Source organism: Pinus tabuliformis, chromosome 7 (assembly GCF_031772625.1).
Source record: "Pinus tabuliformis cultivar Carrire ecotype Pingquan chromosome 7, CPIR1, whole genome shotgun sequence".
Lineage (NCBI taxonomy): Eukaryota > Viridiplantae > Streptophyta > Pinopsida > Pinales > Pinaceae > Pinus > Pinus tabuliformis.
Genome location: NC_142293.1, coordinates 1,835,165,718 through 1,835,237,806, shown reverse-complemented (window position 1 = coordinate 1,835,237,806; position 72,089 = coordinate 1,835,165,718). Strand labels below are relative to the sequence as shown.

The following is a 72,089-nucleotide window of genomic DNA, read 5'->3' as shown; positions in this document are numbered from 1 at the left end:
TCATGTGTCTATTTCCCATCTACATTGTCCCCTCCCATCAACACCCTATTTGTTTTCTTCCAACCTTCTTCACACCTTCTTCATATTATTTATAGTTGAAGGTTTATCCACAAAATATTATTATCATATAGAACATACATTTGTAGGCACGCACAATGATTCTGGGAACAAACTTATTTTTTAAATAAGTAAGCTTACCAACTCATTTAAAAGCATCCTAGCACAAGTAGCTAGTTTTGGTACATTCAATTTAGTAATACATCTACTTAATCAATAGTGGCATCAAGGGATTCATTAGTGCATTCATTAGAATAAACAATTGTAGTTTGTGTTGGTGCAATAGGTCTATCTTGATGGCTTGTTGCAGTTCATGTTGGAATTTCCTACAACTACCTACGACTGTCAAGATAAAAAGGATGGTGTGGTGTTGATGGGATCCTGTCATTACCTACTTGAGATAAATAGGCCCACGTTTTATCTCTTTGTTTTGCACCACTAATGAGATCACCTCTTCTCTATAAAGCTAATAGATCCAATACGTCAATTCAGCTGCATAAGCTCAATGATTTAGTGGTTTTAGATTAATTGATCTCCAATAGTTAGTTCAGGCATTAGGTCATAGGGTATGCATTATTTCAACTTAAAATTTCTACTTTTGAGTGTTATTACTTGTATTTTTTCATTGCAATACCTCATTTGACCCTTGCATGTTTATATATTTGAAATTATTTTCCCATTTCTAGGTTGTTTCCACTAGTGGCCAACTGCCTAGATTGTTATGTGTATAGTTTTCAAATCATTTTTTCAGGCATATAATTCATAATATAGCCCTCGCCTCTACTTCTACCTCTCTATGTCAGGTCTCTTTTCTACTACTTTCTTTACTGATGGTATTTTTCCCTGTCTAGCACAATTTAGGCTTCCTATGGTGAAGATTTTCATAAAGAGGTGGGGATTCATATCAACATTGGACATTTGGGTTTCATATATCACATTAGATTCTAATAATTCCAACCAATAAGGTGAAAATACAATCTAGATTTTCATGTATTCCATTTTTCTTAGAGGAGGAATGGCATTACAAAGAGGAATTAGAGGCTAGCAACACAATTGATTTTGGCATGTATGAGGAAATTCTTTTGCACTTTTATTCAAATTCAAATCAATAGAATGATTGGTACCTTCATAAAACATTTTGAGAACCTTCTCAAAAAATTTCCCATCACATGCTTTGAATCTTGTCAAAGATCCATAAAAGGGTAGAATAAGAATCATAATAAACTCTATGAATATAAACTTAATGAAATTGTAGAAATTAGTTGTTATTAGCAACATCTACATGAGGAAAATGTTTGAGAAAAATAAATTAAGGAATTTAATGAAGAAGCCTTGAGGGTTATCTCAATTAGTCAAGTTCTCGTTGTTAAGTACCTCGCCATTGGGAGGTCACAATGAAGTCAACCGTCAGAATTCAATAGTCAATGGTCAGAACAACCTTTTAAGAGCTTAGTCAATAACAATAAAAATCGACCTCAAATGTTGGTCAAAGTTAGCCCAAAATAATCCCAAAACAACCATTCAAACTCGGCCAAAGTCTGCACTTTCGTTTTTGGTCAAAGTTGTGGTTAGCCTTGTAGTCAACGCTAGTCAACTTGCACATTTCCTCGATCTTTGTGCCCTACAATGTGGCCCAGAGAAACAAAGATATTCCACCCAAAAACGTAGTCAAAGATGGTCAAACAATCCTTGGTCACAGTTGGTCAACACCCATAAACAATCATGCAATTCAACCCAACAAAAAATGACTTTTGTCCTTCGCACATGTGAGAGATACCTTGCAATTCTGGGTTGTACGAACCAATAGAATAAGGAGAGAGATGATATGTTATGAGTTAATGAGGTTACAAATGAGGAGGACTCAACTTGTATTTATATGCAAGTTGAGGGGTGCCATCTTATCCTTGAGATGTGTCATTTGACCCAAGGCTGACCTTGACAATTTTGTATTTGTGGGCTTGACCTCAAAAATTATCTTTTCCTTATCCAAATTGAGTGCTTCAAAAGTCAATGTTGGTCCTCTCGAAAAGAGGAATTCAATGTAATGGTTGGAATTTGTCACCGAGCTACCAAATTAACACTCCCTCTCAGCTTGGGAGAAATTCCAATTGAATCATGTGATCATTATTTGTATCTCATCATCATGTCACGTAGATCCCTCCTCGTCTCTCCTTGTCTCTGCTCATCTCATGTTGAACATTCTCTAATCTAAAGAAGAATATTTTCTACAGGGGAGCTCCAGTTACTACCCTGTCTCTATCACCATCAAGGAGACTCCACTACCACCCAAAATCATTATCATTTATTCCCCACTTAACTCCCTGGAAAATTAAATGGCATGTTGACGTAGACATTGAAGTGTGTATAGGTAGTCTGCAACAAGGACAAGCCCATGTTTTCCTTGTTCTTGTGAGACATGTTGAGAAATTCAACATGCAAGAGAGGGAAAAGAAAAAGGGATGTGAATAAGCTAGGAGAAAAAAAAGTGGAAAGGGTAGCGAATTGTTGGCATAACAAATTGCAGGAGGAGGGGGACTGCATTTTTTTGGCAAGAAATGATTAGGTGGGAAGGGTGCCCATGATTGTCTATTTTCCCCATGATGTTTATGAGTGGAAGTTGGGTTGTAGCATGAGAAAAACAAAGAGTAAAAAGAAGTGCACGCGCAAGAGAGGAGAGAGCTAAACGCAAGAAAATGCGCATAATACCCTGATGGTGATATTGGGACATCATTTCCTGTGTTTTTGGTGAGACCCAATCAGTGTATTGGCATTAATTTGACCAAGAAATCTTAACAAATTATATATTTACTTGGTTCTTGATCTGGGGCTAACAAAACACCCTTTAGAGTCATGTCAGGTTCCTGGAATAAGAGAACCTTTCCCGAATCTTGGTTAATTCCTTGTGATTGTTTCTATGAGTTTGAGGGAGTCACTATGGTATTCTTTGTATGGCAGAGGTTAATAAACCACTTGAACAGTTGACTCCTCCCCTTGAATACATGTCTGACTAATTTATGGTGTGAATAGCTTTGAGCACAAAACTATTCAGCCTCTGAATCCAGCTCGGGGGTGGTTAGCTACAAGAAATATTGTAGTGCAATTAGCCTACTATTGGGTGGAGAGTTGAAGTTCCTCCTATAGTTTCCAACCATTTAAATTAATTAGATAAGTGTACATTCTTTTATATATTTGTGCCATGGATGACTAATGACTAACCCTTGTAATGTTTATGTACGAATGTTTGAATGATTGTATAGTTGGTTGATAAGCTAACATGTGTATCTATGGTGAATATGAGTTGTTTGAGCTATGTGGTTGTAGCCTTATTAATTCATTGTGGGAGGTTTGATTTGTCTAGGCCTAGTGGTCTGAAGGAAATCAAGAATTCTCCTATTATTTCATACACTTTAAGTCATCTTTTGTTGTTATGAGTTGCACAACTACCTGTTATAACCATGTTTGTGGGTTGCCTCTTAAGTAGTCTAGTTTATATGTTGTGTGAGTGGACTTTCTCCAACTCTGGAAAAATTGTTGATATCTATGTATGTCCATGATGAATGCATATTGCTATGTTCTCATAGTTATGTGGGGCTCATGGATCTCTATGTTTGTTGATAGTTGCATGACATACAAAGTTTATTTACATGAATATGCATGGTTGTTCAATATGCTTTATCTAAATTGTTATGCATTGTTAATGAAAGAATATGTATTCATGTATATTTACTTTTGGGATGGTTTGTATGAATATACTCATGGCATGAGAGACTTGTAAATCCCTATAGTTTTTTATATGTTTCCTAATTTGAAAAATTATTACATGATTATGTATGATTGTCTAATGAACCCAATGAAATTTATATGATGTGTGAAATTCCATGGTTGGGTGCTATCGTTGACAAGGAGACTCTATTGTCTAAGAATTAATGAAGTTTTGTTGTTAAAGTGTTGTATGTTGCATGCTAGAAATTAGCATGGATTTATGTTGTACATGAATGATTTTTATTTATTTATTTTTTTCCCATTGACTTATTAGCAAATCCTAACCTCGAGGGTGTTAAGGAGAAATGACCCTGTGACCTCCCATTAGCGACGTGCTCTAATAACGGGAACTCGAACAATTGAGCTAACCCTCGAGGATTTGTTTATTTTATTTATATATACACTAACAATGAAATAATGTATGATATACTGGTGGATCTAATAATGTTGTTTGGGACCCATTCTATGGGTTAATACAATGTTGTTTTGTTTGAAATTACAGAGCAGTGTTAGTCATGGCTAGGCTTGCTCTCTTGTGTCTATTAGAAGGAATTTTGATAGCCTTATTACTCATGCTATGACTATGTAAAATATTTGGAATGTTAGTGGTGGAATGAAGATTTCATTTCTAGGGAAGTCAGTGTTCTAAGAAACACCTCGCTTGAAGGAGCACTTGGGAAAAATACATGCAAATCCCTTAAAATTTCTAAGTTGAATGTGGACGACCAATCTTGTATCTGATTTTGGATAAGTCCTTAACATGGTTTGTATCTAGTTCGGATGCACTTTATGTCCAATGGATGTATCTGGGAATCCAAACATCTAGTAATTTAGTGTTTTATGTGTTTCATGGAAGCACCAGATGGGAAATGGTTAGGATATTTCACAAAAATAAGGTGATATCTGGGGTGTGGCCCATCGAGGTCATCAAGGCTTGTAGTTGGATCTCATATGATATTCAGAATGGGCTCCACAAGGATTTGTTGGTGCAAGGTTGGATTGCTTTGTGAATTGAAGGATGTGTCTAGAGATACAAACATCTGGGAGAAACAACGTGGTGACATTCACATGGGAACTAGATACGTATTTCACCATATACATTCATAGGTAGCTAAGTTGAGGTGCATCTAGGGTGGGGCCCAATTTCGGGTATTCCATGTGGGGCTCGAATGAAAGGCAAAAGCCAGATATATGAGACTAATGAAAATAGTTTAAGTGTCATATGCACCAAATACAACAAATTAGCATATGCTTATAGGTGGTCTGGGTGCATCTAGGAATCTGAATGATTTGTTGTGTGGTAAATCATGGGTGGACTGTATTTATTTAAGAGCTAGATATAACATAGAACATTTGATTTACACAAGAAGGCTAGGCCCGATGGGGTCCACGTGTTAGGTGGTGTGGCAAGGAATTAAATGGACTTATCCACATCCACATTGGTGTTAAGGATTATGTGGAACCGCCTGGTGAGGAGGCAGGTGCCATGTGGGTTCCATGTGGAAAAACCTTGTTTACATGGTAAGGATTAAATGGCCAACCTTAAATGGGTATAAATTTGACCCGAACATCAAATCATGATAAAATTTATATCACCAAAAATATCTTGATGAGTTTCACATGATGTTATTGTCTAGAGTTAATTCCGTTAATTTTGGTGAAGAATGAAATTTTGTAATCCATTTCCATAGTGAGACCATGGAGGTTGGTCTAATTAAAAGTAACACCTCCCATCTAGCTAGGAAGTCAAAGAGGGTGGGAGGGAGCATTACACTAAACCTGAATAAAAACCAAAATAATTGTTTTCCTATGCTAGTTTTACCGCTATTTTTCAAGGTTTAATTTATAATAATATAACCTTCACCATTTTACATAATTGGTTCTTGAAATCTAATCCTATTATTTATTACTTATTAATTTTCAGAAATGGTTTACCTTGGTGATATCCACCTTTGTCATAATTTCTTCTAAATAAATTTAGTTTCATTTGTTCTTGAAACCCTCTTCACTTTTCAACTTCAAATTTTCTTCTTCAAATGCATATATTTGAAAACATATATTTTTTCTCTATGAACCATGTTACAACCTCATTTTCATAAATATTTTCAACTCTTAATTTCTTATATTTGTTCCCCAACTCCATCAAGAGTTATTGATCATGCATGGTACCAATTACAATGCTTTCCAATCTCTTGTCAATCATTCCCTTGTGTTGAAGGTGTTGGATATCACCAACATATAGGGGGTATCCCCGATGTGAAGTTCCAATTAGACCTCACACCAACTGGAGTAGGAGCCCCATCTAGACTATCAACTCGACCACCATAACTTAAGATTTTCCTTGGTTTCAATGGATAACATAAGAGATTAGACACATAACCTTTGAACAAACAAGTAAGTTTACATTGTGAAACACCTATTGCAATGTGTAAAAGATGCCTTCATGAGAGGGGAGGCAAGAGTGAGTCTCTAGAAGGAAAGTAGTAGTACTATTCTAAGAGGGGCACACGAGAGCAAGGAAAGATTCATTAGTTATTGAGTGAAGTAGTTCACATAGACACAACGATCATTAAAACAACTATAACACACATTTAGCGATATGAGTACCAAATCCAATTAAATAGTTCAATTTATTTAGTACATATGAACATAACATATACCGCAAACATCCAAATAATAGTCTTACCATATTCACGATACATGCATGAAAATGTGTTAGCTCAATGAGTTTCAATTATTAGGTGAAAGATCCAAGTACATTGTTATAATGGTGAGCCACTAGTTCCAGTAGTGGAACATTAAGTCACTTCTTGCTTCTCCAAAAGAATGAACTTTTCTCTTATGCCAAGCTAAAGAAGCCAAGGCTAGCTCTCCAAATTCTAAGCCCCCAAAAATCCCTTTACTTGAGTTATGAGGTTTCTTTTATAACAAGAGGAATAACCTTTCATATCCCCTATGACTCTTGAGCTACCCTCATGACTCTTGGACTCCTAAATGACCTTTGAACTTATATTAGACTCTTTTGTCCACATGTGACTTTACATATTCCACATATGACTATTGGACTTTCACTCTTTTACATTTTGTCATTTTCTTGAAAATACATATTTACATTCCACATAATGATGTGGCAGGACACATTGACACATATGACATTGTGATGACTCTTGTACAAGCCATGACTTGGCATTGATGACATGGAACTTCATGATGATGTGGCAATACCAAGTTCTCTCTGTGCTGCTATGTATTTGACTTCTTCATGATAGATATGATCAACACTTCATCTTCATGAAATATCTTCTTTGTTATTCATTTTCACCCTCCAAAAGGTCTTAGATCAACATCGAGACCTTCTGAGTTATCATGTAATGTAATGTCTTCATTCTATCATGATCCAGGATCTCTTCATGTCTTCATGATGGTTCTTCTCTGTGTTCCTTCTCTGCAAGTGCTCCTTTATGTCTTCTCCTTGTCATCTTCCTTGAGCATCACCTTGCCTTGTTGGGTAGGTACACCTGTCAATGAAGTTCACTCATGGAAAGGAAAAATTAGTATTGAAATCATCTATTCTATCCCTACCTTTCTCATGGAAGAATTTTCTTGTGATAAGCCCGTGAAAGGACTAAAAAGGAAGGGCTTGATGAGGAGGGCACAATTGAGCTCAATAGTTGCTTAGGAAAGCACCATTGTTCACTAAAACTATGCCATGTGCTATGAGGAGGGGCTATTTAGGGTCCAGCTCAATGGGAAAGTACAAGGGATATAGGTGATGGGCTTGATGACTAATACTGCACCATGCGCTAGGCTCAAAGGAATAGGATATAGTGAGAGCATAGTTTAACTTGACAGTGAGCAAGGGATGACCCCATTTCTCACTAAAACTACACCATGTGCTGAGGAGGCAAGGAAAGACAAGTCTGGGAACAATGAGGAAGCTTAGTGTACAAGGGTTGAGGGCTTGTTGACTAAAACTACACCATGCACTATAAATAAGAGGCATGCTTAAGGGAGGACACAATTTTCTTCAACAATGATCCACAGGAAGCTCCATTGTCCACTAAAATTGTGCCATGCATTGGGAAGACAGGTAGGATTAAGGGAAGGCACAGTTTTCTTCAACAGTAGTTGATTGTTAACTAAAAGTGTGCCCTACGCCCTAGGCTACCACAATTTTCTTCAATAATGGCTGATTGTTCATTAAAAGTGAGCCTTGTGCTCAAGAAGGCTCACTAGAAGAGGAAATTTCACATTTGACTAAGGCAAGCAGGAGAAGGCTAGGTCAATTTATCTTGAAGGTGTTGAATATTCAACCATAGGAGATGAACTTAAGAAACACTCAATGGACAAGTCTAGGAGGTAGAAATCTCATCAATAGGGTTTATGAATAGGCAGTGCTCAACACATAGAGAAGGATTGAAATTTTCATAACTTGCACTAGGCAGGAGGACCAAGAAGAGCTCCAAAATTGTTAAGTGTGGGACCAATAGAGTGAGAGAGGGAAATTCATATGAATGAGACTCAAACATGGATCACACACATGAATTCCATTGATACAAGCCATGAAAATGCATAGGACTCATGAACAACGATCACACCTTGAAATGACATCAAAGCGACACTTATATCTAAGTGCGACGGTTAAAATGCCACATTGTGACACTTAGAATACAAGTTGCAACACAAGTGTCGATTGTGACCAGAAAGTGTGTTAAGCTTTAATAATGTGTCTAGCGCATATTCTTATGATATATAGGATCATCTAATGCAGAAGAGTGTGCTAGAGCTACCTCTAATTATGTGCAAAGGTGCAACACATAAAGGAGTGGTAATAGTTAGAATCGACAATTGTGAACGTAAGAAAACATGAAATTGACATTCAAAGCATGAAAGCATGCAAAAATGACAGTTGCGAACATACAAGCGACACTTGTGAAAAAAAAGGTGTGCAAAAGTGAAAATTGAGAAAACTCACTGAAATAGAAGTACAATCACAACCAAAGTGAGAAGGAGACTGTCAAATGAAAGTGTGCACCGACTATCTATTATTTGGGCTTGTATAAGAAAGGCGTGATCATGCATTTATCAAAGACTAAACATGTGTGATGAGCCTCGGTATTGCAACAAGAATGTTGCAACTCCCAAGGTTACCAACTCTAATTATCAACTTGGGGTTCGTACAAAATTAAGAGGTATCGACACTATATGTGCAACATACAATGTGTCCTTCCTTCACTACCATGATGTAATGGAGTGCATGTAATGAAATCAAATCCTAAACTAATTGTAGAAAATGAAATGCTCGAAATGGAAACTTTAAACTATTGCAAGAAAGAAAATACAAGGAAAGAAACCTAATCTAATTGCATAAAGTAAAGATCATGAACTAAATATCAACCATTACATTTCAAATAGTTTATATCCATTAACAAAGTTCATTGGATGTGGCAATCATCATTGTATTATCTATTTCATAAATCTATCCATTAGCCCAAATCACTGAAATGTTTTGCATGGGTAAAGAGGTGAGTAATAAGTGGTCTTTAGTCTTCCCTTATCATTTATTTAGAGACTAGGCAACATTATTTAACCCTAAGGAACCAAAGCCAATCTTTTTGAGAAAATATGGGCAAGTATAGACACGCTGGAAGAGTACTACAGGAAACAACAAATTTACTACAAGAAACTATAATTCACCGAATGACCAAGAAAATCAAATCCAAATTAGGTGGGACAAATTTTTTAATTGACTAGGATGTCTTAGGTCTCCATTCCAAGTGGAACCACTCAAAAATACCTCTGTTAACCCATGCTAAAAAATAGCAGAAAAATGCTAGTCTAAAATCTAGAAATTCGAGAACTAGTGAGCTAGTAAATCTATCAAATGCCTAACCTAATAAAGTGCAAATGAAATGGGGTGATTTTTTTTATTAACTATAATTTTTTATGATATAATGGAAGTGAAATCAAATCCATTAAAGCTCGTTATCATGCTCTAAAAATAGCAGAAAATTAATGTTATTTGCCACAAGGGACTTCTAGAAATCTAGATTTGGGAATAAGCAAGCTAGTTCAAGTAGTTCAGTGATTACTATGACCTTCCAAAATTTTTCCAAGGATGAAATGATACTTGTGATCCTAAAAAATAACTTACTTCAAGCATTTAACCCAATACTACAATAGGAAATCATCAATACTAAATGCATAAATAAATAAAAAAACAAGAAAAAGAGATGCATGTGAATAAGAAGTGAAAAGAAGAAAAGTAAATGATACAAAAGGGCTCTGAGGTTCCTAGGACATCCAAGCCCAAGGAAACTTAGAGTCCTATGAAGGAAACCAAGATTCAGAAGCTGAACATGGCACCAACCTTCATTATTTTCATCAATACAATTGCATCCCTGCAAGAAATGAAAGTGGAGCTGCAAAAATACAAGTTCTCTCCACAAGAAGACTAAGAAAAATCCACTCCTAGAGGAAAATTCACCTTGGTACTTATAAAAAATGATTAGGAATCATTCCCCATGAAATTAGGAAGCTTGCCCACCAAAATCCATTGATTAGTGGATCTGGTTCCCAATACTAGGAATCTGCATTAAATGGAAAGGAACATGTTCCTAGATTTTCTCAATCATTGGAGCTCCACAATCTGTGCCATAATTCCAAAATATCTTGTTGATTTATTATTTAATATTGATCCTCCTATAGTAGGGAGTAGGTCCCTAGATTATCTCCTCCTCCAAATCTCCATAATTTTCCCAATATTCTCATAATATTCCACAAAATAAATAATATGAGGCACAAATATGAAATTATTCATAAACCTTCGTAATGAACACTTAAAGTTAAAAATACATTATTTAATGCAAAAGAAAGGTTTAATGTGTTGATGTATGGTTAGATGGGCCTTAATTTATGTCTAATTTAGAGGCATGGGCCTTAATTTATGTCTAATTTAAAGGCCCAGCATATCCCTCTGTTGAAAGTGTTCCTCATCCTATGAGAAACTTAGTGACCTCAATGTGCCTAATTCATGGCCCTATTGGCCTCTCTGTTGTGCATTCCTCGGTCACTTCTCTTTAGAATCTTGGTTGTAATTTCTGCAAGGACAAGCACAAAAATGTAGTTGTTCTTTTCATGATTGTTTAATAGTCTTTCAAGCAAAACAAAAAAACATAACTTTCCTCTTTGCAAGTGAACTTTGTTGGCTTGTAGATCCATTTCATTCATATCCTCTCCCTTGAAACCTTCATTCCATTTTCACTCATTTTTCCAAAATTGTTTGTGCATAGAAAAAATTACAGTGTTTCTTGAGACCATTAGCCTGCCTTCTTCCCCTTATTCAAGATGGGTTCTTGAATATTTTTCAGTTTGGCAAGGTCTTCCACATCCTTTTCCACCCTTCTGATACCTTTTTCCACCATTTGGATAGCTCTGAAACCTTCAAAACGCCTTTAGGTGAGAACTAGGGCATCCTATAGTAATTCCTGTAGTAACTACATGAAACCTTGTAGCAGCCTGTAGTAACTACAAGAAATCTTGTAGTAGCCTGTTTAAACATGTTTTGAGCAGAAATGATGGTTTGAGCTTAAGGTAGACCCTCAACTTTACTTCCATGTCTTTCTCTTTTTTCTATAACATCTTTTATGCCTTTGACAAAATCTCTAAAGAGATTGGAGACCTCTTGGAAAAGCTCTTTTCATCACTGCAATTTGAGTTCTATTTTGATGGTGAATGCCTTCTTGCCTTTTGTTGCCTTCTTCTTCTCTTTTGTGGCCTAGATGATTTCCTAATCACCTTGGAGTTCTCTGTTTTGATTAGGTCTCTCTTAGCCAATGCCATTTTGGGTTTTAGCACAATTTGTTCATTTCTTCCTTCTTGTAGCAACATTTTATCTTCCTGTTCCAGTCATTCCTTCTCTTTGAGGGTCTTCTAACTATATGGGAGTGATGCGAAATTATGTATAGGGGTTGGAGGATGATTCTAGGGCTCAAAGGGAGTAGTGTAGCTTTGTGAAAATGGAGAGGATGTGCTCCGTGTGTTTTTTCAAGAAATGTTTAGGGTGAGATAGAGTGTAGGGTTTGTTCTTGAAAAATATTAATTTTTTCTTATGAAATGGGATGGATGAATGATGGATAGATAGTGGATATGAAGTGGATGGAGGGCTTGGAGTGTTGTGGTGACTTGGCCTTTGCAAAAATTTCTTCTTTTAACTGTTATCCCCATTCCTCGAAATCATCACCCTTCCTAATTTGGATTTTCCACATTGCAAAAGTGAAGGAGTGCACTGAAATTAACTAGTTGAAGGTGGTCGAGACCATTGACCCATCCTTAGCTTATAAAACCTCATCTCTCATGCATTGACAATAAATTTCTAACTATAATATACTCAAGAGAAGAGATCACGAATATTGCATACATGTACCTACCTGATAGTTGTTGAAGAGGCATGCATGTTGTTGTTGAGTTGATGATTGATCCATGGTCCTTTGGAGGTGATAATTTCCTTTGTTTTCTTCGGCACAGTCTTCATAGCTTGGTGATTCTAAACCTTTGTCTTCCAATTACCATGAGCAAGCTATCTTAGTCAAACCCGACCTTCTGGGAGTGTTGGGTTTGTCCATGGGTGATGTTCACCTTCCCTATACCTTATTCCATCATTAAACACCTTTCCCACACTTTATTTCACCTTTCATACCTTCCTATAGATTTCAACTTGTTTCCTCTAGTAAACTAGGACATCCTATAGTACTACAGGGAACCCTGTAGCAGCTTGTTTAAACCCATATCTCCCAAATGGTATACTGGATTGACCTAGAATTTTCTTAGCATGTTGCCATCATCCTCATGCACTTCCTCATAAAAAAATATTGGCCAATGGATGTACAAATCATGAGAAAAATTAAAAATGGTTGAAGTTGATGGAGGCCGATTTCTTGGAAATCGTGCACTGGAATTTGCTGAAATTGCTTGGGCATGTTACCATCATCCATTTGCATCTCCCCATGAAACAAATTTGTAAATGGATCCACGAATATCGAGAAAATTCAAACATGGATGTAGGTGATGGAGGCAAATTTCTCGAAAACTTTGCACTAGAATTTTCGAAAATCGCTTGAGCATGTTACCATCATCCATATGCATCTCCACCTAAAAAAGCTTGGCAAATGGATGCATGGTCTTCAAGATATGACAAAAATAATTTATGCTCTATGTATTTATGTTTCCTGTAGCAAAACAAAGCATTCCTATAGTATTTTAGGACAACAAGGAAAATGAGTGGTAAAATCTTGGGAATGATGAGTGGATGGTGGAAATAGATGAGGGTGATGGATTGACATGACCTTGGTCCTGTTGGAGAATTTGAGAAAAGGAGGAGAAAGTCAAAATTTGACTTCTTTTGACTAGGCTTGTGATCAACTTTTCTTTTGGTGGCTAACTTGTTTTTGTTGCTTGCAGAGGTTGGAGAACACTTGCATTCATGAGAGAGAGATACATGGAGCAAATATTTTTATTTTTTACTCTTTTTTCTTCTAGGTCTACTAGCTGCCTCAATGAGGTTTTCAACTAGTAGGTCTGCCTAGGTGCCTCAAAGGAGGTTTTCACCTAGGATCTTTTCTTTTTTCTCATTTTTCTTTTTTTCCAACCCATTGACCACCTCATGGAGGTTTTCAATCAATGAGCCAATCCTAGGGCCTCAAATGAGGGTTTCACCTGAGATTTTTATTTTTTCTCTTATTTTTCATTTTTTATTTCTTTTCCTATCCTACTCTACTTGAAAAAACAAAATCATTTTCAAGTGTAGGAATACTTCCAATGGAGCCATGTGCACATCAAGATGACAGATAAACTGATGTGTAGGCTTGCAATATATGATTTGACATGTACCTGAATTTCAGAGACCAAATGCTTTGACTTTGAAAATATCAAGCATAGTTGAAGAAGAGAGTGATGCTCCATCTTGTTGATTTTCTAGAACCAAACCTCAATATAACTTTGATGCCCTTGGTTTGCTTGCTTATCTAGATCATTCTTCATGTCTTCTTCTACCATGACCTTAAAATATTCCACTTTTTACTGATTTTTCTCTTGAATACATGGAGGATTTTATCGTAACCATGAGGGAGCTTTCTCCAACTTTGATTTTGATGTCTTCTCTTCATAAAGTGAAACCTATGATTCTTTGGTCTTCTCATTTGAATCTTATTTTTTTGCATGTTTTCCTTCAATGGCATCAAGAGAATCTATTTTTTTGTAATATTATTCCTGAGTTGATATGAATATCATTGAGTATCAAGAGGAGATATTTGGAAGTCTTGTACCTCAGCATTGTAAGTGGGCTGAGCTACTTCGTTGTGTGGTTTTGGAAATGGTGGTGTTATAGCTCCAAATCTCACTCTTATGGTTTGTGATGCTGCACTCATGGCCTAGGGCAACCCCTCCTTCCAGACCTGGTCTAAGGGAAAAATCTCAGCATAATAATCTTGCTCTTCTTTTTCTCTCCCCTTTGGCCTTCCCTTTGATGTCTTTTTATACCATCTCCAAAGTAGTTTTTTAGTTAGGAGTTGGTTGGGAACAGTTAGGCCACGGGCACTAACAGGTGATCAAGCAGGTAAAACCCGCGATCTCCGCCCGAAAATGAGGAATTTATTATTTTTTTAAGTGTTTTAATAGATACACGCGGGTTGGGTAAGACAAACCCGCGTGTACACGCATTTAACTCAGGGAAATGTCGCGTATAGGGAATAAAACACTGTTTTTTAAATTTTAGGACCAGGTCTGGGAGGAGGGTTTGCCCTAGGCCATGAGTGCAGCATCACAAACCATAAGAGTGAGATTTGGAGCTATAACAAACGATCAGGGGCAATTACAAAGGAATCGGGGCATCCTTCAGGAAAAACCCAAAAACGGAACAAAATTCCAACACACGGAGTTTTACCAGAAATACATTATCAGGTGCGAAATCTAGACTTCAAACATTATAGAATCACCACTATAAACCCTATTGGGTCCACCTTTAGTAGGCATATCGCATCGCATAGGCGGGAGGTCTAAAAACCTTAATACACGGGAATACATTGAAATCTCGAAAAACTGTATTTCAAATTTCATGTAATCGGGTCTATAATCCTGTCAGGTCCGGCCCTTTATCGCTTATTGCAGTCACATTGGCCCCGGCATCGGGGATCACTGATCAAATCCTGACCGTTGATCCCTTTTCCTGATCCGACGGCTAAGATCGCACATCGCTATCGGCATATCGCATTCGTTATGGCCTAGGGGTTCTTCCTTTATACCGTGACATATGCTGATGTCGATCCACCAATGTTGATATCGCAATCGCTCCATCGCATATCGCATATCGCCCAGTCACATGTCGCTATGCCTGGGGTCCCAATATCAGGCGAAGGCCTACCATTGATGCGATAAGTCAGAGGTCACAGTCGGGGGTTCCTTCCACCCTTGCCTTAAGTTCTCCGCTTAACCCTTCCGATGCGATTTTCCTTTATAAGGCCTTTTCTGCCATTTTTGGAAGAATTTGCCTCCTTTTCAAAGGAACAAAGGCAAGCTTCTTTTTGCGATAACTTCATCATCCGAAGCCCATTTTAGCCCATTCAAGTTGCAGTAGATTCAGAATGAAAGGATTCCTGCAATGGGACTATTTCTAGGAGCATCCTTGGACTTTCATTTTCCTCTGTGAGGAACACTTTAGACTTAGAAGTCTATCCAAGATCCATTTTGGATCACGCCTACCCACTAAAATAACTTTTGGTCTCCAAAAGACTGATATACTGATCTAAACAGTAAAAGAGAGTACCTCACCCTCTTCTTTCAGCCTCCATACACTTGCCTTTGCATAGTGCCTCTGAACCAAAGCCTTTGACCACTTTCCTTCCTGGATGTGCTAGTCCTCCTAGGAAGAGTTGTCTTCCTCCTGACTTCATGCAAAACTCCTATTGAGAAGGTTGCAGAAGGTAGTTTGAACTTCTTTGCCTTGATCATTGATCTAAGGTGGCTCAAACAAATGTGAAGTACATCTGCTTCACAAAATTATCATTTGTACCTGTTTGACAAGTTGTCAACAACAACAAAAATACAGACAACAACTGGATGGCCTAAACTCCTGCTTCAACAAAAGAAATAGATTTCACAGCTTGTGAACACCTCCATGTCTTACATCTACATACAAATGATGGACTAGATAACAAGCCCACAAAACATGCCTTTGAAACAAATGACCCTTCAAGTCAAGCATGTAGAAAAAGACCATTAGGACTCTTTTTCAAAAGATGAAGCACTTCATCATTATCTCCATCTTGGAGACCAAGTTAACTTTTCCCAAGTCAACATTACATGCATGTTACAACAAAGCAATCATCCCTTCAAGTTAATCACACACACGTGTTTGAAAACAAGGAATCATCAGCATCCCTGTGTTCATGCACCTCAAGCTCATGCATGCATTTCATCTTTCAACTTTCGCTTAAGCACATTGTACTTTTGAAGCTGAAATGAAATATAATGTTGCAACAATAAATTGAGTCTCATACTCAACTTTTTCCATTCACCTTCTTGGTAAAAACCTTCAACTTGCATTCCATTAACAAAGAAATGCAAATATATGCATCAATAGACACGTAATCTTAATTGGATAAGAACTCTAACCATTTCTTACCAATCCATTTCAAAGGTGCTACCTTTGTCTGCACTTCAACATCAACATGTGAATCATCCTGAAACACATCAATCATGGAAAATTCCTTTCTATTCCTGCCATCTTCTCTTTCCACCTTCTTCAACTTTTGTGGAAGTATTGTTGGATTCAGAGTCCAACACTTTTCAACAAGATGTCCTTTCTTATGGCAGTAAGTGCAACACATGCACATCCTCTTAACAGCATGATTTGCCTTGTCCAATTGACCTTTGGCTTCTTGCTTCCTTTCCTTCAAAAGTTTCCTGCATGTGGTTATCCTCTTCCAACATCTAGAAACATGATGGTTATCCAAACCACAAAAGGAACATGCAATTCTTTTCCCATACTTATGTGGAAATTTATCATGCTTTGCAAAATCAAAAGGAATATGATTAGAACCAGATTTATACCTTTCTCTTTCACCTTTATTGCCTTCATGAGGAGGGAATCAAACGAAGAAGTGGTTCCCTTTGGAAAACCATCAATCTCTTCAAGGCTTTCAGAGTTTCCACAACTCCCTGGTTCAAGTGTATGCTTCTAAACACCTCTATCCTGCAAATGATGTTTCAAGCTATTGCATTCCTCTTGAATACAATATTTACACTTTTGAGGTAGAAGACCTGAAATGAAACTCCTTCTTGGGACTGTTTCAATGGCCTTCATGGCAGCTTTGGAACTTCCTCCATAAGACTGTCCATATCCAAGACCCAAATACTTAGGCATTTCCTCAACCATTATTGGCTCAACAATACCTTGTGCATGTTTACCCAAGCCTTTTCCCCCATAGCCCATCTTGGACATTAGCTTGGAATCTATGCCTCTAGTATGCTTTTCAAAAGAACCAATATAAGCATTCTTAGAAGAATTTGAAGACAAACTGGAATGGTTTACCTCTTCTTCAAGATGATACTTGAATAAGGCTTCTTTGGCAACAAAGAGCTGTGTCTCCAGCTCATGCATCCTTTTCAGGTTCATATTTGCAATATGAAGTTGCCTCTCCATTTCCTGCAATTTGTCAGAAAGCATCTGCTTCTCTTCCTCCACGAAATTCAACTGCTCTCTAAGAATTTTGCTCTTCCTTCCATCCTCATACATTTCTCTCACCTTGTCCGTCATGACAAACAAGTCTTGCTTCATGTCTCCATCAAAGAATCTTGTGATGAAGGAGGAATTTGAGGACCCACTTGTAGAAGTTGTCATTATGCAAATGAACAAAAGAACTTATAACAAGATTAACAAAGAGCTTATTCAAGCAACCTTTTGCAACAAACCTCTTACGCTTCAAGGATTGCCTTGAGGTCCTTTGGGATAAGAAGAATGCCTTCAGCCCTTCTTCCTTCTTGTCCTTCCTAGACGGAGCTATCAATAGCTTTCCCTTCACCTCTGTAAACTCAAACATTAGTCAGTCTACAAACAAGCATACAATCAATCCTTGACTACCCAAACACCTTTCAGAAAAGCAATCCTTGGCTATGTCAATCAAGCATTCTGCTTCATGATACCACTTGCTCTGGTATAACCAGCTTTGATATCACCTTCCTGAAGGTGGGGTTAATCAATCTCAGGCTCTGATACCACCTTATCTGAAAATGGGGACCTAAAGGCTTCTTGTCAAGCTTACAAGAACCTCTCCCACTTCCAAAGCTTAAATATTCCCAAGACCTTATGATTAACCAATTGCGGAATTACTAATGTGCTTGAAAATAGGTGTATGATTATGTTTATTTTTAAACTGTTCAAATGCCTTAAGTTTTGTTGTTTATTCTGATATGTGAATACATGTAATAGTAAAACAATGCAGCAAATAACAAACACATAAGGCAACAATTTAATTAGGAGTTCACCCAAAACTCTTGGGCTACGTCTCTGTGAGTTCTAGTCAACTCAACTAGGCTCTCTGGGATTATGGCATAAGTTATTTTACAAGCTCCATGCTCAACTCCACTGGTTTACACAGAACACAAAGGGCTTAGAACACCATCTTATCCTTGGCTCTGAAGCTCTTAGGCTTTTTTGCTTTGGCTTTCACTCTAGCTCTTGGCTCTAGCTCTAGCTTTGGCTATGGCTCTAGATTTGGCTCTAGCTCTAGCTCTGTCTCTCTCTTTGGCTCTCAGCGCTGGCTCATTGCTTTGGCTCTCGCTCTCACTCTGGCTCTTAGCTATGGCTCTTGGCTCTGGCTCTTTCTCTTGCTCTGGCTCTTGGCTCTAGCTCTGGCTCTTGGCTCTGGCTCTTAGCTCTGGCTCTTAGCTCTGGCTCTTGGCTCTTGGCTCTGGCTCCATGAGCTATCAGCAGTTCGCTTGACCTCCAAGCGACTGTCTCAGCAACTTTCAGCTCTCTGGTTTTTCACTCGACCTCCAAGCAACTCCAAAAACTCCCTCAGCTACCTGCACTTCCCATTACCTCATCAATCGATCTCTCTGGCTTTATTGAGGCATTGTTCTAGCTCTGTGGCTTCCCCATCCGTTTCTCTGCATGTAATCATTCCTCTGTGGCTTTGCGACTTCTTCTGCTCCTTGTCTCTTTGACTAGCCATCTGGCTTTGTGGCTCTGTGGCTCTCTCTACATTACAAATGCATCATTGTCTATAAAATGCCCACTTGTAGCATGGTACAATGATCAGGGGAAGTTACAAAGGAATCAAGGCCTTCCTTAAGGAAAAACCCGAAAATGGAACAAAATTCCAATACACAGAGTTTTACCGAAAATACACTATCGGGCACAAAATCCGGACTTCAAACATTATAGAATTTCCCTTATAAACCCTATCGGGTCCGCCTTTAGTCGACATATCACATCGCATAGGCGGGAGGTCTAAGAACCTCAATACACGAGAATACATTGAAATCCCGAAAAATCAGATTTCAAATTTTATGAAATCGCGTTTATAATCCCGTCGAGTCTGGCCCTTTATCGCTTATCGCAATTGCATTGGCCCCAGCATCAGGGATCACCGATCGCCAATCGTTGATCAAATCCTGACCATTGATCCCTTTTCCCAATCCGACGGCTCAGATCGTAAGTTTCTATCATCATATCGCATTCGCTATTGCCTAGGGATTCTTCCCTTATACCATGGCATACGCCGACGTCGATATTGCAATCGCTCCATTGCATATTGCATATCGCCCAGTCGCATGTCGCTATGCCTGGGGTCCCGATATCGGGCGAAGGCCTACCTCCGATGCGATAAGTTGGAGGTCATAGAACAGGGTTCCTTTTGCCCTTGCCTTAAGTCCTCTGCTTAACCCCTCCGATGTGATTTTCCTTTATAAGGCCTTTTATACCATTTTTGAAAGAATTTGCCTCCTTTTCAAAGGAACAAAGGCAAGCTCTTTTTGCGATAACTTCATCGTCCAAAGTCCATTTTAGCCCATTCAAGTTGCAGTAGATTCAAAATGAAAAGATCTCTGTAATGGGACTATTTCCAAGAGTATCCTTGGACTTTCATTTTCCTCTATGAGGAACACTTTATACTTAGAAGTCTATCCAAGATCCATTTTGGATCAATGATTGTCAGCGGCAGTGCTCCAACCTCCTCCAGATCATTGCAACCATAGACTTTGAGATGTTTAAGGTTGGGACAAACACCCTAAACCAAAGATATCTTCGATATTTCTGTTCTCTGCAACTGTAAGTATTCCAATCGAGACAGTGCTCCTTCCACCCCCATTTTCAATGGTAGCTCACGTATTAGACAGGATTTTACTGTTAACTTTACCCGATTTCTCAATTTCTCCATTTCTGTCGGTAAGCACTCTATTCCACATTTTTCTATTTTCAACTTTGACAGCTAAGTCAACAGTCCCAACGAATCGGGCAAAGATTTTAGTTCTTTGCATCCATAGAACTCCAAGTGCTTCAATCTGCTCAGGTGACCCAACAAACATGGCAATTCTTTCAAGCAATCGCTTCCCACATAAAATACTTCCAAATTCCTAAGGTTATGATATCCTCAGGCAATTCTTGTAAACTTGTACCCCACAGATGTAATCCTTCCAGGGACTGTTGATGTGTAACATGCCAATGCAACATTTCCATACGATGACATCTCAAATTTGAACGAACATTTGTAAATGTTTCATACGATATGGTAATCTCTCTGCACCCCTAGAGTTTCTGGAGATTCAGATGGTTAAGGTGAATTAATTTCCCGAAAGAATTTGGTAACATTTTCAAATGAGAGGAAGAATGGAGATCAAGGTGCATGAGATTTGTTAAGCAACGAAAGGAATCTGGAAGAATTTGCAATCTAGTGTGAGAGAGATTAAGGTGTTGGAGATTTGTTAAGCACCCAAAGGAATCTTGAAGCATTTGCAATCTAGTGTGAGAGAGATTAAGGTGTTGGAGATTTGTTAAGCAACCAAAGGAATCTAGAAGCATTTGCAATCTAGTGTGAGAGAGATTAAGGTGTTGCAGATTTGTTAAGCACCCAAAGGAATCTGGAAGCTTTTGCAAGATTTGGGAACTAGAGAGATCGAGGTATTTCAGGGAGTACAAATCACAAAATTATTTTGGTAGCAATTTGAGGCCAATGGTAGAGTGCACCACAATCTTTTCTATGTGCTTCAGCTAACCAATGGACTTTGGAAACTCGAAAAGAGGATAATGAGGAAAATTAATAGTCAATTCCCACAACTATAGAGGTGCCTGCAATGCAATAGTCAAATATAAGATATTATCATCCCCATATCCCAACCCTGTACTACTATATCGATAGCAACAACAATCTCCCATAAAATAGAGCAGCAAATAATAAGAATAATAGACATGCAAACGAAGGAACCAGTGTTAACTTTCACCTGAGATTTTGTTCGCCTTAGCGTACCAAATTTCTTTCCACTCACTTCTAAGACCCTTACATTTTTCATTAGAATCAGAATCCAGGGAGGTAGGCAATTGTATGGACATTCACTCCAGCATAACCATATCAAATTTTGCAACTCAACCCTACTCAATATGCTTTTTAAATCATCACCTTTAGTTGCAACAAGATTGAAACGATACGGTGACACCTCTTAACACCATGATGAAAAGTTGTTTGTGCCTTCTAAGGCGAATAACAATTCTTCTTACTTTTTGAGGCGATGAATCATCCTAATTCCACACACCTCAGTTATTACCTGTTCATTCATTAAAAACAAGCAACGAACAAATTAAACAGAGCGACAAGATTCCTCTTTTCTGCTTTTGCTGAATAAAGAAACCATAAAGTTGTATGAATAATTCAAGCACTTACAGAATATTTCTGCCACAACTCAAGAATTTCCTTCATCACACGCCATTCATGATGCGGTATTACTCCACATGACTTTGGCTCATTTTCAATTTGTCTTCCCAGGTCTCTTAGGTGATCGTGCATTTTTATGGTATTATTTTCTGTGTCAACCTCAACGAGGCACCTTTCCTGGAGATTTGCAAGGCCCACCAAACCGTTGCAGCCTAATCCATCCCATATTCTTATCATCATATCCCTGTCTTCCCCAATGAAATAACAGGAAATGTCTAAGAATATTTGCTTTTCCTCTTCCTCTAGTGCATTGTAACTGAGTTTGAGTCTTTGGTGAATCTCTTTTGGAAGTTTTATTTGGCGAAGTTTATTCAATAGCCCTTCCCAATAAGATTTGTCCCTCCTTCCACATAGAAAACTGCCAAATACTTTCAAAGACAAGGGCATTCCATCACATGCCCTATAAAATTCATCTACCATATATTTAAATCCTGAAGATGAATGAGGATTTCAAAAGGCATAAGAGCAAAATAGTTGTTGAGAGTGTTGTTCATTGAGACTAGTCAATCTATAGATTGACGATTCTACTAATCCTGAGCTTATGAGGATCATTGTAACGAGATGTAACCAAAATTAGGCTATCATAATGAAGGACATCCTTTAATGGCAAAAAGGCATTCAACTAATCTGCATGATCTACATCATCTATAACCACTAAAGCGTATGGAGAAGTTTTGAGGTTTTGAGCACCTCTGTGCCTTCATCAATGTGATCTATCCGCACCTCTATATGAACTAAATCTTTTATTAGTTTGGTTTGCAAGGAATTTAGAGACCTTCTACTTGCATTCTCCCTAACATCAAATAAGAAGTAGGACTCACCAAAATTGGAACTCTTTATATTGAAGAGTTCTTTGGCTAGTGTTGTCTTGCCTATTCCACCCATGCCCACAATTCCCATCACCTTCACTTTTCCACTCTACCCCTCTTGCAATGACAGGATCTTTTCAAAGTCTACTACTTTCCCTTCAAGACCGGTTGGATATCTTTCCACAACCAAACTTGTTTTTCTGACCTTTTTAAGGATGCATTTCACGAGATCATCCAATAGCTTCCCCTTGTCACTGTAAATTCAAAATACAGCCAACAAAATATTAGATGTATATCAATACTAGTTAGACTAATGATATGAGCAGATAAGGCTAAGAGTTCCAAGTTCCAACCCATTGTAGGTTTCGAGTTCAAAACCGCTTATCTCTGAGACGTCTTTGAGAACTTTTCTCCAATCTTCAAGGGTTTCGGGGTCATATTTGCCCTTCTGCTCATGCACAATTAGGGCTTGAACATACCGCCCTATCCATCTAAGCTCAGAAGGTTTCACATTATAAAATACTGGGATTATAGTAGCCCTAGACTTGCATATAAGAGAAAGCTCATGGAGACACCACTTCGACTCGGCATATCAAGGAGAGAAGATGACGATATGAGCAAGGGCGGTTCTGATGACGCCTTCAATTTAAGGATGTAACCACTCTCCCTCCCGCAATTCTTCCCTATTGAAAAATGGTCACAATCCATGAGAAACAAGCCGATGGTAGGCATGGCTGGCAAAGGTGTTTCTAAGGTTTGGGCCGTGGTGGCTGATAAACACATCATAGTAGTAGCCACTGGATGTGGAAGGGGTGTTGACGGAGGGATGAATGGTGGATGTTTGTAGGTTTTCCATTGAAGCAGAGATACAGGCAGAAGTGAAGCAGATATGGATAAATTGAGTGAAGGAAAGTATTTTGGCCCTCCTAAGCAAAAATCTAAACCTATTTCACAGTCCACAAAACAAGATGCCAACGACAGGCAGGTGGTGGGCACAAAATGGGTATTTGTAAAGTAATAATTAGTCTGCCACCTGTCCCTCTTTTTGCTTTCATAGAATTACTTCGTAGGTTGCTCCTTCCTCCCTCGCAGATCTCCCCCGCAATTTGCATGTGAACGGGTACCTTGAAAATAAAAGAAGGCGATAAAGTTAGGTGGTGCATGGAAAATACCCCATCTCAATTACTGGTGTTTAAATCACATGGGTAATGGCATAGTGAACAGAATCTAATTATGAAAGAAGTAGATATTATTATTTTATTTGTTTATTTTTCATTGTTCAATGTATTCCCTTGAAAAGAAAGGTGGGTGATAAAGTCAAGGTGTCGCTAGGAAAATTCAAATATTTAAAGTTTGGGCCGTGGGACGGGATCACTAAGAGCATAGTGAACATAATCTATTTATGAAAGAAGTAGATTATTATTAATTTTTTTAATTGGAAGGAGTAGATTTATTTAATTTTCATTGTTCAATGTATTCCCTGGAAAAGAAAAGCAAGTGATAAAGTCAAGGTGATGGCCGGAAAATTCCCCATATCAACCACTGGTGTTGAAAAATTCAATTATTTAAAGTTTGGGGTGTGGGACGAGACCAATAAGAGCATAGTTAAGAGAATCTAGTTGAATTTTTTTTCATGGTTTTGATGAATTTTTCTTTGAGGTTGAGAAATTTCGAGGAAAACATGAATCATGGTTATCATAATTTTTTAATTATTATTGGGAAAACTAAAATAGCTTTAGAAAAATAATGACTTTGTTTGCCCTATAACATGAAGATTATATTTTGTGAACTCAATGTTTTTTAATATGATAATATATATATATATATATATATATATAATAGGCAATTAAACTTTGTGAACATTAGTATTATTATTTGTTTAGATAAATAATATAGAAACAACTAGATCAAAAACAAAATGTACAAAATTTAGAACCATGTAGGTGACTCAAGATAAAGTGGAAACCTCTATTAGATCAATAAGGAATACTAGTAAGGCTGGTTCTTTGCCCTTGTATAAGAGGGCCTCATTTCTCGCTAGGCCCAAGGCCATGCCTCTACTTCCAAGTCCATATCATGGTGCTCTAGCTAGAGTTCATTAAGCTACAACACAATCTCGCTCTTGGCCTAATTGTGTTCCAAAAGGACCTTGTTGAACAATGATTTAATGTTCCAATATAGCTCAATGGTGCACAAACATTGGTTCTGGCTTCCCCGGGTATGATTAGGCACCCATTCAGGCACCAAAGTGAAGATTTCAACATTAGTATACTCGTCTTGGTTTGCATCAACTTTAACATGTGTTTTCTCAATTCCCTGTCGACAAGTTCAAGGGTCTAGTTTTGATAACACCTAGTATTGTTATGGGCATAGAGGCGAGTATGAGCACTCCCTTCCACCAAGCCAGCTAAGCTTCTACAACTCTAGGCTCTCTGTCATGTCATTAGGAGATGGACGATAAAGAGGGAAATGGAGGGAGTGAGAGGGATGAGATCATCAAGTGAATGATAAAGACAATGAAAGCTACATTACCAACTAAACTTGAGAGGATGGACAGTGTTGTGGTGAGAGACAGTGAAAGCAACATAGGGCTTCAAATCATTGTAGGGGACAGACTAGCAGAGACTAAAAATATGCTCCAAAACAAAAATTGAGATGCTAAAATACCAACTATATTAATACCAAAATAGTCCACCCATCCAATTCTTTGTGCAAAATACCACTGAGTAAATAAAATATGAAAATCAGAGTTCTAAACTGAGAACTATATACTTGCAGGTGCCTGCCACCATGAAGGATTCCCTCTCGAGCTGAGCATACTAAGAATTAGGCTACAAATGCATACCTCCTAACCTCCTTCGTGTTGCTACTAAAAGAAAAACACCTCCCTCTAAAGCTACTTTTATCAGTGGACCGACTTAGAAGCATCAAATGCGACCAAAGGAGGATGAAGGAGTCCAAATAGAAATGGTAGCGAGGGAGGCCAGGTCAGGAGGACTTGGACCTGCCCCCTCCAAAGAATAAGAAACAATAAAGAGATAGTGGTAATTCTCCTTATAGTAGGCAAGAACTCCAATGAAAAGCACCAAAATTCAGTGCATCAACATGAAAACTAAAATAGAATGAAACTTGGCTTGTGTGTTAATCATGCTTCTATCGAGAAAATTTGGAAGATCAACCACCCAAATCCTTAATTGCAACATCATTAATCCACATGTACAGGATTCTCATTTAAACTGGGCTACCAAATGGAGGATGGGATGGTCATGCCTCCTTCCTCCATTGAGTGTGGTGACGGTTGTGGCATCACCCCCTCTTCTCCATAATATGATTGTTCATTGTGGTCGAGGTCATAAATACTAAATGTGGACCCTCACCCCAATAAGAGACATTGTTTAACTAATATTAACAATTATTTTTTATTTAATAATTTTAAATTCAATAAATTTGAATTTAAAATTTTCAATATTTTTTTATTTAATGCATTTGAATTATATATGTGTGCACATGCATTAATATTCATTAAAAAATAAAAGTACTTTTTAATAAATATTAACACACACACACACACACACACATAGTTTTTTACATTAACAAAAACTCTCATATAGAAATATTTGATTTTTTAAGTTATATATATATATATATATAGCCTATGGAAATTAGGTCTTTTGTTATGATACAAAGTAATGCAAGCTAATATTTTATTAGGGGATTACTTGTGGAATTGTTCAAAGTACCAAATAAGTTCTCTAAAGGCTCAATAGTTTGGAAAGCAATGGTAAGAGCCTTTCACCTGGTTGGAAAATGGATTGTGTGGCGTGTAGGGGATGGCCATCATATAAAAATAGGACGTAACCCCTAGTATGGTGTAGGTAATAATTACAACCTCTCTGCTCCTCTATTATCCTCTCTTGATCATTTGAATATTACTACTCTAATAGATGCTAGTGCCTAGCCCCTTGGACATAAAATCTGGAGCGAATTGAAGTTAGCTACAAACCTAGGTCTAGCAGGCGAAATAGTAGTAGAACGAGCTCAATACATCAACTTGTTGGTGGATAATCATGTGTAAATTGGTAAAAAATTCCCCACACATGAGCTTTCACTACCAAGTTAGGTTATAAGGTGTGGTTTGAAAAATATTTCAGTAAGGAAAGAATTTGGTCGTGGAGATATATATGGGGATCCAACGCCCCACTAAAGGCCAAATTTTTTGCATGGCTAGCTCTCATTGACAATTTACTCTCCCGTGACACACTTAGAGGGTACCATTGATTTGGTCCCAATCGGTGTCCCCTATGCAAAGCATAGGAGGAGTCCCACTCTCACATTTTTATGAGATGCACTTATATATCTCATGTTTATGAGTTTTTGTGGAATGCTTTAGATTCAAATTTGTTGGGTGTGTGTTGTATTGGGGGAGTTTGCAAGGGGGCGGTAGCCCCCTTTGCACAAGGTCCAGGGCAGCGCCTGAGGAAATTTTATTTTTATGTGGACCCAATAATAGTTGGGCAGACCCATGGAACAAGGTGGACCCACAAATGCTGGGTGGACGTACTCATGGTTTTGTGCATCGGTTTTGCACATGGTTTTGAGCATGATGGTTTTTAGCCCATGGTATTTTGTAGATCCAACTAAGGGAACTGTGGCTATGTTCTAATCCAGGGTTATGGATTGGGGTTTATGAATGCTTCGACATGTATATATATATGTATTGTAACCTACATTTGCAGGTAATTTGAGTGTAGGGTTAAAACCTACATTTGGTATTAGAACAGTTTTGGCTTCAAGGGGACGCCTTTGTTATTGAGGGGTTTTCTCAGGCCTGTGGTAGACACTATTCAGTAGGAGATATGCAAGATCGATTCTTGCGGTGAAAGAAGATGGAAAACACTAGAAATATAGAGATCAAGAAATTTAATGGTCAGATTTTTTATTTGTGGAAGCTCAAGATGGAGGATTTGTTGGCGGATCGAGATCAATGGATTGTTGTAGATCTTGGTATTGGGTGCGGCTAGATTGAAAGGTGCAGAGCACAATACGATTGTGTCTCTTAGATTTAGTATTTTTGAATGTATCAAGGGAAGCTACGATGAAGGCTTTTTGGGACAATTTAGGTACTTTGTACCATTATAAGTCTCTAGTGAACAAACTGTTATTCTGGGAAAAGTTGTATAACCAAAGGATGAAGGATGGAGACACGATGACAGAGCATCTAAATAGATTTAATATTGTGGTAAGTCAATTGTCATATGTTGATGTTAAAATTTTAGACAAAGATAAGTGCATGAGTTTGCTATGTTCTGTACCAGATTCATGGGATAGTATGGTTGTTGCAATAGGTAGCAATACAACTACCTTGAAGTTTGATGAAATAGTTTCTTTCTTGTTGTCAGAGGAGATAAGACAAAAAAATATGGAGAGCTAGAATGGGGGTGCCCTATCTATAAGAGGACGGTCCTAGAATAGAAACAGAAATAAGTCCTCAAGTGGGTGATCTAAATCTCCAAGAAAAAGCTATAAAGGTATGCTAGAAATGTGGAAAAGAAGGGCACTACAAAAAAAATTGTAAATTTAAGGCTCCTAAGAAAGGAAAGGGATCAGATGATGCTCCTTCTACATAGAAGAAAACCACCTCAAATGAAGGTGGGGATGCGTACTTGCTTTATTCTTCAAGTACACATGTAGATCATGTGGCATGGTTGATTGACTCAGGTGCATCCTTCCACTTTAGTCCCCATAGGGAGTGGTTCTGTGAGTACAATAGATGGTGGTGATGTCTTCCTAGGACATGACAAGAAGGCCAAAATCATCAGATGTGGAAAAGTTAAGTTGACTTTGCAAGGTGGAAAGATTAGAACACTTCCTAATGTTCTGCATATATCTGCATTTGCCAAAAAAATTATTTTTGTAAGTAAGATGGATGATACAAGAGTAAAAACAATGTTTGAGAAATATACATCTAAGATGGTTCAGGAAGCACTGGTATTGATGTAGGGAGTTTGGATTGGAACTCTGTACAAGCTTCTAGATAACACTATTATTGATAGGTGCAACAATATTTTGGTTCCTAAAAGTGGAGTAGAAAATATAGTGGTCTCTGGAGAAAAGACCATGTTGTGGCATCAAAGGCTTGGACATACTGGAGAGAAATGCCTTTGAATATTGCATGTTAATGGTATGGTAGAAGGTATGTCTAATTTCTCTATGGATTTTCATTTTTATGAACATTGTGTAAATGGGAAGAAGAATCGAGTGAATTTCCCCTTGGGTGTTAGGATAGTGTTGTGGTCACCAACAACCCCCCTCTTTGTTTGATATTAGCAATAACATCAAGCAAAGGGGGACCCTTAACCAAAAATCCAAAAAAATATTTTGTTAAGAAATCTTTTGTATTTAACTCCCTAAGAGCTATATCGCGTCGCAAATGTAGAGAGAAGCATTTTCCCAAAGCGCATAAATACACTGAAAAGGAGCGATGCGAGAACCCATCGCATCGCATGCATTAAAAGCGCTAAAAAAGGGAAAACCTAAGGAATCGCCGACGGCCGATATGCGACGTCGCACGTCGCAATGTCGCATAAGCAGCGGAGAGTGATAAAGTGAAAACCTTGCAATCTTGCGATCTGCGATCTGCGATCATACAAAACTGCGATCTGCGATCTACGGTTTGCGACAAATGAGACTATCAATTGCTGCGATGGCACTTATTTACATCGCAATCTTCGATGCTGCAATGCAAATCGCAGAAACCATTCATCGCAAACATTCCTCGGCATGATCTGTAAGCCCAAAATTAGGCGCGCACCTTACAGGAAATTAATGATTGTACGCCTGTGTATCCAAAGATGATTGTGTTGCATTTTTCGAAGAGTCAAGTCATAATGGGTGTCATGATTATGCATTCATTAGAACTTAATGCTTTCATGTCAATCTTTTCTTCGTGTCTCTTTTCATTTGCGTGAACTATAAGGCAGCAACTAATATAAATCTATATGCAGGAAACATCTAAGGAAAAGCGCCAGAGCTAGAAGAACAGAGAGGAGATGACTTCGCAAATGGATACCGCATGCAACAGGACCGTGGATTCCAGAGTATCACTCAACAAATACTGATGGAAATAGACTATCCAGGACTCAGAGTCAAATGCGCACAAAAGCAAAGCGTTTACGAAATATCCTGAAGCCCAAATTGGGTAAAGCAAAAAGAAAAACGCTTAAGGGGAAAGACGTCTCAGAAAATCTTGGAACAAAGAACGGAAACAAGTTTCAATTCAGAAAATCATTCAGGAAACAAAGTCCCCAACTCATTGAGTCATTCGAACGGCCGAAAACCGAAAATAGCAACAGCGCAATCAGTTTGAAAGAAATCTGAGTTGTACTAAGTATACATGCCGTGAAGACACTCCTCCAGAAGAAGACTTTCAAAAATATCTTCTAGTTTGTCAGAAAGAGGTGCTAGCTCTTGTTATTTATAATTTTCAAGCTCGAACAAAAGGAAAGGACAATCATCCGACTCTTTCAGGGCGAACAGCGCATCGCTTACAGCACTAAGGAGCAGATACAGAAATGGTTAAAAATTAGATTCAGTTTTTAGAAATAAATTTGTTTTAGTAAAAGGGCGGTCATTTGAAGCCGTTCCCTAAATTTGTGTAATTAAAATTAGTCGGTTAGTAGTATTTAACCCTTCTCATGGCATTTGGATAAGGGTCCGGAAATTTGTCAAAAAACTTGTCCTCAGAACATGCACTTTTGCACCCTCGGAGGGGGTTTTTGATGAATGGACGGATCGAGATTTATTTATGTTTGCATTTTAATACCTGCTACTGATGTTGCACTTATGTACTCTTAGTAGGCATTAGAAGTAAGTAAAAATAGATCGTTATTGCTTAAGGTTTGTGAGTATAAAATCAGTCATAAATGGTACTTTTATCTCTTGACGAATTTCTGCTTGCATTCTTAGAGTAATATACAGCTGATGTTGTTTATATGTTAATGTATGAATGTGTGGGTTACCATTTGGCACTTTTGTACGGTGGAGTCATTGGTTTGTGCTTAAAATATGAATAACTGATTATGCGATATGCTGTTCACAACTGTTTTGCTTAACGTTTTATGCAGGATGGTTCATCTTAATTGATTTATATTCTTATAATAGCTGAATAATCTTCATTACCAGTTATTATACGAAATCTTTCTAGATCGCATAATGGAAAAAGTTCTACCCCGAGTTAGCGTAGATTAGATGTGTTGTTTTTGTTAGATTAAAGTAGTATAAAATTAGTTTAGAGTTTAGAATTAAATTAGCTTAGAAATAATTTCAGATTTAGCATCATCATATTCTACACACACACACACACATCACCAAATTCTACACACACACACCCCTTAGATTGGGAAGTTGGTCCCATTATCCCCAGTCGGACCCGCTACACCAAACGGGCATGGAGCCGCCAACCAGGTTCCCGACCGGGTGGGTATCCCCCTTGTTGTTGACCTGATTTCAGGGCCCTCAACATATTTGGCGCTAGAAGGAGGGCCACGAACTATGAATGGCACCTAAAGCAATATCTAAATACCATTCTGAGAGTAATACACCCTCATCAACTCCCTCGACTTCTCCAACACGGTTAAACCCGGAATTTGAAGTCGCTCGAGTATCCACCACTGCTACATATTCGAATATATCAGACCAATCTATCATTGAACCCCCTGAAATTCAAACTTTGATTCGTAAACTCCAGGGATTCTCTATTTTTAACCAGAAGTCTAATAAATCTAAAAGAAACGTGACTTCGCAGTACAACCCTGCTCATCCCCTTACTAGATTAAAGAGTGAAAATTTTGGCATACAACCAAGTGAACTCCCTCTCCCCACTAGGAAAAGAGCAAGGAAAACACCACCAGAGTCTGACAGTAAGACTCTTTCATCCACTTCGTCCATCTCAACTCCCTCACCGCGAAGTCAACCACCCACCTTTTCATTCCAACTCACTCATCCATCTTCCACAACCCTTCCTCTTCAAACATCAAAGATCTTAGTATCTTCATCTTCTCAGCATCAAGGATCATCTTCTGCACTTTCAATAACTAGCAGCTCAACGATGGCCTAGTCTCCATGGAACAATCCTGGGGCGGTTTGAATGCCTCCACCCCTGAGCCCTATACCGGCCCATCCTGAGAAATGGCTGCCTAAATTCAATCCAGAAGCAGGCATGCTAGCCGAAGAAAATATCAATAATTTCATGCTTTCTGTTAATCTCAACGAAGTTACTAACGAAGACGCTGTTGTCTGGCTTTTCCCTTATACAATGCAAGGAACAGCCGGGTCATGGTACTTTTCGTTACCTTCCGGATCCATCACAAGCTGGGACATTTTTCAAAGTCAATTCCTCACCAAGTTTGGTGATGACAGATCCACGGCGACATTGATCAATGACCTATCTAATCTTAAGGCTGAGGCTAGAGAACCCATTAAAGATTTTAACTTACGGTTCAATAAGATCCTCAACAAAATCCCCGCTGCTTCACAACCCAGCGAGGAAGTAAGATGTGAATGGTACATCACGGCTTTACCTCCAAACTTGGCTATCTTCGTAGATAGGGAAAACAAGACCACCTTAGTTGACAACTTGACAGAGGCGTTAGCAGTGGAAAAACGCGTGGTAGCCCTAGAAAAGAGATCTGCTATAGAAGAACGCAAATCTAAGAAGATCTCTTTCAAAGAAGACACCAAGAAGAAGCAAACAAAAGATCCTTTTGATTTGGAAGGATTACAAAAAGTGTTGAAAGCCATGTCCAATGAGATGATTGATATTAAGAAACAAGTAGCAGAGACTTCTTCGAAAAAGCCCTATAGGACTTTTAAAAGAAATCCTCCCATGGAGGTAAAAGCACCCAGTTCTGTCTCAAACGTTGAATCTGAAGAAGATGAAGAAGAAGAGAATGCCACTGAAGGGCAGACCGACGATGAAGAAGTTGTAGAACTACAAGGAATGTGGGACTTCATCCTCCCACAAGAAGAAGATCAAGAAGCATTTCCTGTTAGCACAAGAAGCAAAAATCAACTTGATCCTCCCCAAACTACCCGTAAACAGAAGGGCGCAAGCCCTGCAACAAAAGATAAGGTCGCAACGAAAAAGACAACTGCTAAAGCAACCCAGCTTAGCCCAGTCCAATCTGATCAAGCACCTTCGTCAAGAACACTGATAGTGTCGGATGAAATGGAGTATAACATCATTGATGACATGAAGAAGACTAGGGCTAATATCACTCTGTATGAATTGAGTAAATTGAAACACCAACAAAAAATAACGATGAAAGAATTACATGTTGTGCCTACAACATCTTTACCTACAGCTGTAGCTTCTCACAATCTGGGAAGGCCTCCAACCAACGCGATCAATAAGATTGATCCAAATGACATCGCCTTGATTGGAGGAAGATCAAGATCTCATACTCCTCCTTTTCTTCTCACCTATGAAATCTTCAATAAAAACGTGCACAATTGCTTGGTCGATTCTGGTGCTTCAACGAATATTTTTCCCAGGTCAATATGTGCCAAATTGAATGTGCAACCTCAAAAATCCGCAATACGTATAGTTCAACTTGATCGATCCCAAGTCGAAGTGATTGGTGAACTTAATCAGGTGACCATAAGATTGTCGTCTAACCCAAAAGTGTGTCAGGTTATCGACATTCTAGTAGCTGATATCCCTGAATTCTATGGTTTGATTCTTAGCAGGGATTGGTCGAAGAAACTCCACGGATATTTCTCGACTGACTGGTCGCACATGTGGTTGCCATACAATGGTAAACCAAATCAGATAAAGGTTGAACGAGAGTTGCACCAAAAATACATAGTGACAGAACTGGAAGGAGAAAATGAAGCCATAACATACAATAGCAGCATTGTAGGCAATTACGCAGTAGATTCTTTCCTCGGAAATTTCAATGCTCATATTTCACCTTACTTAGAGAATTCAGTTTTATCCCAAGTTGAAAATTTCTCCCAAACTGATGACTCAAAATGTTATAGTTTTTTAGATAATTCTATAAATACATCTTTATTTTGGAAATTATATTTTGACGAGTCTAAATCCAATGAGGGAGTAGGAGCAGGATGCGTTCTGATTAGCCCAGACGGGAACAAGATTATGCTTACATGCAGACTTGAGTTCGATTGCACGAACAATACAGCGGAGTACGAAGCCTTGGTTCAAGGCCTATACAAAGTAATCGGATTGAACGTTAAGTATCTTCAAGTCTTTGGAGATTCTGAGATCATCGTAAAACAGGTACGTAACACCATACATTGCCTGTCAAGTCATTTAAAGCACTATCAATCGTTAGTTCAAGATCTCACTGCACATTTCATAGCATTCAACATCTCGTCAATTCGAAGAATTCAAAACGCAAGCGCAGACCTGTTAGCTAACGTAGCCTCTAGACTTATTCCTTCCGAAGATTTTAGTCCTGATAGGTTTTCAATAGAATTAATGTTTAGACCATCCATCCCTGACAACATCACCAATTGGAGAGTATTCAACGATGATCCTGACATCGTAAATTTCCTTACTTCTGAAGGATCCTACTCAAATCAAATAATTGACGAAGACCATCATGATCACCAAATACAACAAAACGGCACTGACAATGCTATACCGAAATCAGTGGTCAAGTTAGAAGATTTATATGATTTGAAAAGTCGGTTTAAAAGGTCCGCCAATGCTAAACTTTACAGTTCTACTTTGAACTATGAATTAGTAAATCTAGGGACCGATCAGAAGCCACAAAACGTTAACCTAGGCCACGGCCTAGCCCCTGAAGAGAAATCAGCATATATCCGTCTTCTAAGACAATACAAAAACGTTTTTTCCTGGAATTACGATGAGCTAAAGACATACAACACTTCTATCATTCAACACGTTATCCCTATGATTGACAATGAAAAACCTGTCCAGCAGAAGCTCAGAAAAATACACCCTAACTTAGAAAATCAGATAAAAACTGAGCTTAATAAGTTGTTGAGAGCCAGAATAATTTTCCCCGTCAGGCATTCCAAATGGGTATCCAATATGGTGCCCGTTAGGAAGAAAAACAGAGACATTAGAATCTGTATCGATTTCCGAAATCTCAACAAAGCTTGTCAGAAAGATAACTTTCCCCTCCCACCTATGGAGCAAATATTACAGGCAGTAGCAGGCTCAGAATTAATGTCTTTCCTGGATGGATTTTCAGGATACAATCAAGTACTGGTGCATCCCGATGATCAGTTAAAGACTACGTTCCGAACCAAATGGGGCACTTATGCATATCGGAAGATGCCATTTGGTCTGATCAATGCCGGAGCTACCTTTCAGAGAGCCATGGACATCGCGTTTAAAGGGTTAGTCAATAAATCAGTAGTGATTTACCTGGATGATATAACAGTGTACTCCAAAAAACGAAGCGACCATCTCAAAGATTTGAAGCAAATCTTTCAAAGATGTTTGAGGTATGGGATTTCGCTCAACCCAAAGAAATCTTTCTTTGCATTAAGTGAAGGGAAATTGCTCGGATTCATAGTGTCGAAATCTGGTATTCACATAGAACCCGACAGAATCAAGGAAATTTCTGAAATATCCATACCCCATAACAAGAAAGCCATGCAATCCTTCCTCGGACAGATCAATTTTGTCAAAAGGTTTGTCCCGGATTTTTCACGTATTATTTCTCCCTTACAAAATATGATAAAAAAGAATTCAAATTTCAAATGGGGTCTAGATGAGCACAAAGCATTCAACTTAATCAAACAAGCTATCATCAATGCTCCATCTTTGGCCACCCCAAACTTTTCAGAATATTTTATCTTATACACTTTTGCCTCAGAGAAATCTTATGCCGCGATTTTGACCCAAGCAAATCAAGAAAAGGCGGAATCTCCAATCGCATTCTTTAGCTCGAACTTACAAGGTGCTGAACTGAATTACTCAGACGTAGAGAAACAGGCATATGTCGTTTTCAAAGCGATCAAATATTTCAGACCTTTCTTGCTTAAAGCCCACACTAAAGTCGTAGTACCATTTCCAGCGGTAAGAAACCTTTTGGTACAGAAGGACGTGGGCGAAAAGAGACCTAATTGGATTACCGCTTTACAAGAATATGATCTTGAGATCAAACCAGCAAACATCGTAAGAGGTCAAGGCTTCTGCAAGATGTTATCTGGAGCATCGCAAATTCCTGAGAACTCATCTGAAGAGGTACAAACGTATGAGGTAAGCCTAAACGATGCAGAATCATCATATGCTGACACCATTTATTTTCTTAAGAACGGGTATGCTCCATCACGTCTGGATCATACCTAGAAAAGAGCTCTGAGATTAAAAGCTAAACAATACCAGCTCATAAATGATGTCCTGTTTAAAAGAAATTACGATTTTGTACTTCTTAGGTGTCTTGAGAAAACTGAAGCCAAAAAGGTTTTGCAGGAACTCCACGATGGACCAGCAGGTGGACACTATGCCGGAGATGCGACTGCACATAAAATCTTACGTGCAGGATATTATTGGCCCATGCTGTTCAAAGACTCATACAATCACGTAAGGAAATGCCAAGTCTACCAGACTGCTGCAGGAAAACAAAGGAAACCATCCATGCCGCTACAACCGGTCAACATCGAGCAACCATTCAGCCAATGGGGCTTGGACATAATAGGTGAGATCGTTCCTCACTCTTCTAAGCAGCATAAGTATATCCTTACGGCAACCGATTATTTTACTAAATGGGTAGAAGCAATTCCTCTCAAGACAGTTCATTCTGAAAACATTATTGAATTCATAGATCAATTTATCATTACTAGGTTTGGATTGCCAACGGCCTTAATGTTTGATAATGCTTCATATTTTTCTGGAAATGCTATGACTGAGTTTGCACTTAAAAGAGGGTTCAAACTGAAATATTCTGCCAACTACTATCCGCAAGGTAATGGATTGGCGGAATCAAAAAACAAGAACCTAATCAGGATTATCAAAAGAACAGTCGACCAAAACCAAAATAATTGGCACAAAGCGCTGGTAAATGCTTTATGGGCTGATAGAATCACAAAGAAAGCTTCAATTGGCACGTATCCCTTTAATTTAGTTTATGGGAGAGAAGTGGTTCTTCCGACTCACCTAGTCATTCCCTCTTTTTCTTTAGTGCAATATATCGATGAAGTATCTACTTCCTCTTTACAATTAAGACAAATGGAAATAATCAAACTAGAAGAGCAAAGAGAACAAGCTAGGAAAACCCATGCTCATCACCAAGCGCTAATAAAATCTTCTTTTGACTCAAGCATCATAACCAGAAAAAACTTTCAGATGGGTGATTTAGTTTTTAAATGGGATAAGGCTCATGAAGAAAAGGGCAAACATACGAAATTTCAGAAGCTGTGGCTTGGTCCTTTTCAGATTGTAGAAGTCGTAGGCCCGTCTACATTCGTGTTGCAGGATTTGGCAGGTAGAAGAGATTCTTTACCTGTCAATGGACTGATTCTTAAATTATATTTTCCATAGAAGAGAATTCTTCTAATTTTTGTAGGATAGATTTAGTTTTTAGTTTTTATTTTGTTTTGATTTTCTCTTTTTATGAATAAAACCCGTTGTAAATGATCATTTAAAAAGGATTCATGAAAGAGCATGCCAATTCTCTATCAGATTTTGATTTCGCTTGTACAAATAGCAAAATTTTTGAAAATCTGAATTTTATTATTGACAAATAGAGTTAACTTCACCTTGATTACAATGCTAGTTTCAACCTCTAAAAAATTTGACAAAAGCAACCTTTGGTAAAGAATTGTCTTGTATCAGCACAATGAAAGGTATCATCAATAATAAAATAAATATTCTCTGCAAGACTGCTGTTTTCAAAAAACTCTATTATTGTCGTCCAGAGCTTTCTTAAGGAAAAACAATGACTTCCTCCCTGCTAAAAGGAAATCGCAGCATCCAGAGAAACAATCCAAGGGAAACACTATATCTCAAAGAATAAGAGGTCTCATCACGAGCCGGCTTATCATGATCACAGATATTATAACTTGCTGACTTTGCCAATACTGTCTATCAAAACAGGTCAATGACTTAAGATTGTTGCAATCAAAAGACAAGAGGTCTCATCACGAGCCGGCTTGTTCAGCAAAAGTGTAAATCAAGTGAATGACTGTGTCATAATTTGGCCACCAAACCAAGACATTGTTCTTTAGAGAATTAAAAAAGGAAAAAGTGTCAAAAATGATTTTTTTTTCTCTGGAATGTTGCGAGTAACCTCAAGCAGGAAAAAGGATCATTGTTGGATAACATGGTAACCCTATCGAGGCTATGGACGCTTGCGGGCAGCAGAGGCTCTACCTACGACAAATGAGAATACTTTTAAGCCAGTACGTAGAGAAGACCTTATTTTATCTTTAATCAAGACCGAGTAATGTCTGGTGCGAATGCAAGAAAAAGCCTGAGGAAGCAAGCAATTGGGATATAAAAAGGGTTGAGACAAAGTATCGTTGACAAGGTGAGGGGTAATCTACTCTATCTGTCCATAACAAAATTTAGACATATAAAAATTTTGCTGTTTCGGAAGTGAACGGTCAATAGAAAAGCAGAGATAACTGGTTCTTCACAGTGAATCGCCATTGTTGTGGTCACCAACAACCCCCCTCTTTGTTTGATATTAGCAATAACATCAAGCAAAGGGGGACCCTTAACCAAAAATCCAAAAAAATATTTTGTTAAGAAATCTTTTGTATTTAACTCCCTAAGAGCTATATCGCGTCGCAAAGGTAGAGAGAAGCGTTTTCCCAAAGCGCATAAATACACTGAAAAGGAGCAACGTGAGAACCCATCGCATCGCATGCATTAAAAGCGCTAAAAAAGGGAAAACCTAAGGAATCGCCAACGGCCGATATGCGACGTCGCACGTCGCAATGTCGCATAAGCAGCGCAGAGTGATAAAGCGAAAACCTTGCGATCTTGCGATTTGCGATCTGCGATCTACGGTTTGCGACAAATGAGACTATCAATTGCTGCGATGGCACTTATTTACATCGCAATCTTCGATGTTGCGATGCAAATCGCAGAAACCATTCATCGCAAACATTCCTCGGCATGATCTGTAAGCCCAAAATTAGGCGCGCACCTTACAGGAAATTAATGATTGTACGCCTGTGTATCCAAAGATGATTGTGTTGCGTTTTTTGAAGAATCAAGTCATAATGGGTGTCATGATTATGCATTCATTAGAACTTAATGCTTTCATGTCAATCTTTTCTTCGTGTCTCTTTTCATTTGCGTGAAATATAAGGCAGCAACTAATATAAATCTATATGCAGGAAACATCTAAGGAAAAGCGCCAGAGCTAGAAGAACAGAGAGGAGATGACTTCGCAAATGGATACCGCATGCAGCAGGACCGCGGATTCCAGAGTATCACTCAAAAAATACTGATGGAAATAGACTATCCAGGACTCAGAGTCAAAGGCGCACAAAAGCAAAGCGTTTACGAAATATCTTGAAGTCCAAATTGGGTAAAGCAAAAAGAAAAACGCTTAAGGGGAAAGACGTCTCAGAAAAGCCTGGAACAAAGAACAGAAACAAGTTTCAATTCAGAAAATCGTTCAGGCAACAAAGTCCCCAACTCATTGAGTCATTCGCACGGCCGGAAACCGAAATAGCAACAGCACAATCAGTTTGAAAGAAATCTGAGTTGTACTAAGTATACACGCCGTGAAGACACTCCTCCAGAAGAAGACATTCAAAAATATCTTCTAGTTTGTCAGAAAGAGGTGCCAGCTCTTGTTATTTCTAATTTTCAAGCTCGAACAAAAGGAAAGGACAATCAGCCGACTCCTTCAGGGCGAACAGCGCATCGCTTACAGCACTAAGGAGCAGATACAGAAATGGTTAAAAATTAGATTCAGTTTTTAGAAATAAATTTGTTTTAGTAAAAGGGCGGTCATTTGAAGCCGTTCCCTAAATTTGTGTAATTAAAATTAGTCGGTTAGTAGTATTTAACCCTTCTCATGCCATTTGGAGAAGGGTCCGGAAATTTTTCAAAAAACTTGTCCTCAGAACATGCACTTTTGCACCCTCAGAGGGGGTTTTTGATGAATGGACGGATCGAGATTTATTTATGTTTGCATTTTAATACCTGCTACTGATGTTGCACTTCTGTGCTCTTAGTAGGCATTAGAAGTAAGTAGAAATAGATTGTTATTGCTTAAGGTTTGTGAGTATAAAATCAGTCATAAATGGTACTTTTATCTCTTGACGAATTTCTGCTTGCATTCTTAGAGTAATATACAGCTGATGTTGTTTATATGTTAATGTATGAATGTGTGGGTTACCATTTGGCACTTTTGTACAGTGGAGTCATTGATTTGTGCTTAACATATGAATAACTAATTATGCGATATGTTGTTCACAACTGTTTTGCTTAACTTTTTACGCAGGATGGTTCATCTTAATTGATTTATATTCTTATAATAGCTGAATAATCTTCATTACCAGTTAATATACGAAATCTTTCTAGATCGCATAATGTAAAAAGTTCTACCCCGGGTTAGCATAGATTAGATGTGTTGTTTTTGTTAGATTAAAGTAGTATAAAATTAGTTTAGAGTTTAGAATTAAATTAGCTTAGAAATAATTTCAGATTTAGCATCATCACATTCTACACACACACACATCACCAAATTCTACACACACACACCCCTTAGATTGGGAAGTTGGTCCCATTATCCCCAGTCGGACCCGCTACACCAAACGGGCACGGAGCCGCCAACCAGGTTCCCGACCGGGTGGGTATCCCCCTTGTTGTTGACCCGATTTCAGGGCCCTCAACAGATAGCTAAAGGGATATTAGAGCTTGTGCACAATGATGTGTTTTGACCTTTGTCAGTTACATCACTGGGTAAGTCTATGTACTATGTCTCATTTATAAATGACTTCTTGAGGAATACATGGATATATTTTCTCCGGAAGAAATATGAAGTCTTTGACAGGTTTAAAGAATTTAAGGCTCTAGTGAAAAATTAGATAAAGAAGAATATTAAGGTGTTGAGGATAGATAATGGTGGAGACTTTTTGTTAATTTGAGATAACAATGGTATGTTCTATGCTTTAGCACAATTTACTTCAAAATTTCTTATCAGCCCAATGACAATTTCCAATTATATCCAGTAAAAATCACATTAACTTAAACACATCAACAGTAAATGCAAATAGAACATAAAAACATGTGCAGAAGACAACCCAAGACAAGAGGACACAAGATGTGGCAGATGCCTGGGAAAAACCCCAATATGGGGAAACCCTTTGATCAAATATTCTTATTATTCTTCAATAGTTCAGCAAAGAGAGAGAGTAAAAATGTCAAATTAACTTGCCCAAAACAATCCTATCAAATCAAAAGTCAACTGCAACCCTAACCAGAAAGTCAACGGTGGTAAAAAAAATCCAAAATGTCCTCCAAGTAGCTTGGTCAAAAGCAGATAAATTCGTCCTTCCAAGAGGGTCAAAATTAGCCCAAAGATCGGTCAAACCATTCAAAGGAGAGAGAAAACTATGTTGTAAATTATGCAGTCAAATCTGAAGTCAACTTAGTCAACCTATCCCAATCACCTCGAAAACTGTGCCAATCAATGTGACCTCCAAAAATCAAAATGTTTCCCACTAGAATGAAGTCAACGCTGGTCAAAATCACCCAAGTCAATGTTGGTCAATGTTGTCCTATTTCCTAAAAATTTTGGCCAGCAAACTAACCTAGAAATTCATCCTCTTTTCACACATGCGAAATAGAGAGGGCTTCCTCCAAGATGTAAGAACCAATCAAGAGATGAGAGAGAGAGATATGTGATGAGATGAGTGATGTCCGAATGAGGAGAGAGGTCACTCCTATTTATGCACTTTGTTGAGGGTGAGGAGACACATCTATTGGGCTTATGAGCCTACATTTAACTAAGGTTGACCTTGAAAATTTGTGCATGAGAGAGAATAAATTCAAAATTCCATTTCTTATTGTCAGAATGAGATGATCTTTATATCAAAATTAGACCTCTCAAAAAGAGGAATCCAATGCAATAATCATCTCCATCATATGGGCTATCCTAAGGTGGAATTTGGCCCTAGTTACCAATTTTAAAACTCCCTCTCAACTAGGGAGAATTACATATGTGAATCCATTTGTCATCATCATGCCATTATGTCATCCCTATACCATCCCTGTCATCACTGCCCTGCTCTGTTGTGCACTTCTTTGCTCTACTCTGTTGAACCATGAAGTAATAATGAAGAAGAAGTGATCGAGAGTGAGTCATAAGATCATACCACTCTCCACTGATAAAATTTATTCCTTGATCTCAGATCAAGTTGTTGAACACCATGCATCCTAGTCATAGGGAGTACGCCAATACATGATGCATCCATCGGTAGTGTTATGGTCCCTAACCATCTTTTCCCAACTCATTGGCTAGATGAGAGGTACTTCCCATGAGTCCTAGACTCTATGGGTAGGATGTGTGCTAGGCAATTTAAAGGAGAAGGTGAACCACTCGTCCTACTCAAATTCCATAGGAGAAGGTGAACCACTCATCCCATGCATATGTCAATCATAGGGGTGAACCACTCAACCTACATACATGTGTCCGGGTAGGGGAAGGTGAACCACTCATCCTATACACATGTCAACCATAATGGGGTATCACAAAGGAAGGTGAACCACTCACATTGTAGCTAGAGCACCATTAGGGGAAGGTGAAAAACTCACCCTATGGTTGCTCATAGCTCCAAGAAGTACCCCAACCCCCCAAGAGCTCCCAGAGCTCTGTGTCCAACTCATACGAGACCCTCATAGGAGGGTCATTCCATGACTCCAAGTCTCTCTCGGAAGGTTAATAATTTGACCTTTCTCAAAGGCATTGTGAGAATGTTTATGTCCTGCTCATCTATCATGATGTGTTGGAGCCTTCTTGCTCCCCGTTGTACCATATCCCGGATAAAGTGGCACCAAATATCAATGTGATTGGAGCAATCATGGAACACGAGATTCTCTAATAGGTGAATCCCACTATGTTTGTCACAGTAGATCATGGTGGTACCCAACACATTCTCAAATAGCTCATTGAAGAGCTTCCTCAAACAAACGACTTCACAACAAGCCATACTCTCAACAATGTATTCGTCCTTAGTGGTGCTTAGCACAATTGATTTTGCTTCCTGCTCATGTAAGATATAGAAGCAAAACCCAAAGAGAATAAACACCCATATGTGCTCTTACAATCCACCACACTTCCAAACCAAACAACATCTGAATATCCATGTAGCCTCAAGTTTCCGGTAGTGTATCTCAGTTCATAATGGATTGTGCCCTGTAGATATCTCAAGAGACTCTTAGTAGCAATCCAATGAATGTGATGAGGCTCAACCATAAATTGACTCAACGTGTTCACAACAAAACATATGCCAGGATGGGAGTTGACCAATAACATCAGGGCCCCCACAAGTTGACGATACTCAGAAGAGTTCACTAATCCGGACCCAACAATACTTCCACATAGCTTCTTAAAGTTGAGTTCCATCAGAGTAGTCACGGACTTGCAATCCACCATTCCACATCTCTCAAGTAGCTTCACAATGTATTTTCCTTGAGAAAGGGAAATCTCACCTAGTTTTTGTCAAGCCTCTAGCCCTAGGATGTAATGCGTCAATCCTAGGTCCTTCATATTGAATTAGGAAACCAACTCCCTCTTGCATTGATAAATGAGAGGGTCATCACTTGTCATAAAGAGACCATTCACACAAAAGAAACAGAATGAAAGGCTTTTCCTTTTCAACCTTAAAGTATAGGTTCAGGTCAGGATTTCTCCTTGTAAATCCCAGCTTCATAAGATAGCTATCAATCCTCTCATATGAAGTCATAGGGGCTTTATTCAACCCATAGAGGTATTTATTCAACCTGCATACATGTGTCTCTCTATTTTGAACTTTTAACCCCTTGGGTTGTTCCACATAGACTTCCTCTTTAAGTGAAGCATGCAAGAAGGAAGTTTTGACATCCATTTGTTGTAGGCTCCATCCTTGCAAAGAGGCAAGGGCTATGATAGAACGGATGGTGGTATATCGGGGAACTGGTGCAAATATCTCATCATAGTCTACTACTTCCTTTTGAAAGAATCCTTGAGCAAAAAATCTAGTTGAACTTCTCAACACTCCCATCAGTTGAATGTTTGATCTTGTAGAGCCATTTTGAAGTGACCACTAACTTATCCTTCGATCTAGGAACCACATCCTAGACATCATTCATCATGATCGAATCATACTCCTCATTCATCACATCCTTTCAAACTTGGTGTTTCACGGCCTCTTCAAGTGTGCAAGGCTCATATTGTATAATGGTACTCATGGCAGCTAGGTACCCTTGTTACCTATTCAAATTATTGCTTTCATGAAATGTCCCCCTCAGTGCAATATGTTTATCAACATCTTCAAGAGTATCTTTGAGCCACAAAGGTATTTTTCTTGAAGTAGTGGGCTCACTAGGAGGTGGGTCAATGGGATCCATCGGACCTTGGGCATCAGACATGGGTTCATCAGATGGAGGTTCATCCTATTTATTGCATCAGCATCATCATTGCCCTTCCTAGGGATAGGAAGATCTCAAACCTTTCTAAGAGAGAAATCTTCATCGAAAGTGAAAACATGACTTAATTTCACTTCCCTTTGACTAGGCACATAGATTTTATATGCCTTTGAAGTTTCATTGTAGCCCACAAACATTCCTTTCTTCCTAGATGCATCTAGTTTGTTTGTTTTCTCTTCCGGCACATGAAAATATATGGGACAACCAAAAATTATAAAATGAGAAACATCATGTTTCTTACTAGTGAAAACTTTCATGGGTGTCTTGAAGTCCAAAGCTTGATGTGGGCATCTGTTTTGGACATACACAATGGTGTTGGAAACTTCTCCCCATAAGAATTTCGAAAGACCTTGATCATGAAGCCTAGCGCAGATGGATTTTATGAAAGTATAATTCTTCCTTTCAGAAACACCATTTTTTTAGGAGTATATGCAGTAGTGGTCTTCCTCTATTTCCATATTCTCTACAATAGTCTTTGAATTCATTTGACTCATATCTTGTCCCATTATCAGTGCTCAATATTTTGATCTTCTTCCCTATTTGATTCTCGACCAAGGCTTTGAAAGAGTGGAACTATTTGAATACTTCATCCTTCTTCTTTAAGAAATAGATCCATGATTTGTGAGAGAAGTCATCCACAAAAATAACATAGTACAAATATCCACCCAAAGATGTCATGAGAAACATACCTGATAGATCATAATGGACCAATTGAATAATATCGGTGGTTTGAGTTTCACTTGAGGGGAATTGTCCCCTTGAATATTTTCCAGCTTCACATCCCTGACAAACACCTTCATGATTTAAGTTGAATTCAGGCATACCTATGACCATCTTACTTGCATTAGGTAAGGCTTTGAAATGAAGGTCGGAAAATCTTCAGTGCCATAATTCAAATTGAAGAGAAGTATCACAAGTCAATGCTCCCAACGAACTTCCTCCAACCTAATAGAGACCTTCAAACCTGAATCCAAGAGTGAATGCATATCTTGGGTTCCTTTTCCAAACAAAAATTTTTTTATCAATGAATATCACCTTGAAACCTTGGTCTTCCATCACATAAATAGAGACCAAGTTATTTTCAAATTAGGTACATATAGTACTTCTTGTAAATGAAGAGTTTGACCTTGATTTAATTGGAGAGCAACAATTCCAATTCCTTTTATGGGATCAGTGGCATTATCCACAAGTATAATCTTTGTATTCATCTTCTTTTCATTCAAGTTAGAGAGAGATTCTTTGTACCCAGTGAAGTGCCTTGAGGCACCACTATCAATCAACAAATGATCCAATGTATCCAAAGGAGAGGCAGTGGTGAGGGAAGAAATAAGATAAAATTATTTTTGCTTTACAACATTAACTTATTCATACCTAGAGTTTCTCGACCTCTTGGGAGGACGATCATTTCCATTTCAAGCAGCGAGAGCATTTCTCTTTCCTTTGTTATTGAATCTGTTGTTCCTTTGATTGTCATTTCCCTTGAAGTTGTTGTTATGGTTATCATCATCTCTTGGAGTATCCTTCTTGTGATGACACTCTCTAGTGAAGTGGCCAAACTTGTTATAATTTAAGCATATTCCTCTTCTTCTTTCTTTGAATCCTTGCTTGAACCCTTGTCCTCGATTCCTTGGACCATCATTGTTCCTCCTTTTAGAATGAGCAAAGAAGGCGTAGGATTGTTTCCATTTGAGGGCTTGTCTCTTTCCATCATCCTTATTTCTTCTTGGTGCATCTAGCCAATAATTCATCAAATCGCTGAATCTTATCATTGTTGAGGATGGTAGTGTTGAACAAATCTCATTCTCTTGTAAGGCCTCCAAGTGCGACCAATGAATTCTCCAATAGATAGGAGATCATTCTTGAGCTCAATAATCCTCATGAAGTAGACCATCAGTATATAAAACCAAAACCAAAGTCATGCCTTGGAACACTTCTATAATTAGAGGTTTGGATGAACACATCTTCTTGGCTTCACCGAATAACAGACAATGCAGGCATATCTAGATCACGGAGCTAGCTCCATTCAAATCTCTCTGCAAACATAACACTTTTCCAAACCAATATGCTCAGTCTCACATAAATAAATATTGTACAATCAAATCAAATAAGTCAACTCATCAAAGTTTAGAAGCCAGATCAAAACTAATATCAAATTCATCATACTATCACATTCTTTAGACCAAGTGACAGGTAGAGCTCTCATCAAGTCATTACGTCATCTATTATCATGCCAACAAGTTGTCACAAGCAATATCAACCCAAAATTCATCCAAATGTCAAGTTATGAATTTATCTATGTCAATAAGTAGTCATTTCCAAATAGTATGCTCATAATATAAGTCATTATATGCAAATGCATACACTAAGAATAAGTCATGCAGATTCCATCCACTTATCGAGAGATTAATTCATACTAAAACACAACTATCAAGTCTTCAACCAATGTGTTAAGAATGAGGAGTCCAACACAAAACCATTATTGAATTCCAATGTTAGTCACTGAAAGTTATCATTCCCACATAGCATTGTCATCAAGGAAAATCATCAGTCATCAAATCAAATCATTAGTCATCAGGTCAAATCTCAAATTCACTATCATAGTGATATCTATAGTCCAAAACATATCTCAACATCAAGGCAAAGTTCTAAGTCATTATCAAGTATCATGTTAAGACTCCAAACACTGCTCATCTATATCAATAAGCCAAATCATGTCAAACTCTTGTAGCACAAACTTCAATAGATAAATCATAATGACATATCTATATGCATGTCCCGGACACCTGTAAACACAAGTTCAATCTATATATTCATATTATAGTAAAAATTCAAACTTTACAGCTCACGTATCTTTCTTTTTTCTACTCCACATCTGTAGGATAGACATCTTTTAGGTGAACATATAATATCATGCGCAAAACCTCAATTTTGTGTCCTACAGGCATAGTCGCACCATAGGCCTTCCTTTGTGTGGTCAGGATACTACAGTCACACCCTTTAAGATGTTATGCAAGCAACTGTGGCTTGCTAGTTGCTCTCTGAAGCACTGTAAGTGAGCGAATGTGGTCAGATCTACCTAGAATTATCTCAGTGCCTCAATCGCACCCTTTAGCTTGCTTCCGTGCGGCTGGGAGGCTATAGTCGCACCTGTAGGATTTCTTCCATCCGACTTAGGCTTAGAGTAATAGAAAATTCTCTCACCTCATATTAGAACTTTGTTGCAAATCAATATTGTCATATATTTGTCTATTCATGCCCATAAATTATACTTCAATAGTAAAGAGTATATAATGCAAATGAAAATAGGAGAAGGGATCTTATGGAGAGGTTCTCCCTATGAATGGGAATCCACTTCTGTCATCCTCATTCATGCCATCAACCTATCTATGATCATATCATGCATTAGCATATCTGTTAGACCATAAACTCATATTATATCACATATATTTATCATGCTAACAACTAGTTCATCATGGAATCATGACATCAATATTTCATCAAGGGTTTTTGTCAAATAGCTAATAGGATCATACTTCAAGAATCATGATCACATGCATTACTTCTTTGTCACATAGCTCAATCAATTCAAGGCATTCAATTTTACCATAATCCATAATTACTAAGCACATGAAAACATAACCATGGTCAACAAAAGATCTTGAATATCAACATCATTGTTATATTTCTATCATCACGGCTATCATTTTTTTCACAGACAATATTAGTAGCATAAAGTTACCATCTATTAGAATCAAGGTGCTAGCCTTCTTCATGGGATCAAGATACCAAAAAATGATAGATGTAAGTCAAACATCAAGTATGCTACTATATCAAAGATCAACTTTTAAGTAGTCTCATAGAATTAAGAAGTTCATCATGTCTAGAAGGTAAGATACTTGTTCAATATCAAGTATGAATCCAAATTTCTTTCATATGCATGCATGAACCATTTGAGAAGGAGACATTCTAATCATACCTTAGGGCTTTCATTTCTATCGAATATTACAGCTGAAACATAACATTGAAACAATATACCATGCATACCTTGTAGTATTCAAATACTTGTGTATCTTTTCATTTGACATAGGAAGCTTGTATCACTTTGTCATCTTTTCATCAAGTGCCTCTTTACATTTTCCAACTCTAGCCATCTTTTTTGCATCTCAAATGATCCTTAATAAGGATACACTTATCACATCTCATTAAGGAGGTTAGAAACATCCATATACTTAAATATACATGATGGAAGTATAAATAATTATCAAAACAATAATCAGATCTATAAGTCTAAAAAAAAGTAAGGACATACATAAGCATCATAAATCAGAAAGAACTTATCTTCAATGAGAGGTGATCCTCTCCCTCTTGAAATAGCCTTTAAGAGCCATCACTATCCATAGTCCAATTGATGTATTTACTATTTGAATTAACTTTATCAACAACCAAGCCTACTAGAGACTATCCCATCTAGGGCTTCATCAAATCTGTCCCGAGTGCTTGAGCATCTTTACTTTGACCATGCTATGGTTTCTAGATTTAATATCTCAAATATTTCCATAAATCATGGTTTATCTCAAACTCTCACCTTGTGATATCCATCACACCCTAATACACAAATTGCCTAAGGTTATCTTCAAACCCTAGAATTATTGTAGGTCTCCTCCATATTCTCTTGCTTCCATCAAAGTTGTCTCAATGGGGGTGATCTCCATGAATTTTATTCATCCCAACATTGATACCATGTTAATTTTTCATAGGGTTATATTGTTTTTCGTTTTGATAATTGCATTTCCTTATTAACACGTTAAGTTCACCCCCATAACATTGTTCATATTACATCATTATTCATTATCATATGCAACTATGTAGAAACAACAATATCATCATCATCAATGCATCGAAACATAAAGGAACAATAAAAGGAAATCATTCACACATAGAGACACCACAATTGGTCAAAGGCTAGAGAAAACCCACTATGGGTAAAACCCTTTCAGAAAAAGAGAGTAAAATGACCCATATATACATATATGCAACTAACCATAAAAAAAATCCATAAATGAACCCAACAAAACATATACTCAAAAATATGATTATGAATTCTGTAATCAACTGTTATTGTCTGCAGCCAATTTCCAAACCATGCAATCACTTAGTGAAATCTTCAGAAGATTGAGATTCAATATTTAAGGTCTTGGTTGCATGGAGGAGGGTGTCATGCAAGCGACTATAGATTCCCAGTCACTCCCTTAATCCTAGTATGCGAGCGACTGGGTCAGATCTGGACTACAGAAACCTTAAACCCCCAATCACATGTATGGAGAGTTATCCATGCAACTGGAAGGCTCTAGTTGCATGAATGAGGTTCTATGCGAGTGATTGCAACTCAAAAAGAGGAAATAAATGCAATCATTACCTCCATCAATTAAGCTATCTAAAGTGGAATTTGACCATAGTTGAAAATTTTTAACAACGTCTTGCGCTAATCTATCAGCTTCCCTGGTTTTTTTTTCCTTCTCTAGATGGTTCTGCTTGAGTGGATGTCTCCACCTTCTTCTCCTCTATTTTTGGCTGCTCTGCAACTTCTTGAGGCTCCTCCTTTGGAGCTAAAATCTCTTCTTCTTGTGGTATCTAAAGCTCCCTCTCAAGTGAGCACTGCATCGCTTTCTCCTCATCAAAATTTACATCCCTTCGCACAACTGTCATTCTGAGGGAAGGTCGGTACACCCAATAGTTTTGTAGAGTTTCATTCTAACCCACAAAAACTCCTAACTCTGTTGTCAGCTAAAGCTTCTTCCTTCAATATTTGGAGACATGGCAGTAAACAAAGGCTCCAAATATCCTAAAGTGAGATACATCTGACTTTCTCCCCAATAAAGCCTCCTCCAGTGTAATCATACCAAGAATCTAATGAGGACTCTGGTTCTACAAGTAGATTGTTGTGTTACATGTCTCTACGCATGAATGCAATGGTAGTCCTTGGTCATGTAGCATAACTCTTGTTTCTCCAACAATTCTATGGTTCTTTGTCTCAACTACCACATTCTGTTGTGGGTTTTGGGGTTTTGTCATCTCTCTTCGAATGTCTTCTTTCGCAAGAAATATTTGAAGTCATTTGAAACATACTCACCTTCATTATCGCTCCTGAGAGCCTTCACCTTCTTATCGATCTCTTTCTCAACTAGTGCCTTGAATTCTACAAACTTTGAGAATGCCTCATCCTTTTTTCACATGAAGAAGATTGAACATTTCCTTGAGAAATCATCAATAAAAATAACAAAATATTTATGTCTAGCAATGGAGGTTGTCGAGAAATTTCCACAAACATCAAAGCGGACTCTTTCCAAGAGTGCATGTGCTTTGTTGTCTCAGTCATGGAATGTGGATTTTACTTACTTCCCTAAGGTATAACCTTTGCAAAAGTCCCACTGCTCAAGTGCTTCTTTAGGAAGGCCAGTGGTTATTTGTTGCATAATCTTTAAGGTGCCGTGATGGAAATGGTTCAATCTCCTGTGCCAAAATTCACCGACATTGCAACTTTTCACTTTCTCTTTCTTACTTCTTAATCCAGCACAATATTCCACATCAAGTTTATATAGGTTCTTCACACGAACTTTGATCTACTTCACCTTTCCAGTGGCTATGTGTCTCCAGAATGCTTTCCCTTTGTTGAAGATCACATCATAACCATAGTCTTCCAAAACTATTACAAATATGAGTTTCTTCTTTAGGCTTGGAAAAAACATGAAATCTTTGAGATGAAGAGGGGATCCTGACTCCCTCTTAAAGGTTACTATACCAATCCCAGCAGCATTGTACCCTCTGTTGTCCCCAAGCTCAATATGCATATGGATATCTTTTTCCTCTAGGTCATTGAAAAAATCTCTACACCTTGTCATGTGGAACGAGGCATTAGAGTCCAATTGCCACACACTCCCCATCATAGTGCTGACCATGCATACGATAAGGGTGAAGTCAAACTCGAACTATGAAGTGAAAGCTTCACCTACTGCTCCTGTTGAGTTCTTCTTGCTAGAATTTTTTTGTGGACACTTCATAGCATGGTGCATAAATTCATGACAATTGAAGCATTTTATGTTAGAAAAGTATTTCTTCTTGCCCCCTTGGTTAGATTCTTGTTTGGTTTGAGATTTCTTCCCTTCAACCTTTTTTCCCTTTCCAACCAATGTAAAAGCTTCTTCATCCTTGCCCTTGGATGAACTTCCATCTTTGGTATTCTGCCTAAACTCTTCTTGTACCAAATCGGACCACAAAAGTTCCCAATTCGGTAATTTCTCCCTCTCGTTCACTGAATCCTGGTAGCTATGCCAGCTTTTGGGAAGGCCTATGAGAGCTAGGCTCACTAGGTCATATTTTGCAACATTCACACCGACCTGTTCAAGATCGTACCAAACTTGTATAAATATTGTGAGATACTACGGAATAGTATCATTCTTTTGCATCATGATGTTTCGAAGTTTGTCTTTGAGGGCCAATTTTCTATGATGACTATTATTCTCGAAAAACTCTGCAAGTACCTTCCACTTTGTGAAAGGAGTTTCTCTCCCATGGAGATTTGATGCAATGAGGTCTCACACTCCCTCCAATATTATTCTCCTCACCTTGGATACATATTTCTTTCATTGGGCTAGGTTCTAGGCATCAGATTTTGTCAGTTTTACAACATTTGTCTTGATGTATTCTAGTAAGCCATTGTCATCAAGAACTACCTCCATGCGATCCTTTCATGAAATGAAACTCAAGCTGCCTTTCAAGGCATACTTTAGTCTCATTCCATTGAAGGTCGTTCTCCCAACTCTGAAGAGATCCTACTACACTGAAGCTGCAAATTTGAACATCCTGAGAAAACACTTAGAAATTCATGTTCTAATGTGAATCATGCTTTGATACCATGTAGAAATTTGGTGATAGAATTGAAACTGCTCAAGAAATTTTAATTTAAATCAAGAAACACAATTATACTCTACTGTTCTGCGGAATTCAATTCACAATTTAGAAAAACAATCGCAAACATACAATTATAAGTAACATGCACAATATTTTTTTCTTGAAGGAACCCAACTGAGAAAAAATACTCAAGCCTCTTTGCATTAATCATATGAATAGAGATGTATTACAATTTCTGGCTATGTATGAGCTCAACCTAGAAGTGAATGACCTATCTCTCTACTCAATGAGAATCTCTGATCTAGACTTAGTCAATTGTTGCCTCTGATTGAACCCCTATTCCTTGCTTAAATCCTAGAGAATTAGCCCCTATGTTCTAGGAATTTTCCTCCAATTGATTGTGCAATTCCCAAGGTTTTATCATCTGACTCCATGTAACACATGTACACTCAAAATAGTCTACAACTTCTTTTTACACTGCCCTGGAATCTCCACCATAGTCGGGAACTCAAATTCTCTGCATGCATTAGTTATTTTAGCCTGATTGATCAGTTAACTAGATGATCATTGAGTTAGACTATTGTCTCACTGCACAATTGACCTTCCACTAGTTCCTACAACTTTTAAAACTAGTTTAACTTAACTCAACTAGATATAACTGAATTGGATTACTATAATTTATCAATCACACATGCTTCACTGAACTCAAGCCCTCTAACTTGAATTTATTGAGCTAACTGAGTGACAAGAGCCATCTCACCCAAGTTAACTGCCTCCAAGTTGTCTGCTGGTGTGGAAATTCAATTTTTTCCAATTTAACTAAGGCAAAATCAAATTGAGACTTTCTTGCTACACTATTCAACATTTACTATATCTCATATAATTCTTTGTAAATAGATGGTGTACCAAATAGAGAATCTAACCATTAGCTTGTGTAGTCTTCAAAATTTCAAAATTCAGCTTTATAATAATGCAAGGTCTTCTTCTCAGAAAATTGTAATCATTTTTAGCATATCATTTATCCTTTAAATAGTTCCACATAATGAAAGTAAATTAAATATTTTATGCAACTACATAATGATTTTGGCATCATCCTATTGGTTAAGTTGATTGTTACATCTATATGGATGGCTTGTGTTAGATGACACTTTTTGAACATTGGCTTAACTGTCGATGGAAGGCTTTGGAATTTAATTAAGTATTTTCAAGTAGGTTTTAAGACAATCTTCCTAAGGTGACCACCTTTATTCCATTGCTTCTAAAACTTTTTCTCATATGGTCATTTGTTGTTTTATTTCTCTCTAAACATTAACTTACTATATATACGAGTTAAGTAAACAAAAATATGAGATTAAAACTTTTACTTTAGACATACTTACATATTTCTTGAAAGAAATTTTGGAGCTATTGTCACCCCACTCCATAATGCGTTACCTTTTATTATTGCTATCTCTGAGTATTGGATAAGCTACAACCATAGTCACATACCTCTTTTCCTATTTCATTGCAAAGGTCTCTCAGCTTCTTTGTCATCCTCATTCACAACAAGTTAATGACTAAGCATATAAGATGGGGTACCTTAAATGTTCTTGCCATAAAGTGTACATCTATAAGCTATGAGTTTCTCACAGTTGTCAATTGAAATTTTTATTTCATGCCCTTTTGTGTGTTGAACTTGGGCCTTTGGTGTCGTAGTGATTCTCCGTTTATTTCTTGATGTAGGTTGTCCAATGCTTCTTCCTGTAGCACTAAAACAATAATATTTAGGCTTCATTTTCCATTTCAATTTTGGATTTTGAACAAGAGTACACATTTCATTAGCTTGTGTTCTCTCATTCATTTTGACTTGGAGAGCATTTAAATGAGAAGAACCCACTACAATTTCGTCTTACTACCGCTTTTTGCTATTAATACAACAGTAACAGTAAAATGACTTGCATTAGATTATTGTTCTTTGTATCTTCTGCAAATTTGAGTTTATTTAGCCTAGATCTTTCTTTGTCTTTGACCTAAACAATGTAATAATGCGACAACTATGCAACATGAATAAAAAAGAATCATTATCAAAATTTAATAAGTTTTCATTTTCTTAAGCCATAAATACATGATCATTTCACCATTACTCTTGTACAAAAGTTGATGAATTTCCATTAAGGCCTGAAAATACATCTAACACCTGAGTCTTCGTTGAACAAATGTGATGATTAGTTCCATTTAAATGTGCAATGGCCTCCAATATACGCATTAACCATAATAAATTTGATTACCCTTAATTACTGATGTTAATACTTAAAGTGCATAGATTAATTCTTTAATTGCAAGGATTAGCATTCATGTTGTGCCACGACAGGAATTTGCTTTTGTTATATAACATAAGACATTTATTTTTTCTGTTAATCCTTGGAATTATTGTTTTATGATGATTTGTTCTAGCTGCTAACATGGACAAACGATATAGACCACACAGTGACATGTATTAGTTGGAAAAGGACTAGCATTAATGCTTATGTTAAATGACATAAAGATCTCTGTCTCACAACTTCTATTAGGCCATGTTCCCCGCCAATTCTAAGTGATACACTATGAATTCGCATTGAGAAATGAATCACTAAGCCTAATGTGGGTATTATGCTGCACCGGAAACCTCAAGCTTTGTACTGCCACATGTCACCTATTTTGGCCATATCAACATGCATAGATCAGATATTGCAACTATCATGTGTCCTTATTTTGGAGCGATATGTCATCACTTTACACACTATGCCTGCCACAATGGCTACTGCTAACTCAGGTTAATTAAAAAGTGTAAACCGTCAATTTGCACGTTAGTTGACACACATATTTTCCTATTTTGTGGTAACAATTCGACGAAATGTCACATAAACTCAATCAACCTCCCATGGTGTGGATTAATGCATATTAAAAAATTAATTAAGGCTTAATCCTATGATTAATAAAATCTCCCCTACCGGTAAATGTATTTTTTTCGCCATTTATTGGGCGAATCGACATGTAGTCAAGACATTGTTTGAGTTCTTAATAACATTTACTCTAAATCATTTTGTAATAATTACTAGTTGTAAACAAATGAAGAAGGTGTAGAGGGCTCTGCAATCAGTATTTGTCATAGTAGCTTGCAAAAACAGGAGGTGCAACACAAAAAAAAATTGTTTTCAAATAATGACAAAACGTGGACCTTGTACTTCCTCAACAATGCTAGCATACCGATAAATACCAAAAGAGGCAAGGACTATGTTGCTATATAGTTATCCCACTTGTTTAATTGATTGTGTAGAGTTTTGTTTTATTTGAAAATGTGGTAGCCCTTTCTATATTAATTTTTTTTCTTTTTTCTAATAATGTTAATAATTTTTTATGCTTTGAATTATAATTTTTTTTTGTATTATTAAATTAACTAATCAAAAAGAAAGAAAAACTAAAATAATGTCGAATAATATTTTATTAAAAAATCAATTAATATGAATAAATGAACTAATGTAGTCATAGAAAATATCAGTTCAAAGAATTGTTCATACATATACATACAAAATTTCATAAAATTATATTTTATTTTCAAATAAAAATATAGTATTATCATTGTTGTTTTGTTGATTTTCAAAATCTTTCAACAAAGTTCCTCATTAATGTCAATATTTAGGTATTGACATTAATGTCAATATTTAAGTATTGACATTAATCATGTCAATACATTAATCATTGACATTGATGATTAATGTCAATATTTAGGTATTGACATTAATCATCAACTCAACTGGAATTATAACATTGAGAAAAAGATTATTTGAGGATGGAAAACTTATTATGAGCTTGAAAACAATTGTAAGTCGTTTGACCTTTAGGTTTGGAGTAAAAAAGAACTCCTCTTTGAGACTCTTGTCAGCCCTACTATTTTATATGGTTGTGAGGTTTGGGGTTGTAGTATGTCTAGAGAATCATGAAGGAAGATTGAATAAAGAAATTTATAACCTACAACCTTAAGATTAAAGGAAATACTCCCTATCATATCCTCTTGATTGAAGCTAGTCTTTCCCCCATTAAAAACATGGCTATGTTTAGGTATCTGTTGTATAAGAAGAAGTTTTACATGGAACGCAAGAAGTTCCCCAAAAGTGTTTCTAACTCTAGTCAAAACCCCCACCTCCGACTCAAGTGAGCATGGCACAAGGATGTCCAAGTTTGGCTTGACCATTGTCGGATAAAAGAGGACATCATCTTAGAGAATAAGGATAATATTAAAAATACTATTACTTCCAAATTTAAGGATAAGTTGTGGATGATGAGGAGCTAAAGGGGAAAGGGAAGTTGAGATATTATAAAGAGGTAATGAACCCCACTCTTACTAACTAGAATTATGTTTGTCTTTACCAATCCTAATAAGAAAATGAACATTGTGAAGATAAGAATCAATTCTTATGAGCTTCGAAGTGAAACCAAGTGTGGGTCTATTCCCATAACACTTTTGGGATGAAATAATTTGTCGCATTTTTTATACTAAAAGGGTTGAAGATGAAAAGCACATTATCTTGGATTACAAGGTTCTCATTTCCAATACATTTGTCACACTACCAACCTTCTTGACTTGTTAAACAAAACTATTGTGATTTAAAAACGTTTATTCCCCTTCTTTTTTATTATAAAAATAAAATATTAAAGATTATGAATTAATTTCTTACTTTCTTAAGATCCAACATACCACATTGGTGTTTGTAGAAGTTAATCATCTTCATCTAATATATTTAAAAATAAAAACATAAATTTTAATAAGAAATAAAATATATTATTAAATTTAAAAAACAATAATATTAATTAATAATAAATTAATGTAAATTATTAAATTATACACAGAGATAAAGATAATAAGGTTTTTTTATAAATTAATATTTTTTCATAATATAATATATTAAAATAATAATAATAATAAATCAAATATATTATTGAATTTAAAAAAATAACAATAATAATTAATAATAAATTTAATGTTAACTATGAAATCATTTATAAAAATAAAAATAAGATAATATTTTATAATTTAACATTTTTTCATAAATTAAATTGAAAGTATTATGAATGAAGCAGAAAAGAATACGACATTTAAAATACCATTCAATCTACGGTTTATTATTTATTATTTTTTAAAATTTAAAATAAATAAGAAAAATAATTCGTAATAAAGATTTTCAATAATTACAAGTTACAATAATTAGCTGTATCGAGACTTCAACACAGATTGCACATTTCCAGCCCTCATCACCAATAACATCGCATAAACCCACCGTGTACTTCACGCCACCTGTTGAAGCCACGGTGTACGTCAATCCAGCTGCTGCTGTCTCTGTCGTTGTCCGTCTATATATACCTCCACGCTACACTCTTCAAGCTGTGTCAGCTGCCCCAGGCCCTCTATTCTTTTTAACTTACGACACATATCAATCTCAATCTTCTTCAAAGATATTAACCTTTCAACACACGGCAGCTCCTCCAACTCTTTACACTCCCAGATCCGTAGTTCTTGAAGGTTTGTAAGATTATGAAGCCCTTCCATTTTCCTCACCTTATAACACTTTTTCAAAGAGATCCTCTTCAAAGATATTAACCTTTCAAGACACGGCAGCTCCTCCAACTCTTTAAACCCCTGGATGTGTAGTTGTTGAAGGTTTGTAAGATCATGAAGCCCTTCCATTTTCCTCACCTTTTCACAGTCATTCAAAAAGATCCACTCCAAAGATATTAACCTTTCAAGACACGGCAGCTCCTCCAACTCTTTACACTCCCAGATGGATAGTTCTTGAAGGTTCGTAAGATTATAAAGCCCTTCTATTTTCCTCAACTTATGACAATCATACACAATTAGTTTTATGAGTGTTGGTGGCAGTGCTCCAACCTCCACCAGATCATTGCAACCATGGATGTAGAGATGTTTAAGGGTGGGACAAACACCCTCAACCAAACATATCTTCGATATTTCTGTTCTGCTCAGCTCTAAGTATTCCAGTCGGGACAGTGCTCCTTCCACCCCGCTTTTCAATGGCAGCTCGCGTATCGGACAGGATTCTACTCTTAACTTTACCAGGTTGCTCAATTTCTCCATTTCTGCCGGTAAGGACTCTATTCCACATTTCTCTATCTTCAACTCTGACAGCTGAGTCAGCAGTCCCAACGAATCGGGCAAAGATTTCAGTTCTCTGCAATAGACGAGCTCCATGTGCTTCAATCTGCTCAGGTGACCCAGCGAACATGGAAGTTCTTTCAAGGAATGGCTTCCCACAGTAAGTACTTCCAGATTCCTGAGGTTTCCGATATCCTCAGGCAATTTTTGTAAATTTGTACCCCGCAGATGTAATTCTTCAAGAGAACGGACATTTGCAAATGTTTCTGGCGGTAAGGACTCTATTCCACATCCCACTATCTTCAACTCTGACAGCTGAGTCAGCAGTCCCAACGAATCGGGCAAAGATTTCAGTTCTGTGCAAGAGACGAGCTCCATGTGCTTCAATCTGCTCAGGTGACCCAGCGAACATGGCAGTTCTTTCAAGGAATGGCTTCCCACAGTAAGTACTTCCAGATTCCTGAGGTTTCCGATATCCTCAGGCAATTTTTGTAAATTTGTATCCCGCAGATGTAATTCTTCCAGGGACTGTTGATGTGTAATTTGCCAAGGCAACATTTCCATACGAACAGATCTCAAATTCAAATATTCAAGAGAACGGACATTTGCAAATGTTTCATTGGATATGGTCAACTGTGAGCACTTGTTGAGATTCAGATATTTAAGGCGAATTAAATTGCCGAAGGAATTTGGAAGCATTTGCAAACTCGAGGAAGAACTGAGATCAAGGTGCACGAGATTTGTTAAGCAACCAAAGGAATCTGGAAGCATTTTCAAGCGTTGGGAACCACAATGGAGGTATTCCAGGGAGTGCAAATCACAAAATTCTTTTGGTAACAATTCGAGACCTTTAGAGTACACCACAATCTTTTCTAGGTGCTTCAGCTGACCAATGGACTCTGGAAACTCGAAAAGAGGAGAATTACAAGAATGAATAGTCAATTCCCGCAACTCTAGAGGTGCCTGCAAGGCAATAGTGAAATATAAGATATTTTCATCTCATTAAATAGAGCGGCAAATAATAAGCATAATAGACATGCAAACGAAGGAATCAGCGTTAACTTTCACCTGAGATGTTTGCCATGGTGTATCCAATTTCTTTCCGCTCACTTCTAAGACCCTTACATTCTTCATCAGATTCAGAAGCCGGGGATGCAGGCAGTTGTACGGACAGTCACTCCAGCGTAGCCATATCAGATTTGGCGACTTAACCCTATGCAATATGTTTTCTAAATCATCACCTTCAGTTGCAACAAGTTGTAACTTACTGAAACGATACCGTGAAGGATCGATCAGCTTCCTCAGTTCTTCTGCTGAAAGTTCTTCTGCTGAAAGTTCTTCGTCTGAAAGTTCTTCTGCTGAAAGTTCTTCGTCTGAAAGTTCTTCTGCTAAAAGTTCTTCGTCTGAAAGTTCTTCGTCTGAAAGTTCTTCTGCTGAAAGTTCTTCGTCTGAAAGTTCTTCGTCTGAAAGTTCTTCATCACCTTCAGTTGCAACAAGTTGTAACTTACTGAAATGACACGGTGAAGGATCGATCAACTTCCTCAGTTCTTCTGCTGAAAGTTCTGAAAGTTCTTCTGCTGAAAGCTCTTCTGCTGAAAGTTCTTTGTCTGAAAGTTCTTCTGCTGAAAGTTCTTCGTCTGAAAGTTCTTCGCCTGAAAGTTCTTCAGCTGAAAGTTCTGGGTACATTTTGAGAAGATGAACCGTCCTAATTCCGCGCACCTCAGTTTTTACCTGTTCATTCTTAAAAAACAAGCAACAAACAAATTAAACAGAGCAACAAGATTCCTCTTTTCTGCTTTTGCTGAATAAAGAAACCATAAAGCTGTATGAATAATTCAAGCACTTACAGGATATTGCCGCCACAACTCAGGAATGTCCTTCATCACACGCCATTCACGATGCGGGATTACTCCACATGCCTTCTGCTGATCCACAATTTGTCTTCCCAGGTCTCTCAGATGATCGTGCATTTTTATGGTATTATTTTCTGTGTCGACCTCAACGAGGCACCTGTCCTGGAGATTTGCAAGGGCCACCAGACCGTTCCAGCCTGATCCATCCCATATTCTTATCGCCATATCCCTGTCTTCCCCAATGAAATAACAGGAAATGTCTAAGAATATTTGCCTTTCCTCTTCTTCATCCAGAGCATCGTAACTTATCTTAAGCGTCTCCATAATCTTATTGGGAAGTTTGGGTTGGCGAAGTTTCTTCAATTGACCTTCCCAATAATATTGGTCGTTCTTTCCACAGAGATGTGCCCCAAACACCTTCAAAGACAAAGGCAATCCATAGCAGGCTTTGCAAAACTCGTCTACAAGGTTCTCGAATCCTACCAGTGGATGAGGCTGCAGGAAGGCATGCTTACAGAAGAGTTGTCGAGAGTATTGATCATCTAGGCGTGTTAACTGATATATTGATGACTTTGCTATTCCTGATCTTGTGAGGACATTCTTGTTGCGAGATGTAACCAAAATCAAGCTATTAGAATGGAGGACGTTTGCCACTGGCAAAAATGCATGTAACTGTTCTTCATCATCTACATCATCTAAAACTATTAAAGCATGTGCAGATGAAAGATGTTCTCTGAGAATATCTATGCCTTTTTCAATGCTATCTATTTGCTTAGTCTTCTTTGTCAAATCCTCAAGAAGGTTTCTCTGCAGGGAAGTCAAAGAGCTTGCACGCACTCTCTCTCTCACATCATGTAAGAAAGAGGATTGGTTGAAATCGTTCCTCTTCCTGTTGAAGAGTTCTTTGGCTAGCGTTGTCTTGCCCACTCCGCCCAAGCCAACAATCCCCAACACCCGAACTTTGTCATCCTTCTGTTGCTGCCATAACACAAAACCTTCTACTTTTTCTTGCAGACCAGCTGGAAAATCAGCCACATGCAGCGGTGTATTTATGCGCTTTTTAAGCACGCATTGCACGACCTTCTCCACTAGCTTGTCTTCCTCCTCCAATAGCTTGTTTGTGTCCCTGGAAATTCTCCACAAAGCACATAAAAGCATTGTAAAATCCACTCCAAACAAACAAAACATTAAGTGTATAGCAATACCAGTTAGATAAATAAATAATAACGACAGGAAGAGTTAAGAGTTCCAACTCATTGTCGGCCTTGAGTTCGAAGCCGTTTATTGACGAGGCTTTTTTGAGGGCATTTCTCCAATTCTCAAGTCTTTTATCTTCGTATCTGCCTTTCGCTTCATGATCACTCAGTGCTTTAGCATACCGGTTTGTAATATATCGCACCTCCGAAATCTCCACTTTATAAAAGATGGGAAATATGGTATCCCCAGACTTGTCCAATATAAGGACCAGCTCATCCAGACACCACATAGATTCAGCATATCTGGGTGAGAAAATGACAATGTGGATAGAGGCGGTTCGGATGGCATTTTCAATTCGAGCATCTATGTAATCTCCCTTCTGCAGTTCATCCTTGTCCAGGAAAGGTTGCAATTTATGTGAACGAAGGCGTTCGTAAAGACGGGTAGCCAAAGTTTCTTTAACGTCGGGACCACGATGATTGATAAACACATCGTGGTAGTCGGTGTTTGGGTTCGTGGAGGTTGATGGCATATCCATTGAGGAATCGGTGGAAGTTAGCCGATCTGCCATTGAACAGAAATACAAAACAGAAGTGAAGCACAGGTTGATAGATTAAGAAAATGAAGGTATTTGGCTCCTCACCAACTGAAATCTAAATCTTATTTATATCATAGCATCTTAGTCTCCAGACCAACGTGGCAATGGCGCCAGCCGGTGGGCACACGATGGTAATTGGTGCAAGCTGGAACCCAATGATTATTGATTCAATCTCTGACTGGTCTCTCAATTTTCCACGAGCCTCTAACTGCAAGCTGGATCTCAATACCAGACCAGTCTCTCAATTTTCAATGAACATTTATCTGCGAACACCTCAATTTTCTACGAACACTTGATTGCAAGCTGGATATCATTAAGAGCATAACATAAAGCCACCCGTCCCTCACTTTTCTATGAATATTTGACTGCAATAATATAAACTAATCATTCCGTTTGCCACCTGTCGCTCGATGCTTGACTTTGGAATATGTATCCTTTAAAAAGATTCCTTTTTCCTGCCACAACACCAACACCCACACAGTTTAATATGCCTTTTTTAATTTGCATTAAAAAAAAAAGTTTAATATGAGTTTTTTAATTGGCATTAAAAAAGAAATTGAAATGTTTGGAAACATATTACTTTGTTATTAACTTTATTGAAATGTTTGAAAACATATTACTTTGTTATCCACTTTTATTTATTGACCATATTAATTTTAAATTTGAGTAAAGGTAATATTTAAGATTTGCTGGAGTAGGTAAGTGATATATTATATGGAATGATAATAATAAAGTAGTAATCCTAGTCACACTATGGTATTATTTCAACTACTGTGTTTGTTAATTTTTTTTATTTCTATTAATTTATTTTTATTTTATATTTGGATCATTATCTTTATTAATTCACTTTTATTTTTATTAATTTATTTTTATTTAGAGGAAAATAATATTTTACATAATTATGCTATAGGATTATTCTAATCACTGTTTTTATTTTTTTAGAAAAATGCCATGAAAATATTTATCTAGTTAAAATTTGTGTTTGAAAAACTCCAACCATAATTTCTATTTTCTTTTATCTCAGATATCTTACTCAAAAATTATGTTGAAAAGATAAAATGATAATTCTTTTAATGTTATATCAAAATCTAAAATCTTACGCATATCATATAAAAACAATGATACTCAAAATCCATATTATTTACAGTTTATAATGCATTATTATGTATGGTTCACATTCTTTTTGAAATTTAAGAAGTTTTAAAATTTAAAACCAATTAAAAATATGATAATTAATATTAAAGAAAGTGTGACCAGAGTTTCACATTACTATGTTTGACATTACTCGAATTAAATGAAAATGAAAGTTAATTTAATAGTTTCATATTTGAAAAAAATGTTATTCTCTCAAATATTTTAATAACTCTCAGCTATTAGAGGGAGAATTTGAAAATGAAAGTTAATTTAATATTTTCATATTTTAAAAAAATGTTATTCTCTCAAATATTTTAATAGCTCTCAGCTATTAGGTAGAGAATTTGATTTTTCAAGCCTGGATAAAAGAGAGTTCTCTCTTTTTGGTGCTTTGCATGCTTTCTCTGCAATGAATACCAATAACATCCCATCCCAAATTTTGACCTCACCATGGTTACCATTAACAAAGATGTTATCACATTTTAAGTCTAGATAGATTTGTGTCAGCAAACAGATAATGACTAGTCTAAACACGACCAACACATCTATAGTAATTGAAATTTACTCTTATTCATATATTTACTTTCTTTTTCATAATAATTTGTTTTCTTTACCAAAAAAACTGAATTGTGACTATAGATATAGGGTAAACACTGCAAAAATTGCCTAGCGAGGCCCTTGATTTGATTTGATGTGCCCAACCATTGATTTTCAGACTTTCCGGATTATAAAAGCTTTACAGAAATTCACACGCGACATGGCTTTGTATAATTTTTTTGAATTCTGAAATTGGTAATAGGAAAAGAAACATTGCCATGAAGCTCACCCAATTTGCAACATCAGTATATATTAAACCCATTTCTTTTTGGTCTTAGACTGTCAGGGCGGAATAATATTGGAATAACCTAATCCTGTAATAAAGGGATCCAAGTACCGATTGAATAACCTAATCATCTTGTAATAAAGGGAGATGCATTGGTTCAGAAATTTGATAAAAAATTTAGTTGAAATTCCACGATTGAGTAGGGTTTTATTATGACAATATCCTAAAAAGATTTTGAATTTTGAAACCATCTGAGTTGTAAAAAAGTTGTGAAACCCCCCAAATTATAGATTCAAAATTGAGAAGTGATACAAACTGTAAATTTCTATATTACATAATTATAAGGTTAGATCAATTGGTCCACTCTCGCCGATCTCAGAGTCCTTCAATCGCATGGGAATAAAAATATCTTGATTTTCGTGCAAAATTTGAAAAGCTAAACTTTTAGAACTCTGAAACATTACTAGTCCAAGAGTTTATGGGTTTAACTTTCTCTACACTCCCATATGCCACCATTATCTATCATATGCTACCATTATGTATCATGATGGCTTTTATATTGTCTTAAAAACTTTCTTTACACTCAGTAATTTCGACATTTTCACGGATTTTAACGGTCTTTCAACCTCAAAGAGAAAAAATTATCTGGATTTTATCTTAATTTGAAAAAGCTTAATATTAAAAACTTTGAAACCTTATTAATCCGAAAAGTCATACTCTGAAATCTGAGGAATCCTAAAAGTCAGGGGTTCAAAAAGTCATACTCTGAAACTTCAGAAATCCCAAAAATCTCATGGGTTCAATACTCTAGACATTTTCATTTATTTCAACAGTTCTTCCGCCACAAATAAAAATGAAAAGACATTTTCATTGATCTCAACAGTTCTTCAGCCACAAATAAAAATGAAAAAAAAAAAAAATGTCTAGATTTTTATTTTAATTTAAAAATCCATTTAAAACTCTGAAACATCACCAGTCCAATGGTCTAAGAACTTGTATAATCAAAATTTATTTCCAGCTTGGTTGTTTGGAGGGATCATATTGTCTTAGTTGAGGCCATCTAATTTCCGCGAACAAAATATGTATGAAATTGTTTATCGGTTTTACGTGATTATTAACTTTTATATGAATACCAGATTGTGCCGGTTAACCAAGCTTTAGCTAAACCAAATGCGGAAGAGAATGTAAAATATCATAGCACTTATTTTACCACTCTTTCTGCTCACATCTCTCCCGTGACGGGTGTTTTTCTTGGGCTTCAAGGACTATCTTGTTATAACATAATATAACTTTTATATGATTGCGAAAATTTTGAAAACTAACCTGGATTCTAGACAGACCATAAGCCTAGCCACTGCATAGACATGCTCTCCCAGAGTTGCAGCTCTCAAATGGTGGTTCATATTGAGTTCTAGATCTGCAACCCACAAAAGGTCTGTGCCCCACCCTAGCTAGACTCTCTGAAATCAACGCAGCTCTGCAATTCTCTGGAACCCAGAAACAGTGTGCGCCCCACCCTAGCTAGACTCTCTGAAATCAACGCAGATACCCTTCCATGAAATACCTTGGAAGGCTGTTCCAAACCTCCAAAAACAAAGCAAAAATGGTTAATAGAAATACCCAATATTTCTGGATCATTGATCATGAAATCAAATGAAGTACTCTTCACGGCCTTTATTAGAAATCCAATTGTTAAATCAAGGAATCTGAAATTCACGACATAAGAAACCGTGCTTTATACGTGGCCATATCTTTCGGTCACTGTAAACTTCCCGGAAACGCATTCCCCGCTGACCGGCTCAAGTCCCTATCTACACCACTGGTGTTTAAAAATTCAATTATTTAATGTTTGGGCGGTGGGACGAGACCACTAAGAGCATAGTGAACATAATCTAATTAGGAAGGAAGTAGATTATTATTAAAAAAAATTAATTGAAAGAAGTAGATTTACTTATTTTTCATTGTTCAATGTATTCCTTGTATTCCCTTGAAAAAAAACGCAGGTGATAAAGTCAAGGTGATGCCTAGAAAATTCCCCATCTCAACCACTGTTATTTAAAAATTCAATTATTTAAAGTTTGGGCAGTGGCAGAGCATAGTGAGGGGAATCTAATTGTTTAGTAGATTTTTTTTATTTTTTTTCATGGTTTTGATGAATTTTTCTTTAAAGTTAAGAAATTTTGAGGAAAATATGAATCATGGTTATAATAATTTTTTTTTCCATATTATTGGGAAAATTAAAATAGTTTTCGAAAAATAATGATTTTGTTGGGCAATAACCTAAAGAGTACATATGGTGAACTCAATGTTTCTCGATATATATATACATATATACATATATATATATATAATAGGCACTCAGATTTTGTCAGTACACTGTTATATTAACTAATTGATAATAATAAAAATAATACAAAATAACTTATAAATAACTAATTTTTGTGATGAGATAAAAATTTTAATATTTAAATAAATATATAATATGTATTATAATTAAATAATTTTAAATCTGAAATTTTAACTAAATTAATATAAAGAAAAACCATTTATTATTCAAATAAATTTACAATTTTAGCCAAAATTTTACATAAAATAATTAAAAAAACATAAATGCATGTATTTAATGACATTGCGCGAATTAAAATAACCCATAACCACCGGATCAACGTTTACTGACACCAGGCCTTTTAATAGCAGTTGTCTATAACGGGACTTTTTGAAAGTCTTTCCGGCAGGTTTTTCCGGTCGAAATCCGGCAGGAATTTATTGGAATCGCAAGTTTGATCTCTAGTTTCTGCACAATGAAAGCATCCCAGGGGTTTTCCAGGGTGCTGAATCCAAATATACAGTTAAAAAACCATTTTAATTGCAACAAATCAAAATTTAACATTAATTTCTTCCGTCGGATTCCGTCCCCGGAATCTCCAAAAAATCGCATTATAGACAACTCCCTTTTAATATAAGGGAACTAAACCTATGTAATTACGCCCTACGCTTGTGTGTTACCATTGAGGTACTACAAAACGCACAATAGGCAATAAAACTAGCATGTGAATATTCTCGATTAATCCTCGAAACTTTGGACTCCTCCCACACATTCACGTGGTAGTCACAACATTTTTTTATTATTATGGATTGTAGGTGTATGATGCGGGGACCTTAGGTGAATGTGCTAGTCACAACATTTCTTTTTATTATGGATTGTAGTGGTATGATGTGGGGACTTTTTTGGTTTTTTATTTTATAAATTTTTTGGTCAATTACATTGAAATTTCTATTAGAAATGGAAAAAAAAATAGATTAATAATTAATAATTTAAATGTTTTTAAATTTCTATTAGGAATGAAAAAAAATAGATTATTAATTCATAATTTAAATTACACCATGTTTTCTACGTATCAAATTTAAGATTAATGATATTATATATTCTAATTTAAGATAAATATAATAAAATTTAAAATTAATAAATAAATTTGAAATATTTACATAGAAACATATACATTAATATGTAAATAAATATAATAAAAAGTAAAAATTAATAAATAAAATTAAAATTTAAAATATTTAAAACCAAAATTCAAAATCCACAAATAGCTATCATTTATAAAAAGTGAAAGGAGCTTGTGTCGTGAAGAGAAATATGACCGCAGAGCCCTTATAGATATGTAAGAACTTCTAACCATTCCCATCACTTCAAGAAACACACCCTTTCATGCTCAATCAGAATTTATTGCAATGGCTTGAGAAAAAAAGACTGCATTGTAGATATGATCCTCTTCAAGAAACATGCCCTCTCATATTCATCCAAAATTCGTTGTGATGCCTTCATGCATAATTTATTTGGGTTGTGGAGGCTTGAGATAAATGACAGGTTTACCAATATTCTCTCCAATAAACATGCAATTGACCGCTTTAAAAAAACTATCCAACCCCACTACAACATCTTCCTTATATTTAATTTATCCTTGCTTGATGTACCATGTCATCTCCTCAAAGAATGTCATCATGCGATGAAGGTATTGCCCACACAGGAAGCCTTCATGTTGGCACATTTTCTCCCCACAAGTTGAGCAGGTTTCTCAATCCAAAACGTTGCTTCCACTCCTACTCATACATATATAATATACATAATAAACTGTAACAACCTAAGCTATTGCATATAAACTCCCCGGTATAACAATACATCATTTATAACTACCTAATTATAGCGAGAGATCATTCACAAAACTGGAATTCGAGTTTTCATATTGATGTGGTTCAAAACAACTTCCAACATGCATCCACAACATTACCAAAGTAGATATCAACCTCTAGTGAATTACCTGTCCAATAAATAGTACAATCATAACCTCTTTTCATATTTATCCATTACTCCTTGGCTAGCCATAATAATGTAGGATAATGGTCACTCAAAGAATCTTCTATTTCTTGGGACAACATTGTTCAAAATCTTGGCAAGCATAATCTCAAGAATAAAGTCTTAATCAACCTTCTCTCTAAAATTTAAGAGTTAGTATTTCTGAGAGCGTTTGAAAGAGGCAAAGTAAAGCGTAAAAATAGATCTCAAAATTATAGTGGTTGTCCTCTATTTCGGTTCATATGTGGCATAAATTCACCTCACTATCATACATGTTGTAAGCGACGTGTCAAGTTAGTCCATTCCATTAATTTACATGCCATAAGACACTTGCACTACATTCATCACATCACTTGAATAGACTTCGATTTTGAATTTTGTTAAAGCGAAGGTGAGAAGAAAGAAAATTGGATTTCACTTATGCTGCAATGGCTCGTTCCACAGATACCTTGGTAGTAGGAAGAGTGATAGGTTATCTTCTCTTAATGTACGCGTTCTTACCGTATAGGTTCTCTCATGTTATTTTCCTAGTGTTCTTTGAGACCCATATCCGCATCAATTCTTACTAATTATTTTGTATTTTCTGAAGGTCAGTAGTTGGGGTTCGTTACACCCATTTAGGGATCTAGAGGATTATATCGGTTTGTATCTGGATTTACAATTATGTTTGTAGGTCAAACATGGAAGGTTGGTTGGTGCTAGCATTAACTCATTCATAAGAAGAAATAATGGAGAGAAGAAGAATTGGAAGGCATAAGCAATGTAACTATGATGACCTATGTTGCTTTTTCGGGGATGAAAGAGGAGTATGAGGATCTGAGATTGAGCCTCGGGGTTGCTGACAAAGATTTCAAGAAAGCCTACTGTCCCCTTCTGTTGCAGGAATGGAAGTACCCACTTGAAATAATTTCCCAAACTTTCAGCCTCAGATATTTTTAGTAGCAATAATTCCATGTTTAAAACAAAATGGCATGGTATACTTCTGACAGAAGTTAGAAATCAAAAGTTTTATGGTGAATCACGTTTTTAGGGAAAAATATCTTCTAACCATTCACAAGCCATAGAAATGCTTTACAAATCATGATCCATGTTCAATAAAATTTTTTGCATGAAAATCATATCGAACTCATATGTTGATAATTTGTTTGCAGTATAATTCTGATGTTGATATAATCAGGTTGCAGTGTAATCCTAATGTTCGAAAAGGAAATAACTATGGGACCCAATTTCACAATATCAATCAAGCTTATGAGGTAACTTGACTACCTATGAATAATTCTTGTAAGCCCCCGAGGATTGCTTAGTTTGTTTTAAGTACTGCTCTATCTTATTTTCCACTTGGATTAGAAGTTAGTTTGAGTACCCCTGTCTTACTTTTCACTTGAATTGGATTTACCCTAATATTTTATTATCTAGTGGTTTAATATGGATGCCATGAACACCATTCATGAATGTCCAAAAGTGTTCCTAGGCTCCTCTTATGGATTCGTTTATGGGAAAAAAATAATAATTTGTGATTTTCAGTTTATAACTTAATAAACATATGATTGTCATGCATGCCCATGGTTCTGATGTTTCATGTTTGTGATGAATATCTAGGATGTAATGCCATATTTGGAAAAGGAAAATAAGCAAAATTATCATGTTGATTACTATTTGAAGGGCTTGATGGGAGATGATGACCATTCTTGGGAAGAATGGATGGGATGGGAAGGAGCTTAACATTTATGCCTAATCAAAATCTTCATGATAAACTGCATCCATATCAGTTTACTTGTAAACAAATATGTCGTCTCTCCATGGCCATGCTCATTCATGGGCTGCCTATGAGACCCTTTCTCATTACCCTAACAACCATAACCACTGCATTAGAAAGCTCAAAGTTTCTTCATTTTGCCTCTTGTTAATATGATATACTTTTCTACATCTACAACCGATTTTTATTTCTCCTGCCCTGGCTCCCATAACACATAGGATTTCTTGATTGTATTGGTTGTTGGTGGTGTTCAATGCCCACTTATTCTATGTTACAGACTATAGTATATGGCGTCAATACCAGTGGAACCATGGACAACACAAAGTTGTTAGGTCCCTATAATACTAGTGTATTCCCTTACTATTATTGTCATTGTAGTCCTTTATTGTTCCCATGTTGTCCCCATATTGTTATTATTGTGCCCCATAGAAGCCCACTATTGTTATTGTTGTGTCCTTACATTATTACTGTTATGTTAGCTTTGACTATATTGTGACCCCTTAGACTCCTATATATAGAAAGGAGGTCTTGTCAGTTGCATCATCCAAGAATGGTTCATTTGTGTAATGTAAAGGAGGTTCCCCCATCGAAAAGGTTGATTTTGAAGTCATTGTTCTATCTTTTCTTCTATTTTGTGAGTTGGTTACATAACAATTGGTATCAAAGCTTTGGATTCTAGGGTTTCGCTACTTCAAGCAGGTCATCATGGAATTTTCACGATAACTTTGTTTCTACGATGTTTCATAAGCTAAAATTAAACCCATTTGAGTTTAAATATTGATGAACCTCCAATATGAATTTCAGATATTGTATTGCCCATATTTTCAGAGATATGATCCAAGGAAGTTAGGGTTTTTGCAGGCTCCTAAATTATATCTCAAATAGGTGACCTGGGAAAAATCACCATAACTTTCTCTTTGAGCATCATATTGAAATTTTTGTAACAACGGTAAAGAAAGAGGACAATCTTAGCTTTTTGTGTATCGGTTTCAGGTCTGAAGGTCGAAACAGTGACACGTGGCACCTCGTACAAGTTCTCTCTACTGAAACTAGTCTATAATCAGGCATCGCGGGAGATTTGGAATAACTCTTTCGTGGAGAATCCAACCTTGATCAAACTTGCACAAGTTGGAATGAGAACTCAGAGGGCTACCATATGAAAAATTTCATATCTTGCAGATCCAAAATTACAGAGATACAACATTTCAGTATCGAGCTCCTACAAAGCTAAAACAAGTGTGTAGTCTTTTTAAAATTTTGCATAAGTTTGGTTTGAAAAAATAGTTTGAAGGAATTCAAAGGAAATAGTGAAGCATAATTATAATGTAAATGTAATTCCCTTCCTAAAGTAATAAGGTAGGGTGAAATCCTCCATACAGATTGTCTCCTTACCCACTGATTATGCTCTTATTCTTCTTCTTACCTTATTAACCCTTCATAGCTAGAGTAAATGAACTTAAAGGCTAAGAACTTGTGCTATGAATACTCTAATGTATGGGCTTGATTCTTGCCTAGATCATTTTCTTGGGCAGGAGAAGCACTATTGACATGCCATATTGGATAGATTGATTGGGAAAGGATATCGACACTCCGTCTCCTGGACTGGATAGATTTATTTGACTGGCGGATCAGGCTTTATTCTCTTCTTGTAAATCCCGATCACACCAGTCAAATCAATCTATCCAGTCTAGGATATGGTGTGGCGTGTCGATATCCTTTCCCAATCAATCGATCCAGGATGGCGTGTCGATATCCTTTCCCAATCAATCAATCCAGGATGGCATGTCAATAGCGCTTCTCCTGCCAAAGAAAAGGATCCAGGCAAGAATCAAGCCCATACATTAGAGTATGCATAGCATGAGTTCTTAGCCTTTAAGTTCATTTACTCTAGCTATGAAGGGTTAATAAGGTAAGAAGAAAAATAAGAGCATAGTTAGTGGGGAAGGAGACAATCTGTATGGAGGATTTCACCCTACTGCATTACTTTAGGAAGGGAGGCTATCGAGAAAGGTCCGCAAACATCAGAACGGACTCTTTCCAAGACTGCATGTGCTTTGCTATCTCGATCATGGAATCTG

The 72,089-nt window shown here is 37.0% G+C and overlaps 1 protein-coding gene across 2 annotated transcripts; it reads right to left on the bottom strand.

Annotated features, from left to right (window-relative positions):
* Positions 1 to 57,332: 57,332 nt before the first annotated feature.
* Positions 57,333 to 65,811, bottom strand: LOC149255763 (uncharacterized). 2 transcript variants are annotated; one of them, XM_089460564.1, is made up of 5 exons: positions 65,222 to 65,811; positions 61,400 to 62,396; positions 60,141 to 61,272; positions 59,362 to 60,033; positions 57,333 to 59,256 (listed from the first exon to the last, which is right to left on the bottom strand). In XM_089460564.1, the coding sequence occupies exons 2-5, from the start codon at positions 61,912 to 61,914 to the stop codon at positions 57,499 to 57,501; spliced, it is 4,077 nt and encodes a 1,358-aa protein (XP_089316690.1). In that variant the 5' UTR covers positions 61,915 to 62,396; positions 65,222 to 65,811; the 3' UTR covers positions 57,333 to 57,498. The 2 variants fall into 2 exon arrangements, with proteins under 2 accessions (XP_089316690.1, XP_089316691.1); XM_089460565.1 differs by having other exon boundaries at positions 59,362 to 60,024.
* Positions 65,812 to 72,089: the final 6,278 nt, after the last annotated feature.

What these genes read in the sequence shown, in the direction of transcription:
- LOC149255763 (XM_089460564.1), bottom strand. Translation starts at nt 61,914, where the DNA reads ATGGCAGATCGGCTAACTTCCACCGATTCCTCAATGGATATGCCATCA. An exon ending in AGTTGTGGCGGCAATATCCT is followed by an intron (nt 60,034 to 60,140) that starts GTAAGTGCTTGA and finishes TTGTTTTTTAAG; the next exon opens with AATGAACAGGTAAAAACTGA. An exon ending in CACCATGGCAAACATCTCAG is followed by an intron (nt 59,257 to 59,361) that starts GTGAAAGTTAAC and finishes ATTGCCTTGCAG; the next exon opens with GCACCTCTAGAGTTGCGGGA.